The sequence below is a fragment of the Melanerpes formicivorus genome, unplaced genomic scaffold, assembly GCF_026170545.1.
Source record: "Melanerpes formicivorus ecotype bairdi unplaced genomic scaffold, bMelFor1.0.p_v2 SCAF_8, whole genome shotgun sequence".
Taxonomy (NCBI): Eukaryota; Metazoa; Chordata; class Aves; order Piciformes; family Picidae; genus Melanerpes; species Melanerpes formicivorus.
In genome coordinates this window covers 20,850,516-20,901,894 of record NW_027142360.1, presented here as the reverse complement: position 1 = coordinate 20,901,894, position 51,379 = coordinate 20,850,516, and the positions used below count along the sequence as shown (strand labels likewise).

Below are 51,379 nucleotides of genomic sequence, written 5' to 3'. Positions count from 1 at the left end.
TCCCCAAATCACTGCCCAGAGCAGGCTGAGCCCAGTTCTCTGCTTCCTTACTATTATTTGTTTGAATAATAGTTCAGTAGTTCTTTGTTGGCAGAGCTCTTCCCCTGGACATACATTTTTGGGATTAAAAAACAAAAGAAAAGCAAAGTCTGCTGTTCTGCCTCTACCTTGAATGTAATCCTGAATCTTTCTGCTGTAACCACTACTTGTTTGTACGGTGTTCCTGAGGAGCACGTGCTCTCCCTTCCACTATGCAGCAAAGGGTGAGGGGCGATCAGCACCGGCCCAGGCGGATGGCGCTGGGGCAGCGGATCCGGAGCGAGTATTCAACTGGAAAAGGGTAAAAGTGACAAAGTTAATGGGGGAGAGAATGGATCTTTAAATTGAATTATTTTTTCAGTTACAAATATTTGAAAAGAAAAAAAAAATAATAAAAAAACCATCCATTTTATTAAAAAAGTTCCAAACAGCCACCTGCTCAAAAACCTTTTCTGCTATGCTGGTGGGAGGGCTTGGGGCTACTCTGCCTTTTCCAGCTAAGGGTGGGTGATCTGTCTGGGTCTTCCTCAAATCTGGAAAAAAAAAAAAAAGAACAGAAAAAAAAGACTTCTGAGTGGTGGTGCCTCATCCTTTCTTGGCTGCAGGGAGAGTCCCTCGGTGTTTGGAAGCTGCCTACCCCACAAACAGAAGTGGGTCCTGTGGGAGGAGAAGCGTGGGCAGCTTTTATAGCCCAGGAGGCTGGTCTGTAGCCCAGCTGTTGTGGTGGTGAGATGACACGACAGCCTTCCACAGCTGGATGCCAAACTGGAATTGCTTTGACAGAAAACACTGATTTTTCACATCAGTAAATAGGCTGCAGCTGCCACCCTCCCAGGAGCTTGGGCTTCTGAGCATGGTTCTAGAGCCTGTGCCCCGTTACTGCCCCCCTTTGCAGATGAGACTTCCCCCGCTTTTCTGGAGAAGCCTCTCATACAGACACCACCACAACCCATTACTGCCCAGCCCTTTCTGCCAGCCCCCCTCCTGCAGTGTCCATACCCCCTGTAGCATCTTTTCTGGGGCTCTGGAGAGCTGCCATTTGGGGAGGGCTGGCGGCAGAGAGGCAAGGCAGGGCTGCCACTGCTGGCTGCACAACTGCTCTAGCCCCAGCCACTACCTGGCCTTGTGGCCTGCTCTGATGCAAGGATGGTGACAAACCTACCTGCTGCCAGCACCTCAGCTTGGTGCTAGGAGGAGCCAGCACAGAAGTGGGGTCACAAATATCAAATGGCAGAAATGAAGAGTTAGATCTAGCCCTGGCCCTGTCAAAGCACAAAGCCAAAGCCAGGCACTCTCCCAAGATGCAGTTTATTTACAAACCCAACCAATAAAGGAAAGTAAGAATCTAGTGTCATCTCACAAGTAGTTTGTGCTCACAGACAAGTGCTTTCAGTAGAAAGTCACAGACTTCATATCCAGAGCCACCACCACAAAGCAGCAATTCTGCACTCCTGACCTGCGTCCCTGCTGCCACCGCAGGGCGAGGAGTTAGTCTCCCTGAGCCAGCTCCAACCTGAACCCCGTCCTGAGCTACAACGGTGCCAAAATATACACGTTCCTGGAGTTAATTTACAGCTTTTTGGTTAACAGTAAAAATCATCTAGAGACTAAAATGACAGCATGAAACACACTTCTTTAGGGGAGAGGTGGTTTTTGTCTGCTCCTCAATTAGGAGACAAAGCCCATCCCCTAAGGCTGTTGCGGTGGTAACAGGCCGGTGCGGTCGGGCACCTCTTGTCAACACCCCACACCCCACTGCCAGAGAGGTAGGAAAAAGCTGATGCTGGGTTCCCCCTTCTCAGCCCTGTTTCCAGGACAGAGGAACTTGGACAAGTGCTTCAGGTTTTGTCCTCCCTCTCCCCAGCAGAGGTGAGCCCTTGGCTGGCGGGGGGGGATGTGCCATCCTTGCTCCCATGCAGCAGGGAGTCTCTCACCAGCCCAATTCCACTTGCACCTGCAGTGCCACCTGCCAACAGCAGCAGCTCTCACTGTTCAAAGCCACCCCACAAGGGCTGCTTCTTCCCCACAGCTACAGCAGCTGCTGGCCCATGGGGCAGTGGGCCTGGCTGCTCCCCCAGGCACCGAGGGGGAGGCAGGGCTGAGGCAAACAGGACATGGTGGTGGCAGAGATGGGCAAGGCTGGGAGGGGGCACTTGTTTTTGTGGCCAGAACACACTTGTCACTTTGCAGTATCAGCCTCAACCATCACCTCATTTGGGTCTGCAGCTTGGCCTCTCAGAACTGTTGCCATCTGTCCAAGGTGGCCTGGCAGCGCCCCCCTCCCCCAGGGGGATTTTGTCACAGATACAAGCGGGTAGGGTGGGGAAGGGCAGGGGGTGAGACATGATGGGAGTGGGGGGGAAGGAGTGTGCGCCACTGAGAAGGTTCCCCAGGATGGGGTGGAGTGGGGGTCACCCATCTATGTCCCAGCTGAAGAGATGGTGCTTCACAAGCATGTCCTGCACACCTTCCTTCAGTGGCTTCTTCTCCTTGTCCTGCAGGATGACAGAGACCCAGGTCAGTGCACTGCACCCAGAAGAGGGAAGGTTGTGTCTGAAGGCAGACCCCCAGCATGCTGAGGTCTCCAGCAGCCAGACACAGCAGCCTTCTGCACTGCCCACCTCCCTGTGGCTGAAACAGGGAGAGGCTCGGTGGTTTAGAATGCTGGGGAAGGGAGAGGCCTGACGCTTCCCTCTGTCCCAGCCGGGTAGGGGCAGGGCAGCACCCTCTGCCAGCACCCCCACACAGCTCCTGTGCAGAGCCTGCCATGGCAGGGACAGCAGCCCCATCACAGACTGGCTTCAGACCAAGAGGCAGAGGATGGGCTAGAGCACAAAGCTGGAAGACAGAGGTGGTAAGTGAAGCCTCTGGCTGAAGCAGAGAATGGGAGAGACCATTTACTCACCTCCCTCTTGATTGGCAGCTCCCAGTCCTGAGAGAGGCTGAAGGCAAATTTGCAGAGGACTCTGCAATGGAAGACAAAGATGGTAACACACACCCCCACTCCCAGATGACACTCCCAGCCTGTGCCCACAACTGCTGCCCCCAGGCACACAATGGCACAGCTCCTCAGCTTGCCTCGGCAGCCACTAAGCTTACAAGGATGAAATTCCTTGTTTGTTTTGTTCAAAGGGCAGCACAGCCCAGCCATCCTGTTTCCCCCCCTGTGGGCTTCACATCCTGCCATGTCCAGGCTGGAAAGAGAAGCTTGGAGATGACTCAAGTGCAACCCCTACAGAGCCTGACATAGCAATGCAGGGAGGCAGAGGCAGCCCTGGACTCTGCTGGACTGTGGAATGTGCCTAAGAACTGCATGCAGCTGGCACTGGAGGGCTGAAGGTGCTTCTCCAGAAACCAGACCAGTGCCAGTGGCACCTCAGAGTTTCTGCATCGCCTCCCCTCACTGGAGTAAGAGAAGTACCCCAGCACTCATGCACAAGTGCCACGTGGGGAAGGCCCATGGAGTCCCCTCACTGAGGCTGGCTCTAAGGAGAGGCTGCAGGCACAGCCTCAGCCTGTCCCTAGGACAGGGATGCACAGCTCAGACCTCCTGACAATGAGCTTGTAGTCTATCAGCCTCAAGGCAAACTCCTGCTGCAGTGAGGGAGCCAAGGCCCTCCACAGGACACTGACAGATACTGCGTAGGCCTCTGCTCCTGCTCCACAGACTCCCCTCCAGTTCCATCTGGTCCTCTGGCTGTGCTGAAGTAGCAGTGCACCCATGCTGTGAGACAGAAGCCATGGGACAGCACAGAGGTGGAGGCGACTCCCATCCTCCTACTGAGCAGCAGCACAAGGAGAACAGGGTACCCCCTGTACACACAGGCACACTCCTGGCTACTGACTCTCCCCCTGCACCAGAGGCAACCAAGCAGTGTAGGAAGATGCTGGTTCCCACAGGGCAGCATCAGCAACAGGGCTGGAGGGGTTTCTCTGCAGCTTGCTGGGGCTGGGTGTGACTTTGCAGAGTGAAAGAGCGCTGGGATGTGCGCTCCGGGCTCTGAGCAATGTGCTTTGTGTGGGCTCAGCTGTGGTCAGCCCCTGACACTGCTCCCTTGCTTTACCTAGAGGAGTCAGTCAGTGACAGTCAGACTGTCTCCCCAGCACATTCCCTGTTTCCTGCTTGGACCAACAGTGGTTGGCAGAGGACTTGGAGACCAAGGGGTGGAAAAGGCACCACTGAAGTAGACCTGGGGGACAGCAGGAGGCTGCTGATAGCAGAGGCTGCCTGCTTGCCACAACAGCTCCCCAGAAGCCAACCTCTGCTCTTGATCAGGCAGGCACAGTGCAGCACATTAAACTGTCTAGACAGTTGCTGCTGCCTCAGCACACAGAAGGAAACCTTTGCAGTGGGGATGTCTCAGAAGCCCTTGCTGCTACTCAATGGAGAGGGCCCAAAGCCAGGCACAGCGAGGGCCACCTCCTCTCCACCCCAGACCCCGTCAAGGCCCATGGGAGCACTCACCGCAGCTCACATTTGATCTGCACCCAGCCAGGACTGCGCAGGAACGACCAGGGATGAAACCACTTCTCCACAGTCTGCAGGCTTGAGCACAGCACCTCCAGCCACAAATGCAGCACCTGCTCACTGCAGCCATGGGGTAGAGGCACATTACTGAGCTGAAGTCAGCAAAGCAGCCCCATCCCTTTGGGACAGTCTATTTTCAGTCAGTGTCTTGATCCCAACCCACAGCCCTGTCCCCAGTGGGAACAGGATAACCCAGCACACTTGTGTGAGCCACTCCATTCAGTATGAGCTATTGCTTAAAGGCAGGAGCCAGGCCAGCAGGAAGTACAAGAAAGGAACAGGTCCCACTGGGTGACTGCAGTGAGGAGAAAAAGAATGCTGTGGCCTAAGCTATATCAAGGTAACTGATGTCCTTGAACCCACTCTGCTCCTTCCCAAGCTCCTCACATCCACCAGCCCCTCCACCCCAGGGCTATCAGGCCCATATGACTCACTTGAGCCCAACACAGATGAGGGAACGAAGCTTCACATCCATCTGTGCATGTGCAGCATCGTGTGTCATGTTCACAGCCTGCACGGCCTGCAGGGAGGGAAGATGTGGTCACTGTCCTCTCAGCATCACAGCCACATGCCCCACTCCCCAGAACCCTCCACCACTCCCCACCACTATCCAGTGCCACCTGCAGGATTCAGAGGGGCTGAGCCTTCCTGATAGCTTCACTTTCTGCCTTTTCCCAGGCACCTGGGTGTCTTCACTGCTTCCCATCAGGAAAGGGCTAGGAGACTCTCAAGCATCTCCCAGGAGACAGACATTGCCCTCCAGAAGCCTCCATGGCAGAATTCCCCACTTCAGAAGCTGGGCTCTGGCTGGAGGCAGCACTCACCCGGTAAAGCAGCTCCTCTGGAGTGAGAACTTTGCCATCTTCATCAAGCCTGCAAAGAACACAGAAGAGGCCTGGCTAGTTCCAGAGCCAATCCAGGAACATGCAGGCCTTTCACCCTCCATACCCCAACTCCTCTCTTGCTGCTGCTGAGCACAAAGGTGATTCTGCAGCCATGAGAGAGCAAGATACAGACCCAGAAAGAAACCTGGGGCCCAAGGGAAGCCAGCCTCAAACCAGGACAGGCACAACAGCCCGCTGACACCACACCCACAGGAAGATGGGGTGGACCATGACCCTTGTCAGTGTGGAGAGCAGCAGCAGTTTGATGAGCACATGAAGCAGCTGGGGCTGTCCCCTGCCCTCAGTGAATAATGTGGCCTCACCTGTAAGTCTTGCAGAGCACAAGGCGAGAGTACACCGAGTCGAAGTCCCGTTCCACTTCCCGGCCTGCAGCCTAGTGGGGCACAAGGACAGTCAGCACTCAGTGCCCTGCAGGCCCCTCACCCCAGCCCTCTGGCAACACAGCCCCACGAAGGGAACTGAGACCTCTCACCTCTTCAATGAACAGCCAGGGATGGCAGGCCCCCCCCAGCAAAGATGGCTTCTTCAATCCATGTTCAAATATGGACTTCAAGGCTGGACACAGTGTCCCTCGCACCAGGTCTGTCACCCCTTCTGTCACTGAGTCATCTCCAGCGATGGAGTACTGAGGAACATGAAGAGCCAGCTCTCAGCATACTGGAGAGGGGGGCAGAGCACAGAGGTGGTCCACTCACCTCACCTAGAGCTCCTCTGTGCACATTTACTCCCAGGTGCCCACCAGCACCCACTCCCTTAACCCCTTGTGCTTTTGCTGGCTTCTGCTTAAGGCATGTTTGGTGCTACTCCCCGGAGATGCACTGGGACACCAGGACCTTTGTGCCTAGGTGCTGCCCAGGAGACCACACAGGTGACCCCAAGCATCATCCTGGTAGCCTTCAGCATGTAGGAACTGTTGCAGTTTGGTGTGAAGATAACTGAACTAAGGTGAGAAGGAGCTGCACTGAGAGTCTCTGGGACTCGTAAGCTGCTAAAAGTCAAGGCGAATGGGGACAGGCAGGAATTCCCAGGTCAGCTGGCACACCACTCTGAAGTATCACCCTGACACATACATTCCAAAATTAGGATGAGTGAGATCCTCTCCAGTTGGGAGGAGGACTGCTCAGCAGCTCAGGCTGTGTTTATACACAGAGAGATGATCTGCATCTAAAGAACCAGCCCTGAGAACTGAGTGAGGAAGCAAACGAGCTCCCAATCTTGACATCTCTCAAGGGTCTTCTCTTGGTGGGGGTGTCACAGGTCAGCCTCTAAGCCCCTCTTCAATCTCCAAATGCTAAGAGGGAAGACAGGGTCTTCTCCACTTCCCCTACACATAAGGCAGCAGCTGATGGTGTCTCCTATCCCTTACTCCTGCCCCTTACCCCAACCTTGGGGCCATATTGAGGCAGCTGCACTAAACAGGTGGCCCCTCATCACTGGTAGTTACTAGATGAACCAAAGCAGAGCGCATCCTTGGGCACAACTGCTTAGGGAGAACCCTCTGTGGCCACCACAAAGCATGAATGGGATCCACAGGCTCAAAGGAGGGAGAGAGAACAGGCAGCACGAGGCTGGCAGAAACGCTGCCCACAGGATTCTCTTGTGCACCTGCCTGCTGCTTTCTCAGCTTTCCCAAAGTTCATGTCTAGGGTCCTTGCAAGCCCAGGCAGCACACTCAGCTACCCTCTGCAGCCTTCATTCTCCACTTGGTCAGCATCAGGAAGCTGAGCAAACAGGCTTAGGAAGATAAGCTGCCTGATTACATCACTAAATGGTCAGTAGCCAGAGAGAGCAAACAGACTGAAGGAGGGAAATGCAGGGCTCTCTTCTTTTCAACTCTGCCTTTTCAGTTATGCCATAGTTCTTTGTTTAATGCTGGGGAGGTGCTGCTGCTGCTGCTGGTGGTGGTGTTTTTAATTACCTCTTTACTCCGCTCATCCAAGATCTCCACAAATTTTGCAGGAAACCAACCTACAAAGAGTGGACAAAGAGGTGAGCCTGATGGACACTGAAAACCCCCTACCTCCAGACAAGGGCACAGCTCAGCAGAAGCTGAGAACAAATCAGTAGGGTCCAGCCCCAAAGGTGGCAGCAAGCAGACTCAAAATCACAATTAAGGCATCTGCAAGAGGAAGCCAACTAAAGGACACTTCCCACAAGCAGCAGAGGTGACATGCACCCAACCACCTTGTGCTGTTTGAAAGAAATAGCCAGGCAGCTGCACCCCTGCTCTCATACCCTGCCTGCTTCAACATTTCCCTCATCCCTGGCAGAAGCTCAGGTAACTGGCAGAGCCTTTGCTGCAAGCCTGCCAGAGCAGTTGCTGTGGATCATGAATGGATGCTCTGCATTCAGCCCCATTCTCCCCAGTGCAAACCATCCTGCTCTCACCTCTCAGTCCATTCAGCTCTCCCACCCAGCAGTGCTCATCCTTCTGAGAAATGATCTGAAAAAAAAGAAGTGGAAAACACTGGTTGAAGGGAGTGCTGTGGCAGGAGGTCTGCAGCTGCCTGGCTGTGTGTGCACAATGCAGAGATGCTTTCTTCTCAACTGTTTGGCCAATGTTCTCTTCTCATGCAACCCAGGGGTTTCAAAGGCAAAAAGCTACTGCAAATGTGACCCCTATTTTCCCCAGTGTTCAGGTGGGATACCCACAGGTAAAATGCAAACGGATGCTTGTACACTTTTACCACAGCCTAGTGCACAGCGTTAAACTGGGACCCAGCTTGGGCCAAACCAATCTTTTGCTCAGCTGTATGGTAGCCAGAAAAGGGTCTTGGTGGTTACGCTGAGAATAAGCCAGGAAGCAACACTCACAGCAGTACTGCCTCACCCCCAGGAGAGCCCCAGCCACACCAACTGCTCCTAATTGAGCTCTGAGGAGATGCCCCCCCTCCCTTCCCTGTGGAAAAGGCTGTGTGGTGTCCCAGCTAAGGGGGGCCTGCGTGGCCTGCCCCAGCCCCTGCCCCAGCACACCGTGATGATGTCGTTCTTGCGGAAGCCCAGCTCATCGTCGTCGTGCCGCTCGAAGTCCAGCAGCGCCTTGGCGCGCCGGCGGCGGTTCCGGGAGCAGGCCACGTAGTTCTCGTGGTCCCGCTGGTGGCTCTCCATGCTGTAGTCTGGAGTCAGATCCTAGCCCACGTGTAGATGAAGAGCAAAAAAGCAATAAAAAGCGACAGGTCAGACTCCCAGGTTGCAGAATCACAGAAACATTCAGGTTGGAAAAGACCCTGGGGATCACCAAGTCCAGCCGATAACCCTGCTCTACACGGTTCACCCCTAAACCATATCCCCAAGCACCACAGCCAAACCACCTTTAAGCACATCCAGGGTTGGTGACTCAACCACCTCCCTGGGCAGCACATTCCAATGCCTGACCACTCTTGCTGGGAAAAAATTGTTCCTAATATCCAGCCTAAACCTACCCAGTCACATCTTGAGCCCATTCCCTCTTGTTCTGTCACTTAATTACCTGTGAGAAGAGACCAGCAGCAGCCTCTCCACAATGTCCTCTCAGGTAGTCGTAGATAGCAATGAGGCCTCCCCTCAGCCTCCTCTTTTTCAAACTAAACAGCCCCAGCTCCTTCAGTCACTCTTCATCAGGTTTATTCTCCAGGACCTTCCCCAGCTTCCTTGCCCTCCTCTGCACTGGCTCCAGCACCTCCACATCTCTCTTGTGTTAAGGTGCCCAAGACTGGACACAACACTCAAGGTTGTGGCCTCAGCAGAGCTGAGTACAAGGGGACAGTCACCTCCCTACTCCTGCTGGACATGGCATTTCTAATCCAAACCAGGATGCCACTGGCTTTCTTGGCCACCTGGGCACACTGCTGGCTCACATTCCATTGCTTGTTGATTAGAACCTCCAGGTCCCTTTCTGCCAGACAGCTTTCCACCCACACTTCCCCAGGCCTGTACTGTTGCTTGGGGTTGTTGTGAGATGATTTACCAAAGCTTACATGCCCCTGTTCCCAAACCCTTCCTGCTCTTAGCAGGCAGACAACCTCACAGAAGAGCTCTCCTTCACAAGGGATGGGTTGAGCAACCCTCATCCTCTACCTGTTACACCTTTCTTGAGCCCATGCTCCAGGAGCATTTGATGCTCAGCATACTGTGATGGACACTCAACACTCATGCCTGGAGCACACAGCAGGGCAGATCCAGCTGTTCCCACTCACAATGCTGCAGTTCTTGGGATCCACACACTGGAAGTGCCGTGCCACCTGAAGAATGGCCTCACGCAGGTCGGCCACCAGCTCCGTCTGCTTGATGTTCTTGGCTTTCAGTGCCTCCAGATCATCATCCCCTGGGAGAGGCCACACATCCAGAGGAAAAGCAAGGCAAGGAAAAGAAGTATAAGCTATCATAGGTAGCAGACTTATGTTTGACAGTTCCCAGTATAAGATGAATTTATCACATCCAAGCTTTACTTCCCCTCATTCAAGCTGAAGTTTTCCATTCTGGTCATCTGCTGCACAATGGCGACTTCTCTATTTTCACCAACATTTTAAATCCAAACAGTAATGTTAGGTAAAAAACATGCCAGTCACTGCACACAAACACCAATAAAACCAGAAAACACTGGAAATCATCTCAGTTCTACCACTTTGAAGCTGGAACTTTATCTTTTTGCATGGGTATAACTCAAAATGGCCTTCATAAAACTACTCAAACCTGGTGAAGGAGACTATCTGAGACACAAGAATGATGCACTGGGCAGCCAAGTTCCCTGCTGCTTCAGCCTGTACTGGTTGTATGACAACATTATATACAAGAGGCCTGAGTTTAGGTTACACAAGCAACTTCCCTGCATTTCTTCACTTCTGTGTGCTTGACTTAACAGCTTCCTTGGTCTTCTACCAGAACTTTTCTGTGTAATGCTGTAAGTGCCAGTAGCCAGCCTGTGACAACGCATCAGCTTCCCAGGGAATATCAGAAAAGCTCTTCTCTGAAAAGAGCAGTAAACCCCACTTCCAGATTTATCCAGGCCACCCCAATCACAGCAGGAACACTATTTGAACCCTGCAAATTCAGGGTGTTGTCTTCCTCTGGAGAATCTGCTTCTGTGGTGAGATGTGGCACTTTCAAGACAGCTACCCAGTTGCAAGGAAGATGATGACAGTGAGGCTTCTAAGAGGAATGGCTACTGTGGACTCACAGAAGCAAGTCACTGTTAGACCCATGCAAAACCTATTCTGGCTGTGTGCTTTCTGGACATACATTGGCTGAGGCCATAAGTGAAGAAAATTAAGATTCAAAAGTGTTCACATCAAGCTCTCAGAGTAAGGAAGAGCATCACTGATGTCTGCATTTATGAATTTTGATAGCTGACACACTGGACCACCCTGCCCTGTCTCAGATCCTGAGAGAAGTTCCTGAACTGTTCAAAGTAAAGTCAAGAGAGTAAAAGAAATATGGTCTGCCAGCAAATGTATGACCTGTTGGCCAGTGCAAGGAGGACATCAGAGATGGGCTGAGCTGCCACCCACTGCCAGTCACCATTAGAATCATAGAATTGTTTCAGTTGGAAGAGACCTTCAAGATCATCAAGTCCAACCATTAACCAAACACTGCTAGGTCACCACTAAACAATGTCCCTAAGCACCACATCTACACATCTTTGAAATACCTCCAGGGATGGTAACTCCACCACCCTGGGAAGCCTGTTTCAATGCTTTACACCCCATAAGAAGAATACTAAATATTTGAGCCTTGAGAAACACCACTTGTGACCAGCCACCAGCTGGATTCAAGTCCATTCACCACAACCCTTTGGGCCTGGCTATCCAATCAATTTTTTCATCCAGCAAAGCATTTGACCATCCAAGGCATAACCAGACAGCTTCTCCAGGAGAATACTGTAGGAAACAGTGTGAAAGGCTTTACTAAGTCACATTTGCTAATCTCCAGTCAGGTGGAGGGTGGTCAGTCCATTCAAGGACTGTCTCATCTAAAATTTACATTCTGACCAAAGCAAGCAAGTAGAAAACTGCACTTCTTCCCTCTCAAACCTCAGTTCTGTCTCTCTTCTGTCCTTTCTCTGTACTGGTGTTCCCTGCTTTGCTCACTCCCCTCCTTCCTAGGCTATTCTATCCATCAACACCAGGTGAAAGGCACAGGATTGCCCTTACCAAAAAGCAGAGAGGTGATGCCAGATTTCCTGCGCTGAGTCCTGCGCCGCACGATCTGAGGGAAGAGGAAGAGAGAGAACAAAGTGCACACATCAGGGCAGCTATCAGAAATGAAAAAAGCAAGCCCACACATGGCAGTTTCGGGTAAGGAGTCCTGACAGCTACTACTGGAGGGGCCAGGCAGATGAACTGGCAGTTCTAGACAGGAGTTGTTCTAGTTCTAAGTGCAATGAATCAGCTCTAGTGCTTGATCTGCTCCATGTGCAATGAGTTATTTATAGCTCAGCTGTTACCACAGCAAAGTTCAAGAATCAGCCAGGATTTGAGTGAATAATTTTAGTTCTGCTTGTTGCCAGAAGCAGTTCTCCATGGAATTACAGATACATTTCTAATGCCTACTACATTTTAGAATTGCAAGAGTGTCATGTGATTAGCATATGGAGAAGCATCAAGAATGTATCTTCCACACAGGCTTGACAGGAGCTACTACATCTGCAACTGCAGACTGCAGTCCAAGAGCAGACACAGGTGGGTCTTTTATTCAGCTTCTCAAAGGCTGCTGCTGTTCTCTGACTGTACCTTCCAGAGTTATTTTAGTGCATCGGTCTTCCACTAATGGATTAAATCCAGTCCCTACTCTGCATGCTCCAAGCAAATTCTGCCAAAAGCAGATGTCATTTCTTTTAGTTTCCATTAATAAAATGCATCACTTTCCAGCATAACTCTCATTAATGAGAATTACAATCCATGTCAATATCCCTTGCACCTGGGGAGTCATCAACCAGGACAGATCTGGCAGTGTTTCTGAGCACAGACCTCCCCCTCACTTCCCAATACTGTTCCTCCACTTGATGACACAGTCATCCTGGAGCCAAACCCCTCTCAGACAGGAAGACCTCTTGCTCACAAAGAGCACCTGGCAGGGTGCACATAAGGGAACAGTAAAAGCAGAGCAGCAGAGGCAGATGGGAGGCTGCGCACTCACTTTGGATAAGTTGTTGACAGCAGTGGTGGAGCTGAGCAGCTGCCCTTGGTCAGCAATGAGGTAGGCCAAGTGCTTGCGGCGCTGGGTCTCCACCGCCACATCCGTCAGGGAGCCGGCCACGCGCATGGCCTCCCGCAGCAGCACATCTGCGTCCTCGATCTGGCTGGGGATGTCCGACAGCGTGTTGAAGATCGAGGCAGAGTTTTCAGACTGGATGAGTTCATCCTCCTGCAACAAGTGCAGTCATTACACCACACAGAATACATACAGAATTAACCAGGTTGGAAAAGTCCTTCGAGATCATCAAGTCCAACCCATCACCCAACACCATCTAATCAACTAAACCATGGCACTAAGTGCCTCATCCAGTCTCTTTTTAAACACTTCCAGTGATGGTGACTCCACCACCTCCCTGGGCAGCCCATTCCAACGGCCAGTCACTCTCACAGAACAGTGAGTGCAACAGCTCTGCTCCTGGGGCTGCCAGCTGCAGTTTGACAGAGTACAGCCTGGTCCAGCAACAATGCAGGAACCACTGGATAATTCCACCAAAACTTCAGCAGGAAGAGCCTAAGCTACCTATGGGAGGGGAACAGCTTCTTTTACTACTCTATGCCCTCAAAATTCTAGCTGGTCTGTTTTTAATCATAGCATCCATCACTGAAATGAAGTCAAATCAGCAAGGAAAGACAAAAGAGCAGGTGTTCTGTACCCATGGCCAGGACTAGGCACAGCAGGGATCTTGCTGGGGACAAGAGCATGGAAGCTGCTCAGTCTCACACACTGTAAAGCGCCTACCACGTCAAACTCTGCTCCACCTCCCCATTACTCCCAGCAGGCTCACCCTTGCCCTTCCCACAGCATGGTGAGCCACATTATTTTTTGCATAGAAAGGAAAAGATCAGGCAGTTAAATGTAAGCTAAATCAAATACAGTCAGGACAATGCCAGTTTCTTGGTACACTCAATGGTGCCATCAAAAAGCTTCCCAGTTAACCACAACCATGGCTTTTTACCTCTGCTCACAGATGGTATACAATCAAGAAGCATCTTGGTTTAGGTAAGATTCTCAGGATGGGATCTAGACTGAATGGAGGAGGGCAGCTGATGAGGTTTAATTATGAGGGGAAAACAGCAATCCCTGAATCCTATGAAGTGCCTTGTAAGTTCTTCACAGCCACAGGACATTCCCAAACTACACACAGGAAGTGGATACAAAATCTTGCCCCTAAACACTGAATTAAACACCAAAATACTACACAAAGGAAGAGGAGGAGGTGGAAATTACCTTCATACTGAGCATGCCTAAAGTGACCTGGAAAAGCACCACAGAGCCCTGGTAGAAGAAGAGGTCCCAAATACGAAGCAGCAGCTTGATGTGGACAACACTAGCGAAAGAGGTGAGGAACCAGTGCAAGGTGATCAAGGAGAGTTCTGTGACACAGAAAAGAAACATGACAAGGGAAGTTAGCCAACCAGTGAAGCTGGAATCTCTTCAGTACTCTCTTCCCAGCTCAAAGATGACCATGCACTCCCCACCTGAGCCAGGAGGTTTGCTCCTAGCCCTGCTGTCCTCATTTCACAAAGGCAGCACAATAATTTTTGTCTGGGTGTCACCCTGGCAAGACAAGGGATGATTGCTAGGGCACACTTTTACCAATGTCATGCTCCTGGAGCAGCTTGTCCAGGCGGGGCAAGTACTGCACGATGAGCTGCCGCAGGACACGCTGGTCAGTCTGCACGCCCATCAGGGTGGTGCTGAAGTAGGAGGCAGGAACCAGTTCCTCAATGATAGCACACATCATCCAGAATGCATCTTCCTCCTCCAAGAAGAGCAGCAGAGAGGCAGCCACCTAGGATTTTGAAGAAAAAAGAACTGGATGTCCTATGAGACCCAGAGCTCTTGCACCATTTCCTCACATGGACAGATGGACCAGTATCTAGGTGACCAACAGCTTCCTTCTTCCACAACAGCTCTCCTGCACTCTCCCACTGAAGTCATGTCTCCTCAGTGGAATGCCTATGCCCCCCTCCTCCAGCAACAGATGGAGTGAATTCTTCCACAATTTTGGACACGTGGTGCTACCCTGTTCTCCCTTCCCTAGGAAAAATGCTCCCGTCCTGGAGGTCATCACGTCTGGCAGTACTGCCTCCAATCACTTGCCCCAGCATAATGACAGATGGTGACTCAGACAAAGTGATGCCTATCAGGAAGGCTCTGAAAGCAGATTACCATGCCAGTGCCCTGGCAATACCCAATGTCCGGGTACAGCCAGGCAAGTCCCCGCAGTATCCTGCGCAGCCGTGGCACCCCGATGCTGTTCATGTTGGAGAAGCAGGCGTTGCTGGGCATCGTGCGGAGCAAGTCCTTTTCAATCTGTCAGACCACCACAAGCAAGGACAGAGTCAGCTAGAAGCATCTGAACAATGGCTTTCTTCTCTCTGCACTTATCCCATGGCCTCTTGCCTCAAGGAACTCTGCTTCCCCAAACTCACACAAGTCCTTGGGCACCAATGCAAATCACCCTATCCAAGCACTGGGGCCAGTTAACATCCTTCACTGACCTGTGGGACAATGCCAGTGAAGATAGCGACTTGGTGAATCCCAAGAAATACTTGCCTAAACTCAGCCTCCAGCTTTACCACTGAGAATAGGAGACATACTGGCTGGGAATTTCATCTGCTTGTATTTCAAGCAAGGTTTCCCAACAAACGTGTTCCAGAGAGAAACCAACAATCTGGTCACATCTGTGACAGAGGATGTGAAGATGAACAGACCAGAGAGCTCCCTTGGGCAGTGTTGTTCCTCCTTCCAACCATTTTGAACCTAGCTTCTTGAGAAGAGCTGAACATGTACAGAGTTCAGTTTCTTTTGTCATAGCCTTTGCTTCCTTCCACAAAAGGAGATGTCAGAGGAAGAGGGAAAGCACCCTGTAACAGTCTTTTTGGTGCTCACAGACTTTGCATTTGAGGGAACAAAGACAGTCCCTGGGAGCAGATGTCACTACAGTATCACAGTATAACTTAGGTTGGAAAGGACCTCGAGGATCATCGAGTCCAACCTATCAACACAGACCCCATGACTAGACCATGGTACTACTTCAACAGAGGTGCATCTGTCAGTCTTTCACCCTTCAATTCCCGCAGCAAATATTAGGATATTTCCTGAGATGCAACTGCAGCACTGTTTTCTAGCCTGCAGGTAGCATGGATCCAACCCTTTTCCTGCTTGTCCTAGGAAGGAGGGGAGTTGCTATTCCAGTGAAATCAAGGATTCAGCTTCAGAAGGATTCAACCACACATGTGCTCTCTACCACCCCTGCTGTGGGCAGATACCCCTTCCTCATCACACAAGAGATCTTGCCCTTCTCCCCACTGCTTTGTGCCCAGTCAGCACTAGGCAGTGTGTCCCACCTGTTTGGCAGCAATGGTTTCATCATTAGAGCTGTTTTTCACAATCTCTCGATATGACATCTCTGAATTCCTCTTCTTCTGCAAGGCTCCCGACAGGCGCATCCACAGCTGGGGGCACAGGATGAACAGAGGTCAGGAGAGTCACTATGCAGCCACAGAAAGCCATCATCTGGCACCCTCTTAACCAAGAGGAAGTAATCTTTCTCCATGATCTCTTACTCCAAGCAGGAGGGCTTGGGCAGAGCAGACAGCACTCTCACCTGTGGCCTCATGCTGTGTGGAATGCCGGCTAGCACCAGGGAGCGCAGCTTGTCTGAATGCGGTAGGGTGACCTCGATTTTGTCCCAGGTGAGGTCACCCACGTCATGGTTGTGTGTGAATTCCAGATGAGCCTGCCACTTGAGCCTCTGCTGTGGCTCCTCTGTCAGTGGGACCCCCAGAAGCTTGCTAGAGTTTGGCTCAGCACCATCTGCCTCAGCAAACGGAGGAGAATGAAATGGAGTAGTGAGGGAACAGGAGAGAGAACAAACATAGAGGAGGGTGAGGAACAGGAGAGCCCTTTGAAGAATGCACATTAAAACCATTCACTTCTTCCAGCCACAGCACAGAGAGGTAAAGCTTGGTTTCTAGCCACCTTCTCTATGCTGCAAATTTTATAGTCATAAGCAAAAGGCACTGGGGCCTTAAGAACTAAAGAGCTGCTAGCAGCCATCTAGTCTCTACTCACTCATGATTTAGAGCAGAGTGTGGCTGGAATCAAACAAGACCCCAGCAGCAGTCACCCTGCCAGGTTTTGTATGTCAGGCTGACAAAAGCACAGCAAGGCTCCGAGGGAGCAAGCAGAAGCTGTATGCTCATGCAAGTCATGAGGTGAAAAACGTTAACTTTGAGGATATTCAATCACCAAAACTGCTTTAATAAGGATGCTTCCAAATTCACAGTGAGAGAACCTTAACCTGAGGCTGGCTTCCTAAAATAGATGCTTTAGCACAAGTACAGGCTTGACGTAAGGCACTCTGTCCTTCATCATGTAACACATCCCAACAATGCAGTCCAAAGCTTTCTGCTGATTTTATAAAGCATGAGTCTATCAAATGTTCTGGCTGAAGTAAATTGGTTTGTCCTGTGCTCATCTCTGGGTCATTGCTTCAAAGAGGATCCTCTATGACTCAAGGTGCCTCAGCACGCTCACACAAACAACTTCTGCCCTTGCACTGTATAGCTCGAACCCTGGAAATGTCCTCTCAGAGCACAGAAAGCAGTTCCTGCATCCCCCACTCCATTCTCTTCCTCTTTGCATAGTGAACCAGCTATTGCAACTCCACATCTATCTGCAATGGCTCTCCACACCCTCCTTCTATTTGTTCACCTTCCTCTGTCTTGCAGAAAAACTAGGCTGTGGATTCTGCCCCTACAACGTGCCCTACACTTCACCAGCTGCTTGCATGTTTAGGACCCTACTGCTGCCATTCATCTTGGCTGTGGGTTCTTCAACAGACAGCACGTGTCACTGTGCCTGCTAGCAGTGCTTGCAGTGCTACTGAACACAACAGAACTGGGAGAGTTGCCCTTTCCCAGCATACAGCTGCTAATGGAGATGGTAACGTCCTCTTTTCTCTGTCTTACCTAGGGCACATATATGAGGGGATGGAAATGACTCTGCTGCACACTGCTATAAGGCCTCAAGTGCAAGATGTGCTCATCTAATGCACTTGATTACAATGGCAGGATGTGGAAAGATGACAAAAGGTAGGTAGATGAGACCTAGCACAGCATGGTTGCAGTATCACCCTGCCATAGATGCAAGCATGGGAAGGGCTGGATGCAGCACACAGTGGAAGGGGTGGGGATGGGCCTGGCTTTACCTTCCTTATCAACTCGGAAGCCAAATTCATCGTAGCGGAACTCTGGCTGCTCAATGGATTCTTCTTTCTGGGAAATACAAGGAAGGACAGCAGACACTTTCATCAGTTTAGCACTGAGCAACTGAACAGAAACATGGGTATTATCCCACTCCACCACTGTCTGCACTGTGCTGAGTCCTTTTATATTAATGCCACCCACCCTAATTTCAAGCTGGGGAGATGCTGCATGCCATTCCCACTTTGATTTCTCTATGGAAGTTGTGAAGCCCTGCCTGCACACTTGCACAGATTTTCCCATCAATCCTTTCTAAAACATCATGTCAGGATCAGAACTCTGCTGCTGATGTGAGCTCTCCTCCTGGACACACCCACCCCTCAGGCAAAGAGGTCTCTACTCCCCGCAGCTCTAATCCACTGCAGCCCTCTGTTACCTCTGCACACACTGCAGATTCAGCTACCTGCACTGCTCCACCTTCTGCCTGTTGCTTTCAGATTTCCTCTGCAAGACAGCAGGCAAACCCAGGATTTGCACCTCTGAAGCAAGCCCAAATTACAGGACAAAGGAAATTAAAGTACATGACCTAAATCTCAACTTTCCTCAATTGTGTTCATGGCTTCCATTGAGGGATACACACTGGAGGTTACAACCAGGATTTTTTTAATGAGTAAAAACCTACAGATACCACATCCCCTTTCCTGCAAGACCACTTGTGCCTCCTGTGGGATGTCTCACGAACAGTGCACTCAGGCAGCACCCATGAAGCATGCTTCTACCACAGCCCCCCCAAAAAAGCCCTTTAATCTGCTTCACTGGGTGCAACTCCTTTCAGCAAACACTGCGGGTAAGTTATGAAATCCCATGGCTGCTTCCTTCCTTCCTGCTCTGTCCACCTGGTCACAAGTCTAGAGGCCAGTCTTTCCTGCCATGCACAAGCCATCCAGAGTAGCCTGATGGTGACAGAGACTCCCTGAGGGTGTCAATGTTTTCACAGTGGAGCAATAGTTGCAAAACAGCAGGGCAATAATCCACTCGAGTCTCTTTGTGCTCTGCAAGACCCTCTTGCAAGAGCCAGGACACAACCACAAAGCACATTACGTAGTAAACAAGCATCCACAACCAAACCACTGGAGTCAGAGTGCACCTCTCCCTCCTTTTCCCTGGGGCTTTCAGAGACCACCAGAAACTACCAAAGTCCCTTTACTTTCTGTGCATATCCAGAGAACACCTGCTCCCTGCCCCACACCGTACCTGTGTGTATTTTGCCAGGATCTCCTGAGGCCAAATGCTGGGAGTGAGTGCTGAGAAGGGACCCCCAGCAGAGGGAGTGTGATGGCCTGAACAGAAAAGAGGTCAACATACAGCAGTGAGAACCAGGAAGAAGTGCCTTGGAAGACACACTCAAATATAGACTGTTCATCAAGAGAAGGACTCTCTCAGCAGTTTGTCACTACTGCCACTCTAGAAACTGACACTGCTTCCACCTCACCAAGGAAGTAAACAATTTCAGATGGCTTTGTCCCTTACCATCATGCAAAAGAAGCAGAAAAGCCAAACCCCTCTGAAAAAGAGACTTTTAGGGAAGAGAAAGTTCCATGGCATAATGTAAACTTTCTTCTGCTTGGAAAAGCTGTCTGGTCAGTGCCAAGCCAGGGGAATGGTTACAAAAATAATTAATGACCTCAGCACCTGCAGCACTCCAGAGTGCTCCGGAACTTTTTCATCCAGGCACAAAAATGAGACATCTGAGCCCTTAGCAAGAAGCTTCCTTTGCTGCAGAAGGACTGGGGTATTTCTGCAAGGTTGTCAGACCATGCATAAAGAGCTGCAGCAATGAAAGCACACCTATCATCATGGTCTTTTGAGTTCAAGCCTCAGGTAGTGTCCCACTGAACAGCTTCTTTTGCAGTAATAGCAGAAGTCAAGTTCTGCAACTGAAGCAGACAAGGGCGTGCCAGGCCTTCTGCTGCACATGTCAGTGACAAAATGGGTTACTGGGCTTTGAAGTGGAGTCCTCCTTGGGGTTACCTACCCTGAAATAACCAGCTGGACTGGGATGGAAGATGTACACAAGTATATGGGGTGGGAGAGTGAGCCACTGTCAAAGGGACATGCTGGAGGAGACCTAGTTTTAGCAAAGCTTGTATCTCAGTGGCTCACAGCCTACCTCCAGTAATTCTTCTGCCTGCCTTAGTGACACCATTTTACAGCAAAAATAATAAATCTCTCAGTTCATAAGTAAGCCTCCTATTTTGGGGCAAGTCTTGGGAAGAGAACAGAACCAAGCAGATCTCATCACAAATGGGGAAGGGAGACTGCATCTCCTTCCTCCTTTGTGTCCAATGGCTGAAGCAGCTTCTGCAGGCTTCAGCGCAGAGTTAAATAAAGAACTGAGGTCACCCTGAGTGAAAATGCAGCTGGGCTATAGAAAGTGGGACAGACTTTTCTCCTTCAATTTGACCAGACAGCATGGCTCTTGGAATCAGCAACTGTCTTTTACTAAGGTGCAGCTGAAGAAAGAACAAGCAAACAAGCAAGAGGCCGTGTCCCGTTTTTAATGTTCACCTGACATTGCGCTCAGTAAGGTTGAGTAGCAGAGGCTGCCAGCAGGTCCAGAGAGGCTCTTCTCAGAGGGCAGAGGTTGCTATCCTGTTACAAAAAGGAAAAAAAAAAAAAGAAAAATTAGTGATGAGAGAATTCAATCAGCATCCAAGAACATGGTGGGGGACAGACAACCCCCTCATGCACAACTTCTCCACAGGAAAATGATATCCTTGAGTGTTCCACGGCAAAATTAATTTCCAGAGGCTGGAATTTCCTCTTGGTTTCATACCCACCCATCAGCTAGAAAGAGCACACTGTCATATCCCAAATTCCTTGTGACAGTGACAGCATTGCTGAGTGAAATAATGTCAAAAATCAAGTCAGCTTCCATCACCCTTTCCATCCCATACTGAGAGGTTCATATTTCACAGAACCATAGAATTGTTAGTATTGGAAAAGGCCTCCAGGATCGAGTCCAACCATAAACCTCAAACCATGACCAAACCATGCCACTAAGCACCACATCTATATGCTTTTAAAAAATACCTCCAGGGATGGTGACTCCTCCAACTTCTCTGTGTAGTCTGTTTGTATTTAGTCATGAAAACACACTATCCATCATTCTTTGAATACACTGCTCATGGAGAAGGGAACAGAACAGTGAAAAGGGCATAAGGCGGGGAAACAGTAGATTCAAAATAAGCCTGAGACAGATTTTAGGGATAGCATTACAAGAGCAAAAGGTTGTGGAATACATCTCCCTGAAGGGAGCTGGGAAAGTTTCTGACAAGGATTTTCAGTGGTGAACTAGACTAGGATGTGCACAACATGCAGTGGAGTACCTCTGCAACGAGCCAGGCTCCTCTACACTAAATCTGGTGATCAAGCTCAGATGATGAAACAGCCCACCTAGCCCCCTAGCCTCCCTCCTTAGTTTCCTGACATCAGTTCACAGCAGATTTTTATAGGGGTTTTCCAAGACAACAGTGGAACACTTCAGGAATCAGAAAGAAGTATTTTAGATTTTCAGATCAACCTTATAACTCCATGGGTTGGAGAGAACAAGAGCCACCTCTACCAAAAGGATAAAGCCAGTGCTGGATGTATGCATCAGTCACTCTCCTTTACTTGGGAAAGATCTGGGAGAAACTCACATTGTTACATCTGGGATGGGTTTTCCAGCTTCCCCTTTTCAGTAAAACTACTTGTGACTGCAAATCACTAAAAGGAACCCCAGGGATTCATCTGGCAGGCCCTGTCCAAGTTGTTTATAGTGCTCAGTAGGACAGGGTTATATTGCCTTCACATCTCAGTGAGCTTTCCAGCAAGCACCTGCAGCCTGGAAGTGGCTGGCTACAGCACTCCAAAAGAAGCAGCTGTGAAACACTGCAAAAGCAGAAAATGCATCTGTCTGGGAACACAAAGGATAAGGCTTCCTCCTCCCAGACTGCAACAGTTGCATGAGAAAGGCTGGCAGGGCCGAACTGACACTGATCTTCTAACACCAACTCTCAGAAGGAAAACAAACCAACCAACCAAATGAGAAACTTCAGCTTTTGTTTCTGAGAAGTAACATAGTGCATGCACTGGCCAGCCACTTACACTTGAGTTCTGGAATCCCTCTTCTTACCCTTCCCATCACTCTATCCCCACTTGTTCTCTCAGAACCAACATTTCCCTCAGGAAATGAAGACACAACAAGGACTACAAAATGAGCACCTGCACACTCATGGCAATGCACACAGCAGGCACATCGAGCAGGTAAATCTGCTAACATCACTTATTTCCCTTCCAGCATCACTCAGTGTATTCTGATTTTACTTCCCCCCCCCCAGGTTATCACTGCTCTGTAACCACAGCTGCTCTGCTCCTGAGACTGCCGTATGTCCTTCTCCTCATCTTCTCTCTCCCTGTTTCAAATTACTTTATCAGGAACACAGTCACTATTGCAGCTCTGTGGTACTTCTGCCATGCTCCTTGTTACCTGGGTTCTGAATCCGTACCCAGGGTCTCAGGCTTGTGAGCAGGGATCCTTCTCGGTCATTATTAACCTTCACAGCACACCCAAACACTGCTGAACCAACCTCCTATGGAGGAGCCAGAGCAGTGTGCTAGGCACATAGAGGACAAAAGATCCCATATCAAGGGAACTAACCACCATGCTTGGGAAGCAGAGCAGGACAGTGCTGAAGTCAGAACTCAGTCCTCATCCCAAGACTGCTGTAGCAAAAGGGAACACCTTCCCTTGTCCACGTCATCACATGCTGGCCTCTTGCCTCTCTGGAGATCACTCCACTGCTGCTGCCTGCCATTAGAGCACTGAACTTGGTGGGCAGGTTTTTCCTGCCCCTGGTTCCCATAGAAACCTTCCTACAAGCAGCCATCTGGGACAGAGCCCAGAGAGAGCAGGAGGCTCACCTTGCTGCTGGCACCAGGGCAGGGTAAAGAGTGTGAATCACACCAAGACAAGGCTCCTGCTGTTACACGATGAGGCAGTGGGCTGGGGCCTGCCCACAGAGCCAGGTGTCTCCAAGAGAAGGTGCTGAGGCTGCTAAACTAGCCCTATAGCCCTTTGCCACCTTCGTCTCTGTCCCACTCCCACTCACTCTTCCTCCAGTAAAGCATAAGAGGAACTGGGAGGAAGGTTTCCTGACACAGCCAGGCACTGCCCAGTGCAAGCCAGGATGAGAAGGAGGATATATGGCATATGGGATTGGTACAGTAAGTACTTGCCTTTGACTGAGTGACTCTCAAACTGAGACAGGAGACAGCAAATAACATAAGGGTCTCCCATGAAGCCTGGGAAACTGCATGCATGAAATTGCTACAGCTAACTTAGCTGACACTTAGCAGACACTTCTGGAATGAGCAACAGCAAGGGATACAAAGGAAAAGAACATATTAGAGGCAACAAATATTAAAGGCAACTCTCATATGCTCAGAGCTTTGAAATTAAAACCAGTTTCTGCCCATGCATTGAGAAGCATCTCTTACATTGAAAGGTAATTTAGGTTTCCTGTACGAAGGAATTCTGGTCACACAAGAGGTAGCCTTCACACTTTGGAAGAAACAAAATGTTTGTTAAAATGTAAATGGTGTCTGTTCTTTGTGGTTTGACTTGTTGAGCAAAACAAAGGCTGGAAGAGAAGCACACAGTCAGCATCAGATACTGCTACTTGAAACATTCCAGCTGCAACACCTGTGTTAGAGTTGCAAACACACACCATGCAGGATTATATCCAACCAGGTTGTTTTCCAGCAAAGCTATCCTTTAGAAATGGATGTTTGCAAGGGAGAGCTGTGAATTTACTTCCACTTGGCAGTTTCAAGCCTCCTCTGGATGCACCTGCTCTTCCACACAGCTGAGAGATTTCAATCACCTGGCTTCTTACAATCACCAGATAAATCATCTCCTGCTGCCTATGTTTTACTTGCTAGGCCTCTTTTGCCATGTGATGTCCACTGAAGCCTGCTGTGATAGTGCCTGGATATGCTAGGCATGAAGTCACACTGTCCAAAGCCTTTCCTAAAGTAGGATCTTTATTCTGGGACAAAACCTCCTTCCCAGGAGTATTCTTCCCCTGCTGATTTTAGCAAAAACCAAACCAAAACACCAACAAGCTACCAAAAGAAGCAAAAGGAGACATTGTACAAAGCAATGGTTTTTGTATGCTAAAAATATTATAACTGGCAACCATGCAGGAACTGTCAGTGAACACCATCAGAAGTACCAGAACAAGCATGGAATTATTTTCATCCACTATCACAGGAACAGTGTACACAACAGTAAGGCAGCATGTGGAGAAGCTTAATTTGAACACGAAGCAACACTGCACACAGTAAATGCCATCGCCACTTCTGGATTACCAGCTGCTTTCCACTGCTCTCTGTTCTCTTCCTTTATTGAAAAAAGAAAAAGAAAGTATGTTTTGTAAGAGAGAAAAGCAATTGCAAAGCCACTGTACTCTTCCAGACATCATGCACCTAAGTGTGAGCCTCTTCCAGCTCAGCTTTTAAGACCCCGTGGAGACTGCATCCAATTTAACATTTAGACAGATGCTTCTTCTCTCAGAAATCAAACCCTGCACTGCATCAGGAAGTTCATTTCTGTCCTCTTACACTTGGGAAGCTTTGATTTCCTAATCAAAATCCTGATTTGCTCAATGAAATGCACAAGAGGAGCTCTCAGCAGGAAGCCCTTCACCTTCCCTTCCCCCATTAATTTCTCCCTGAGGTCAGGCAAAGGCATATCCTGGAGCTGCAGATGCCATCAGGCCCACAAGTCAATATTTACTTTGTATGTATACAGTCAGAAGAAAATTCCAGCTTCACAAATAAGTGGGTAAGTGAACAAAAAGCACAGCCACACACCTGACCAAGGGGCAGACAAGATGCAGACAATATATGCCACTCACACCCTGACACTTTGGCTTTTGAAGTGATGCAGAACCCCACAAAGACACGGATATGCACCAGCTCTGGTTAAGGAGTCAACGGGGTGCTGGTGAGCTTGGGTCACACCAGGAACTATCTGTTTAAGGCTTACAAACCACAACCAGCCTCACACTCCTTTGGGTGTTGAGCAACTACACCCTACAGTACAAATGCAGGAAGAAGGTGCTCAGGTAGCTTTCATCCTTGAATTCTACCATATGACTTGGAATGAAAAGTTGGTGGACTTCAGCGACCCTCAGACCATTTACTCCTAGCAGAGGAAGTAAATCAGAGATAAACCAAAAGCCTACAGAATTCCTGAAAAGCAGCAATGGTGTGAGGGCCTTGCCAAGCTAGATGGGCAGGCAGGAAGAATGGAGCTGATGGTTACAGAGCATCACTCAGGACTCGCTAACTGGGAACGCAAACTGAGTGCAGGAGCGTGGTGGGGGCAAAGTGCCTCCTCCCTAGTGCCCCAGTGCTATGAGAGCAACATGTAACAGAGACAAAAAACCTAAACTGGAACTCTGTGTCTCCTGCCATGAAGCATCTTGTAGACTCCTGGCCACACTGGAAATGCAATTCTGTGCAGCAGTGTAACTAAAAGGTATTTTCATGCAACAGAGCTTGATCTCTGAGCAGTGTCCAACAAGTCTGCCTGCTGTAATGACAGAGAGCCCCACTGGGGCTGAAGCTGCTGAATAATTTCCAGCTTATACAAAAGGAACATAACAAGTAACTTCCAGTTTGGTATCCATTTCATCTCCATCCTGAAAACAAGGATGTGAAAACACAGAATCCTGTTACCTACTGCTTACACATTGGACAGAGAGGCCACAGATGGACTTCCTGATTGTAGTTCAATGTGTCAAGCTGGCTTCCATAAAACCCACTCCCCATTACCTACTTATGCAGAATGCAAATAGGCTACATGTCAACCTGTATTTTCTTTCCAGAGCTGAACTGCCTTTGATTTATCTAGCTCCAAAGCAGACAGCTGATCCTTTATGCAGTACACAGATTGAAAAGGCTGAAGCTCTTCTAAAATCTGGAGATAACAAAGTCTTCCTCCATGTGGCTCGTGAAAAAAACCAACAAACCCCAAACAAACCAGAACCAAACTTACTCATGGCTCTGCTGACTCCCTGTGTTGCTAACACAAGCTCTTTTAGCCCTGGAAAGCAGAGAGGTTTGTCCTTACACAGCAGACACTTGGTGCCTGCTAAACATGAACTACACTGCTGTGAAGAACCTTTTGTTGCTGTGGAGAACCCCTTGGGATCAAAAGAGGAGGAGTTTCCCCTTTCCTGGTGCTCCCATTATTTGAGTGGTGAGAGGAAATGTGATGGGAATACAGAGTGCTCCTCCCACCTCACACAGGAAGATTACAATAGGACAAGCACTGCAGCAGCAGTTGCTGGTGTTTGTTTTGGTTTGCTTTGCTTGCCTTTTTTTTTCTTTTTAAGCCTGCATTGAATAAGGGTGGGGAAAAAAAAGGCCACGACAGAAATTAGCAAGGTGCCCACTCGTACTGCACAGCAAAAGTCTTCTTGCTTCCAAGACAGAGGGAAGAAAATCAATGCATGCTAAAAGGCAGGTCTGCAATTGCCCTCATCCTCAAGGCTTAGGATGAAGGCGATGCCACGTTAAACACTGCTACACAAACACAACCCAAGGGTTTCTGATCAGTGTCTAAGGGGCCCCAAAGCTTTTCCACGAGTCAGTTTCTGCACAGTAAATGGATGGTGCAGGGCCAGAGCACTTCTGCAGAACTCTACAGGAACTCATTTCCCCCAAACTCTCCAGAAGCAGTTTTTTATGTTTTGGTCCATGAACTTCTGCAAGTTTGCAAACCATTTGTCAGATATCTGTGAAAGGTAATGGCAACTGCCCAGGTTCATTTGCTATACACAAGTCTGAAGGAAAAGGTTTCAGAGATGTAGGGCTGTACCAAGGGAAGAAAGGTTGACAGACACTACTGACAAATATTTAAAGACAGATATTATTATGTCTTCTACATGACATCCTAAGCAGTGACAAGTCATGCCATCCAAGGGTTAACATCACCTCCAGATCCAGCCCCTTAGTCTCACCCACAGTGAAAGTTTGACTCCCAGGCTGGTCTCATCCACTGTTCTCAGTGACAAAGGAACAACAACCTGAAGAACAGATCCTCCCTGACACAGCCTCTGATGGATCTGCAAAGTTTTAGCTGCCAGGGTTTGCCATTCATTTGGTGAGATGAAAGAAAGGCTAGATCCAGGTCACTGTCCTGTAGCTCTGTTATATTACTCTTTGCTCTAGTACTAGCAAACCCCTGTCAGATTCACCAAGCAGAACTCTAAGCAGGTCTCCCTTTGTTTCCAAACCCCAGCTTTTTAAGGGAAGCATATTCCACAGCACTCCAGATTTTTCTCCTTCAGGGTGCTGTTTTTCCAGAACTCAACTTTCTGAAGAGGCTAGTAACACCCAAAACACCTCTCAAGGACTGTTTGCAAAGCTCTTATCCAGCATGTCGTGTTAGACTACTTATGTCTCGCTCCTGCAGAAATTTACAGGCAGAGATAACTTAGAGGAAAACAAAAAAGGCAAAGTATAAAATGGTCATTCATGTTTGTAACATAACAAGCCACTCCCCCTAATGCTTCCTGTTATCAGGAAGATATCACCTCCAGAACAAAAGGGCTGTCATGTTATGGATATTTTCTCTCATCTCTGAGTCATCAGGTACTTCCCAGTCAAGAAATACTACACTGACAGCAGTTCTTGTAGTCCTATTAATACCAATACCTATCTTCTCCTATCTCATAAAACAAGTGTGTTGACATTTCTCCTATGTTTTGTGTGTGTTTGTTTTTCTTAAGCCAGGAACAGAAGTGCTCTCTTCTGGATATAACTTGTTGTACTCCAGTTAAAAAAACAAACTGAGACTTCCTCAGAGGCAAAACAGATGTGGCAGGACACTCCTCTTCCCTACCCACTGCCAACAGTGACACAGCTGACCAGTGAGATTTTCCCCAGCATTCTCTGATCCTTGCCCTGTGCAAGCTTTACACATCTAAAATCTTGACTGTGTGATGAAATGTGGTGTAGAAAGAAACTCAAAGATGTCTGTGTGTTGCTGAGGATACAAACCTGAAGTACCAACACCTCTGCATCTCTTGAGGGACATCTGGGGCACTGTGCTCACAACATACAATGAAGCTATTTGTCTACCTCATCTTACCTGACTGCTGCAGGCTATAGGATAGGATATAGGATCACCAGTGTGATCCAGATCACCACCTAGGACCACCCCTGACTTAGCCAGAAGAGCTGTAGGACCACATACACAAAAATATCAGGTACATTACTTTGAGCACTCTTACTTGGAATAGTTATGATACTCTTTGGGCTTCATTTTTCTAGTTTTCTTTTCTTCTTTTGCTGAAAAGGTTTGTAATTAACAGAAGACAGACATCATCCCAATCATTTCCAAACCAGTTACAACCTCAAGTGCAGCATCACTTGGGAGGGGTCAATACACCAACTCCTTTGTTAAAGCATTCCAAATATGGGAAGCAATTTTGCAGCAAACCAACCAGTTCCCTAAGAACAGGGCTGAGACTGGCAGCTCATCTCATACAGATCCCTTAACCAGTAATCCCTGCTGTTACCATGCCACCTCAGGTAAGAGATGCTGAGTTTTAAAAGCTAAATGTGCTTTGATTATTGCCTGCCTTTTAAGAACATCAAGGTCCTTTAGAACGCTGATATCTGTAAAAGACACCATCCCACAGGAAAGCAAGCAACAGGTTAAAAGCACAGCAAAGAAGGAAAAACTGCATGACACCAGCAAAACCCTCAAAAAGGGAAAATTATTTCAGTAACAGTACTTCACTCACCTCAATGGCTGATGCTAACACTATCAAGGGCACTCCCCCCACAAATATGTCCCTCCTCTCTGCTGCCCCCTTCACCCTTCTTCTGAGGAAGAGTCACTATGAATGACATCTCCCTGAGATGACCAAGATTACACAGTATCAAAACATTATCCTAAACAGGAATTAAGGAAGCTGGCACCTGCTATTTAAACCTGTTAAATACATAATTAATATAAGTTTATATTAACATGATGCAAACAGTCCCCAACCCAACCTCTTTAATTACTTGTCATGCCTCTTGTCACATCCTCCCTTCCCTTCTGACCTTTGTTTCAGCATAGGGAAAGCCACACACACAGAAAACTATTCCAGAAATAGTGAAATACATCTTTATTCCAGGGACTGTTTCTTTCTAGCATGCCACTCCAGACTCTGTAGCAGCTGAAAAACTGCTCTAGAATTCAGATTATCCAGCATGCAACTGTATTCTGACCAGAAAAAAAGCACAGCAGTGCCCCGCTCCTGCTAGGCTGGTAGGTCCTTCCTGAGTGATTCTGAGATCCAGCCTCTCACTTGTGAACATCTACTATTCTTAATCCCAGCAATACCAGAAACAGCAATAAAGAGCATCCATTTCCTCAAAGAAGTCTTTCACTACTTTATTCCCACCACTCCCCCTCCCAAACATCACAGCAAGCCATACAGAGTAACGAAGGCTGTGACACCATGAAGGAGGAAGCTATGACATCACATAAAACCCCCACACCAACATTAAATCTGTCTGCTTAGCACTGAAGTACCTGCCTACATTCAAACATCACTCAAAACATTAGAAAGGAAACCCAGCAGCAACAGGGAAGAATATTTTCCTCAGCCACCCTTACCAGCTCTGTGAAGAGAGAGCAGCTGTCCCGGAGCCCACAGCCACTGCCTGCAAAGTGATTTAAATCCCTGTCACGGCGGTTCTTTCCTGCCTTGAATTTACATCACCAGGTACGAGGAACTCAATCTGCCTCTCAACTTCCTTTTAACATTCACTACAGCTGACAGTCACAGGGCCTGCAGCGTCTCCATGCCCACTGCCTGGAGGACACTGCCATATTTCCATCTGTGTCGTGTCTGCTCCTTCCCCACAGCCAGACAGGAGACAGGCTGTCTCACCCCTGGGGCACCTCCGAGAAGACGCAGGCGTGGAAGGCAGATGAGGCTGGCAGAGCCGGATGGAGACCACCTGAGAGCCAGAGCCACCGAGAAGAGGCAGTTTAAGGGAGAGACAGATTCCGGAGAGCAGGAGGGCGCAGGAGTGGCTGGAGAAGGGAGAGAGCAAAGCCTGGGGGGAAGCGGGGAGCAGGCAGAGCACGCAGAGGGAAAACGTACCCCAGCCTGCCCCAGGGAGCCTGACGAAGAAGCTGTGCACAACATGAGTCACTCGCCGGAGCCCAGACCCTGCGTCAGCGCAGCAGGTGAGCGGCAGCCTGCCCGGGGATGGGGAGGGAGGGGAGCCCTCCCTTTCCCTCACCGCTGCCCCCAAGGGGCCCAGGGAGCGCACCCCTTGCCCCCCCCGGCCCCGGGAACAGGGCCACCCTGCCGGCTTCAGTCCCCCCCCCTCGAGGGGCACCGCAAAGAGTAGGGAGAGAAGGGGTGAGGCGCCGCGGGAGGGGCGCGCGGGGCTTCCCCCAGGTGGCGCGAGCATTAACGAGAAGGAGCGGGGCTGGCAGCCCCGGAGGGCGAGGGGCGGCCCGCCGAGACCTCCTGCCCGCCAGCAGGACACCTTCCCTTCTCCCCACGCCTAGCGCTGCTCGCCAACGCTGGGCCGGCCGCGGCAGCCCCGCAGGCACTCACCTGCTCTCCCCGGCGGTGTCCCCAGCACCGCCTGCCCGCCGCGCTGTCCCCACGGGGCGGGCGCTCGACCCCGACCCGGCGGCCCCCACACGCCGCTCGGGAGGGCGGCGCGGCGCACGCGCGGCAGGCGGGCGGCGGCGCGGGGCGCTGTGGGGGCTGTAGGCCAGAGCCGCCGCGCGGCGGGGAGGGACCTGTCGGCCGCGCGTGGCGAGCAGCGGGCGTGGCTCCCGCAGCCCCCTTCGCACAGAGCAGGCGGCATGAAGCCGTGGAGAGTGCAGGTGGCGGGGTGGGAAGAAGCAGCAGGGAGGGTTGTGCTTAGCCCCTGTACCAGCCTCGGAGGAGGCGTGGGTAGAAGCTGCTGAGTTCTTTTCCATCATTCAGATCTAGATTCGTTTCTCCTCAAAGCAAGGCACAGGCTAACTACTGCTTTAGAGGTCGCGTTTCTCATGGACACGGACTACAGGGGCGAGGACCAGAGGGGACTGGAGGAGTGTTCCGGTCCTGTGAATTAGACGTGCTTCTGAGGCACTTCTTGGCAACCTACATGAGCAACCTTGGAGAGGGGGGGACTACACCGTGATCTGGTACCACTGGAAAAAACAAAGCAAGGTCCTCAACAAAGCTCTTCCAAAGAGGAGTAGAAGCCACCAAAAGGACCTGTCTATGTGCCACTGTTGTGGGAAGGTGACATTTTCCTTGTGTCACTGTTACTCTTTTTAAACTTTGCAGGGAAAGAAGTCCAGTGCCTCACAGGTGGCCATCGTCTAGTCTTTCAGTTAGTTCTGCTTTCCTTAAATCACACTTGAAAGAAGAATCAAGCAATTCTGATCATGTCATCTCTGAGTCTAAGTAACAGAGGTAAGAGGGAGCTTTTGATTGCACTCAAGCAAAGGAAGGGGGTTGTAATATAACAACACTGGGAGAAGAGGAACGGGCATCCTTTCAGTTTAAGTCATGTCCAGTAAAGCAGAGACATTGCCAACAGAATGTGTCAGGGTCAGAAATAAGACCAAACCCTGAATTTCTGTGGCATGCAATGAATTGCAGTGCCTTTTTTTCTCTCCTTATCAGACTAAACTTGCAATAGAGAGTGACTGCCACGTGCCAGGAGTCCAAATGCCATTCAGTATCAAACACCTACAGCAAAGGACTTGGAAAAGTAAATCACAACAGCTGGTTCCTAACCCACATCTGGAAATACGATTTTCAGACCCATGTGTACAGTATTAAACTAGCAAGGGAGCACTGAAGGACTAACAGATGAGCCAGGAAGTTCTATGGCCTTTGCCTTTCATTATTCTCATTTTTTGGGGCCTATTTGCTGCCCAAATCACAGTACTCTGAAAGCCAGGAAAATATTTTACCATCTTTTCAGACACCTGTAGAAGAAGTTTAAGAGCAAAAGAGTAAGATGGAAAGGGAAGTGGGCTCAGTTCCCCTTACCTCTGCTCAGTCAGTCATACATGTCAGGCAGCACTTGGCAATGCTCTATAAGGGGCCAGTGAAAAGTACTGTGATAAAGTTACCCTGTCACAATCAAGCATTTCTCAGTAACTCAGCACAGAAGTTGAAAGCTTGATTAAACATCAGACAAAGAATGAAGAGCCCATCTGGGTGCTAAATGTACTGTAGAGAACCAAAACAAGGTGACACAGTAAGCAGACCTGGTTCAATAAGGCTTTTATTATCCTGCACCCACACACCTTTGCAGAGTATACCTAAAGTGCCAGCTCAATTTTCCCACCCATCTTGTTTTGGTATGGATCCAACGCTGGCCGCACTTCCTGCTTCAGGAACTTTGCCACCTGTTCAAGGATGGGAAAGAGAAAATTAGCAAAAAAAAAGGGGCTTGCCCTCTCCTCCCCATTCAGACCTGCTTGTCTCACTGGGATCTGTTTCACAGAGACACCTAGCAGTCTGACAAGTCCAGAGTCAAAAATGTGAAGCCCACAAAGACAGACAAGGAAGCCAAGGAAAATGAGAGAGATAAATGTGTCAGTCTTAGTAGCATGGGCAGAGGGATGTAACATGTACACTCTCTGGCACACGAAAGCATGCAGGATTAAGCAACACACTGCATTACAACCTGTAACACCTGTAGCCTCTTTCCACTACTTCACCTGCTGAGGAGCACGTCCAGTGAAGGAGGAGGGATCCAACAGACTTTCAAGTTGTTTATGGATAGGGGCAAAGTAAGAATCAGCACGGACACGGTCGATGAAGTCATTATCACCCCCTTCCTGTTTCACAACAGCAGCAGCTTTCTGGGAGAGAACTCGAATCTTCTCGTGGCAGTCCTTTAGAAGAGGAGGGGAAAAGAAAAAAGCTATTCCATTGCTACTGGTAGCACACACTCATCCCACTAACTTGTGCGGGAGAAACTTGGAAGTGTACTGCACTGGGTAACACACAACTGAGACAGCTTGGACTGACTGCAGTGGCTCATATACCACTCTGTTAAAATAAGACTGTCTTCATCCTTACACATCTGTCCTTTGAAGCTAAAACAGCCTGAATGACACACACATACTCTCTTGGATTCCAGTATTGTGAGTTGGTGGTATAATTCTTTACACTTCTTCTGACTCCCCAGATGCTTTTAAGAGTTGTCATAGGATTGTTTTTTTGGTTGTTCTATTCTCTACTTGCATGATTTTTCCAAAGACAGAGTAGAGTAACTGTTCCCAAAATATTCTATGTACTGTAATAAAGGAATTCCTTATTCATCACTAGTCAAGCCCTGCATGGAACATCTTGGGAGCACAACAGCATAAAACCTCTAGAGGTTTGGAAAAGGGAAAAGAAACAAACTTAATGAGCAGTGAGATGAGGTAAACCACAGCTTACATAAGGACAGACTGAAGACAAAAGCAGCTATTAAAAACTTGAGGCCTTAAGACATTCTCTCCCAGAAAACCCTCACACGACACTAAGAATGGGGAAAACCCTCATAACAGTTGTTCAGCAACATTTCCTAATGCCTTGATTTCCTGTGGAATCAATGTGTAAAAACAAGAGAACTCAGCTTAGTCAGGCCCCAGCTGCAAAATCAGATGCTGCCCTGCTGCCCCTAAAAAGTCATGTGGTTGCATTTACAGACATGTAAGGATCTTCTCCTCACATCTATTATCCTTTATCTGTCTTCAGTCAGGAGAAAAATTATCTCCTGTTCCTGGTTTCCTCCACCCAAAGGCCATCTTGCTTCAGCACTGACCTGCCTTAAGTGAACAGATCTGTCTTCTGGATGTTTAGGGGAGGGAGCTGTTCAGTGGTGGGGGAAGAAAGCGAGTTTCTATGCTGTGAGGTGGGAAAGCACAGAAAATGTGCTGTTCTGGGGTTCCCAGAATGTGAAAACAGAACATACCAATGTGAATAAGAACAGATTTGACATGTGCTAAACTCCTTCAACTTGTAATTAGCCACCTCCAGAAAGAAGGTAGGTCAATAGCAAACAAATGAAATTCACTCTTCAATCTAATCAAAATAGAGGACCACTGAGGTAAGTGTAGGCTACTTTTCTAGAGAACCATGACACTGACCAACATGGTGTGACTCTTTATACTTTAATTGGGAAGCTTACTAACTGACCCAGTGGCAAACTTGAGACACAAAGGAAAAAAAAACCCTTTGAAATGTTAAAAAGCCCTGACAATATGGATGAGCTGCCAGAAATAGTCCAGGGAACTAGAACTTCATATCATGTTCAAAACTCCCAGCAAACCTTTCCACTGTTGCTATCTTGCAAGTTTAACTTCTGGCCCTGCTGTGAAAATCATCATAGAAGGACGAATTACTACCTAAAGGTAAGTGGAAATAAGATGGTTTGTTAACATGTAAATATGGTTATCAGTTTGAAACTGAATTAGGAAATCAACTGCTAAGAAAACTATAACCTAATTGTGTCTGGATTTATTTACTAAGGAAAAGATTTAATCTCCATTTGCTTGAGCACATAAAACTGAAAGAAGGGCCAGAACTGACGACAAAAAGCACTATCCTGAATTACAGAAGAGGGACACATGAATGAATGGTTCTTACTTGCTTTTTCATTAACAGCACTGAATCATGCTTTTAATTTGTAAGGTAGCCAAGTGCCAACATGCTCCATTTAAAGCAGCCTGGCCTGTGTTCCAAGTGCCTTCAACGTTTACCAAAAGAAAACGCCTACTAGTATCTAATATAAAAACAGGTCTCCCTCTTCTCCAGCACAGACAGACAGATGAGCTCAACACACAGTGTTCCAAGCTGTAAATACTGTGTGCTGGTTTTAGGCTATGCCTTTAAAATGTAGCTGCAGATTTCAAGCAGGAAAGTAGAAAAGTATAAATAAATTACTCTGGGGTGTAAAAAGGGAAAACAAAAGATTACTCTAAACAAATTCATTGGGTAAGTATCTGGAAGAAGAGGAGCTGTACCACTACAATTCTTTCCATTTTCTCTTCTGATCTTGGCTGTTTTGCTTTCCTCAGGAGAGATAACGCGCTTCTGGCTGGCCTTGGATAGGTCTAACCCACTGCCTCCTCCCTCAACTCTCTCTCTCTTGGGACAGGGGATGGGGGGGGGCAGTGGAATAGCTTCCCTGGTCTCCTTGACCAGGGGTGGTGTTTGCTAATTGTAAATATCTGTATAATACTGTAAATACTGTATATTTTGTACATATCCATTGCATTCCATTGTAGAGTGTAGTTTTTGCTTGTAAATACAGCTTCATTTGCTTCTGAGTTAGTCTGGCTGAAGTTAATGCTGGGGGGAAACTTTGACCCACCACAACTACTATCTCCTCAGAGAGCAGTCTGGCTTTGCAGTACCACTGTGCTATCAGTAACTGTAGGAGGAGGTGGAGAACAAAATCAGGTGATATGGTCAAGCACTTCTGTTTCTCTGGGGTGAAATGCCAGGCAATGAACAAAGGTGTAATTTTGACTGCACTTGTACCTGACGATTGCCCCCAGCTTTCACCATCGCCATGATTATATTCTCTGTGGCCATAAAGGGCAGCTCCTGACGGATCCTCCTCTCAATCACCTTAAACAGAGCAAACAGAAAAGAGAAACAGCATTATAGCAATTCTGTAAACAACTGGGAGTCCCAGGGAAATTTCTCCCTTTGAATCTCCAGGACTGGCCAGTAATGCAAAGATTGTTTCTCTTTGTGAACTTAGCCACAGAAATCCCAGTACTGAACCTGATAACACTTAGACTGTTTATCTTGTAAAGGACGTGGTAAAGGTGGACAGTCAGGGGTGTTTTTAACCTATAGGTAAGTCACAGGACTGTATGAGATCTGCCTTGACAGGTATTTTTTGATGGTAAGTTCTACAGCTCCATTGTGTAGTTCAGGGGAAAATATCCTTTTGGAGAATTTTTGAATGTACTACCTTTTGCTTTCAAAAGCACCCTTTCATGTCTGTCCTGCCAAGAGTGAGAATGAAGGGCAACATTCAGAAGCCACTTGAGCTAACAGATAGAAATGTAATCCTCTGAGTGGGAGGATTTTTGATACACTTTGGCATAGCTGCAGCATTACCAAAGATGCAACACTGACTGCACACATTATCTCCTGCTTTACCTTTGGATATACCACAAGTCCCTCGGAGATATTCTGCAGTGTACTCAGAATGATGTCAGCTGTGAGGAAAGCCTCAGCCAGACACACGCGCCTATGAAACACACATACCCAGGGCCCCAGTTAGCAATAAAGGCCACGTTCCAATCTACCTCAGATCCAGCTCTTCAGTTTCTGTAAATAGCATTGCTGTGGCCCTAAAGCTGGAACTGAAGCTGAAGGTCACAACCAGGAAAGCTAAAGAGCGTTTTATAGCAGTAGAGCTCAAGCTGGGGAGGTGGGAGGGGGTTTTGGGTCTCAGTTGATGTTTCCTTTGTTAGTAGAGAGTGGAAGAGAGAGGAAGAGTGAAAGCACCCATAGAAAGCTCAAAAATAATTAAACCATCACACAGCAATTTACAGAGCTAGCAAATACATGTGTGTCTTCCCCTATGTGTTCTGTGTTGCCCTACTCTCCAGGAGTAAGAGATGGTGTGCTGTCATGCTGTGCCTGGCTGCGCTTAGTGGAGAACTTGCAAAGTGAACCACGCATGAAGTGGGGGCTTCCTCCAAGAGACCAGCTCCTGGCAAAAAAAGCATGACAACAAGGAAAAGAGGGAAAGGATAGAAGCAGTTGGAACTGAGCTGTTTCAGGCAAAAGGCTCCACATCACAGTGCAGCAGTTACAGCATCATCCATCTGCAACAGCAGTGCCTGGCCCATTCTAAACTGTGAACCTTTGGAAGACAGTAGTACTTGAACCTTGTGCTACATTTCAAGCTCCCAGTTCTATCACACTGTCTTCAAAAGGACTTTGCTGCTTTGTAGGTTGACAGCATTTTCTCTGACGTGCTCTCCTTTCAAATCATTTTACCTTTAACAAGAAGAATGCAAGGCAAAGGGTTGGTTTTTATAAACTGGGTTATGAAGTGGACAGAAGACCCTTCCTGTTAGAGGAGGTGAAAATACAATTTGAGAGATCCTGGTGTATCTCCCAACACTTGGTAGCTATTGGAAAATCAACACATCACATCAACCGGTATTCAGTTTCTTAGAGGTTTTCTGCTGCCTGTGCAGCTCTTCCCTTAACAAGACTAGCAGCTGTGGAGTAAAGGCCTTTTGGGAAGAGATCTTCTATGCTTTGGGGACATTTTATGCACACCTTATGTTTGTGGACACATTTCTATAACAACATTCTCACTAACAATCTGAATGCTGGTGTGTAGCCAAAAGTGCTGTTATTCATGGTTCCACAAGCCCCATGTTTTAAAAAGTCTACAGATTGTTAAGATTCTGGAAGATTAGAGGACTACTGGGATTCTTTGGAAATCAATATAGCTCCAGGTATGATTCAGACCCAGGACTGAACAAGAGGACACAGTCTCAAGCTGCACCAGGGGAGATTTAGGCTGGATGTTAGGAAGAAATTCTTCCCAGAAAGAGAGATTTGCCATTGGAATGTGCTGCCCAGGGAGGTGGTGGAGTCACCATCACTGGAGGTGTTCAAGAGGGGACTGGATGTGGCACTTGGTGCCATGGTTTAGTTGATTAGATGGTGTTGGATGATAGGTTGGACTCGATGATCTCGAAGGTCTTTTCCAACCTGGTAAATTCTATTCTATTCTATTCTAGTCTATTCTAGTCTAGTCTAGTCTATTCTAAAAATATATCAAAAGGCAAATATGAGATTTACACAAATCTAGTGCTAACTGGAAGATGGAAGCATTGAATTTAATTGCTGTAATTGACTTGAAAATACTTAGTGATAACTTTTTCTCATCTCAAAAAAGCAATAATGAAGAACTAGAAAACAGAAGCAGAGTTTGCTAAGCAACAGCTAAAAGACCTGCACAGGTTTTAAGGAAATAGTACTTTAAAAAAAACCCAAAACCAAAAAGCTTGTGCTCTTTTTTGTTTCCTTTATAGGATCTGAACTATTTCATGTAGAGCGTGATGCAACAAAAAGATGAAAATAAGTTTCTTTAGATTATTTGGAGGGAGTTAAAGTGTTACAGATAAAACGCTGAATTAATTCTTACAGAAGCAGGGTCAAAAACCACATTCAAAACAGACAGGGAGGAAAATCTGAGCAATGTGAGAACTGCTACAGCACGCTGTGGAAACAGGAAGACTACAAGAACAACCTACTACCAAGGCTTCTGCATCCCTCCCTCTCTCTGCTGATTTACTTTGCAGAAGATCTTGACGTTAACAGCACCCCAACAGTTTTCATCTGATCTTAGAGAGGAAACCGCTCTGTAGTCTCTAGATTCTACTGAGACTCCTTTGCATCAAGGTGGTAACTTGTGGGTTTAGTTTAAACCCAGTATTTTCTAAATTGCTGCACTGCAAGAGCTAAACAAACCTGTTGGCACTGTCATCCAAGGTGCGCTCAAACCACTGCACAGAGGCTGTTTGGAGGGGATCCATCACCAGAGTCATCAGGTGTCGAGCCAGGCTGCAGCAGCGTTCTGAACGCATTGGATTCCTCTTGTAAGGCATAGCACTGGAACCTGTGAAAAGAGAAAGAGTGATGGAAACGGGACACAGGAGCAGTGCATTCAGGGGCAAGGGATGAAGTTCCTCCCCCGTGTAAGAAAAACGTGTCATAGTATCATAGTATCAGTCAGGCTTGGAAGGGACCACAAGGATCATCTAGTTCCAACCCCCCTGCCATGGGCAGGGACACCCCACACTAGATCAGGCTGGCCAGAGCCTCATCCAGCCTGGGCTTAAACACCTCCAGGGATGGGGCCTCAACCACCTCCCTGGCAGGAATCATAGTTTTGACTAAAGCACCAAAATAAGATGATTTTGTAAGGACAAAATGGCGTAAAGAAAATGATGCTGCCACAATTCGTCTTCTGATCAGAGACATCAAAATGTGAGGAGAAAGAAAAGTGAGAAGGCATTTTGCAATTCTGCAAAACAGAAGTAGTACTACCACCTAAAAAGAACAAAGGGAGTTAATGTTTAATGCAGCATTTAGCACCAACCCTCTAGGCTACCCATGGCAACTTCAGCAGTGTTCAAGACCCCACAGGCTCAGTAACATTGTCCTTCATAGCCAGATACTTCTACTGTTGGCCTGGTGAATGGATATCAAAATCAACCATGGAGAGTAGAATGATTGAAGTAACAAATGTGACTAAGACTTAATTTTCTGATTCAGTCCTATGCAACTACTTAGGCTGCCTGTCTGGACTTTCTTTCACCTAAAAACCCTTTGAGCAATGTCAGAATCAGGAGAGGCCTTGAGCACAAGCCCTATGAGGAGAGGCTGAGGGAGCTGGGATTGTTTAGCCTGGAGAAGAGGAGGCTCAGGGGTGACCTCATTGCCCTCTACAACTACCTGAAAGGTGTTGTTGCCGGGAAGGGGTTGGTCTCTTCTCCCAGGCAACCAGCACCAGAACAAGGGGACACAGTCTCAGGCTGTGCCAGGGGAGGTTTAGACTCGAGGTGAGGAGAAAGTTCTTCACCGAGCGAGTCATTTGTCATTGGAATGTGCTGCCCAGGGAGGTGGTGGAGTCACCATCCCTGGAGGTGTTCAAGAGGGGATTGGATGTGGCACTTGGTGCCATGGTCTAGTCATGGGGTCTGTGGTGATAGGTTGGACTTGTTGATCCTCGAGGTCCTTTCCAACCTTAGTTATACTGTGATACTGTGAAAAGGCTACACCAACATAAACGAAACAACACATGCATGGGTCCAGGGAATGTCTCCCATCCCTTACCAATCTGTTCTTTCTCAAAGGGTTCCTCTATCTCCTTCAGGTTGGCCAAAAGACGAATGTCAGTACAAATCTAGAAAAAACAGCAATAAATTAACAAAGAGAACCAAATTAATACACACCGGTACAGACTCTTGTTAGTGCTCTGGAAGTGTTTGCAGCTGCGTCAGGAACTAACTTTGGGATACAGTGAAACAGTTGACCCCCCCAAAAAATAATAAATTGATACTGCAATCATACTTCCAGGCCTAAAAATCCCAGTCAAGAAAGAATATGGAAAAAAAAGTGTTCACAGAATAGAACAGGACTCCAAGAAGGGCAAATGTTTGCAGGGAGACACCAGGGGGGAGCAGTGAAAATGCTTAACAAAATTACAGTGATTCGCAGAGAGATACAAGAGCATTGAACCAGCCAGCCTATAAAACAGAACCAGAAGAAAACACCCCAGATCACTTTAGGCCAAGAGAAGGAGGAGGAGGAACTACAAATAAATCAATGAAAAGAATCCACAAGGACAGAGAAAATAACACCATTATCAGCAAGGCAATTCACTAGGAGCTAATGGTGAAATTCAAACACTTGTGCACCACCAGGAAAGACATTTACTCTGATTGGATCAATTTAGCATGGATTAGACTTAATATCTGGTATGGGATTTGTTAACCCATATGCTCAGTAAACTTTCTTCAGTTTGCCACTGGTCTTAAAATCTCTGAGGTTTGATTACTAAAGCATGTATCCTGTGGTGAATTTACATCATCACAAAGAGAACGACAGAACAAGAAGCAGCAATTAACATTTCTTGAGAACGGTGTTCTGTGCCATGAGCACCTTCTCTTCAAGCTCTAAAATGTATCCCACTCTTCCTAATCTACATAAATAGGGCACTCACCTTGTGTATAGATGCCCCAAGACTGGCCAGCACAGACAGGACTTCAATATCCACCTTGCGACTATAGGTCTGCCCTGTGACCATGTAAGACCTAAAAATGAGCACAGAAATTGAGTGTTCCAGACAGATAGAGCTGCACTGCAACACTCTGAGCAAGGAGTGACATGGCTTTTGAAATGGAGGGTTGTCATTCTGCCCTGACAAGAACAACTTTGGATACCAGCTGTCACTTTAGGGCAGCATGCAGATGGGAGAGAGGAAAGCAGAGGGGAAACAGCCAGCTGTACTTTAACAGGGAGACAGGTAGAAGTAACCTGTTTAGGAGACGAAGTTTCCTGTGGGAAGCTGCAGCTGGGAATGAAAGATGGCAAAGGGAATAAGTCCACAGCAGCACAGTTTGGCAGCCAGAGGAATCTAGACTAGGCTGAACAGCATGGGTCGTTTTGTTAGCACCAAAGTTAGGTGGCTAATCATGCTTGTTACATACCGCTTAAATCCTGCCTTTGCAGTCACTAATCTGTCCAGCTCTTCAACCTCAGTGTGAAGGGGGAAAAAACAAAACAAAACAAAGAGAACTCAGAATGCAACAAAGGTCAGAAACAGCAAAAAATGATCCTTTGCATTCTCAGTTTACTGTCAACAAATGTTATACTTGCTGGGAAACACCCCAACCCCAAATCCTGCTCACCGTCACACAAGGCCTTGTCAGCTGGCCTCAGAGGCCCACTGCAATGCCAGAACCTACATGTTCTCCCCAAAAGAACAGCATTCTAGAGAAGAGACTTGCAAAGATAGCCTGGAGTGGAGACTTGCTATCTAACTTACTTTACTATGGTCTCCCTCAAAGAGCTGCAAGAAGCTGGCTTGAGTGCCAGTGGTGCCTTTGACACCCCGAAAACGCAGGTCATCCCGAGCCCGCTCCAGGTTCTGCAGGTCCATACACAAGTCCTGAATCCACAAGCAGCAGCGTTTCCCCACAGTGGTGAGCTGGGCAGGTCTGAAAACAACCCAGAACAAAATGTGAGTTGTTGGCAATTTGCACAGCTCCAGAAGGATGACTGATCTTTGCTGTTCAGTCTATTGTCACGACCTCCTCGTGGGTTGGTCTGACTCCTCTGAGCACAAATGAAGAGGCTTACGCAGGAAGACGCAACAGCACACCCACGTCAGCAGTAAATGGTAGTAAAGATATTATCATTCTTTTCAAGAATTGGATGTAATTACATCAAGAGAAAACAGTCATTGAAGTTTCTGCATGCATTAGGTGATTAAGAAATAAATGAAAATTGGCACCTGAGAGTGCTTCACTACTACTGCTTTTGAGAATTTCCTAAATAATGTGACTGAAGTCCTATTAGGCAGAATATCTAGAATGGGTTTCAGGGCATTGGTCACGGCCAGCAGCACAGCCTCAGTCTGTGCAGGTGCCCCTCTCAGAGCCCTTCAGTCAGCCACTGCAGGTGCCGCTCCCAGGGCCCGCTCCGCTAGTGGATGGCGCCCTCTGGCGGCCCTCGCAACGCATCGCTGGTAGAATTCTGCCCACCAGGGAGACCGGGCTCTAGAGACAGGGCGGCATCCATCTCCCACTTTAATTCTGTTCCCTCAGGGCACAGAGGACATCCTGGGTAACTGATAGCACTGGCGTGCATTTCTCAGTGCAGAAACATCTACATACTCATTGTGATTTTAAATGATTCCTTTAACGGACTCCTGGTTTTGTTTACACCCTCTCCCCCCACCCTTCCTGAGCCTCTGGGCAAATGTGCAGTAATTAATAATGATGTTCTTAGGACCTCTGTCTTGAAATGAGTAGCTGCAAGCTTCTACCACTACATCCCCCTGCAAATACTTTGAGGAGAAAATGGGGATAGTAGACAGAGCCCTTCAAAACGTCCACATGAACTCCAGAGATGACTTCTGTAGTGTTCGTAAAAAGTGTATGTGCTGTTCAAGCTCAGACATAACAAAGGAAGGATACAAGACGTGGAAGCTGGGAAGGAAGAAACAAGAGGAATACAAAAAGTGTCTAACACTGCAGGGACAGGGCTAGGAAAGCCAAACCTGTGATGAGGGGCAACAGACAAACCTGAACACAGGAAGTTCCACCTCAACACGAGCAAAAACTTCTTTACTGTGAGGTTGATGGAGCACTGGAACAGGCTGCCCAGAGAGGTTGTGGAGTCTCCTTCTCTGGAGACTTTCAAAACCTGCCTGGATGTGCTTCTGTGTGGCCTGCCCTAGGTGATCCTGGCTTGGCTGGGGAGTTGGATTCTATAATCTCCAGAGGTCCCTTCCAACCCCTACCATTCTATGATTCTATGGATGAATTCGCTGTGGGATGCAAAAAGGCATCAAGAAAGTCCTCTGCAAGTACATAAGCAGGAAAATGAAAGGCTATAGAAAACATGGACACCTTCACAAATGAGGCCAATACAGGACACAGAAAAGGCTGAGGTATCAATGCCTTCTTCACCTCAGTTTTTACAACTTTGCCTTGCATATGTTTCTTGAATAGTCCTTTGTACTCTTTCCAAATGCCAAGACAAAACTGAGCCCAGAGAATTCTCCAAAAAGCCACAGATCAAGAGAGGCCTAGGACTAGAGCTGATTGAACTGACATGGCACATACAGCAAGACACTTAATCAGAGACATGGCCTGATGATGCTCTTTCTCTCCTTCTGGAGAGATTCTGAAGTGCCAGACTCTGACATGACCTCTGCTTAATTTCCCTGCTTCTGGTCTACCTCACTGAGGCAAAAGATCCAGGCTTACCCCAGGCTGTAGTTTAATGCCTCTGAATACAAATTGTTCATGGAGCAGCCGATAGTTATCTACTTCAACAACAGACCTACCAAGATCTTCTGCTTCTTTTCAGTAGTCAGCCTAAAAATATCTTATCCTATCCTATCCTGCTCTGTACATTCCACCCTATCCTATCCTATCTGCAGTCAAGTGCTGGAATTGCTGCACAAGAGGCATTAAGTTTCCCAAGAGACAGGAATCAGTATGATCATGTCAGAAGAAATTCTTCCTGATTCTTCTCAGGGATGTATGCAAACAGATGGATTCTGAACCATCACTTCAGAAGAAAGCTTCAGCTATAGAGACAGCATAGCTGTAGTACCAAGTGGCCAGCAGACCTTTCCAAGCTGCATTTGAAACTACCTTAACTGACAGAAAACCAATGAAAATGTGACTGGAAGACAGGCTTGCTGCAATTCCCAGTCATGCTTTTTGAAGCAGCCCAGAACACACACATCTGTGCTTGCCAGGAAGTCATTGCTCATGAAGCTGTGTTAAACAACTGCTGACAACAAGTCAAAGCAACAACTCAATTTCCTGAGATAACCTGGAGTTAGGCACAGAGTCTTTTTCTGAACCAGCAGCAATGTCTTAACAACATCCAGCAGGACCAACTGCCACCCTTCAGAGATGGGAAAGAGAAGGATGAAAGAAAAGCAGTAGCAGGTCAGTTTAACCAAAGCACAGCTGATAAAGTGAAAGCAAAGGCTGATGGCTACTTACTGGTAGTGAGTGAAGCCCAAAGTAGGCATGTCAGCGTACTTCTCAGCAAAGTCGGCCAGCCGGCTGATCACCCTTGCGAGCTGGTGAATGCGAGAAGGACAGAAGAGAGGCAGAATGAGAGAAACCAACATTCACAGCAGAAGCCAGCACGCTTATGCACAAGAGCACTGTGAGAAAAAGGGGAGAGAAACAACTGATACTCTCCTCTAGTAACAGAATTTGCTTTATTTCATTTTTTCCAGGGCATGCATGTAACTTTTGCTTGCCACAGAACTCAAGCAAGAGATGATACACGTGTTGGACTTCAGGTCAAACTAGGCTAGTCCTTGTGCTAGACCCAATCCTGGAGCTGGTTTCTCTCTCAGTATTTTCTCTACCCCGGAACTGTTCAGAAGTAAAGCTGCTATGGGTATAACTGACAGATGTGAAGGCCAGGGAAAACTGGGTGCTGAGACTTTCAAGTCAGATAGACAGCACTGCACTACACTCTCACTGTATCTGACTGCAGAAAATTGCATTATATTGTGTCTTGAATGCTGACACACTCCTAAGAATGTAGTTAAGGGGATGCCTCAGTTGCATCTGAAAACACTACAGCTGTTCTCTGGAACTAGTACCTGTGGTACAGATAAACAAGGACCCACTTCTAATTCCCATGGTGAGGAAAGCAGCTTTAGGGAAAGACTTGTGAAAGCAAAGGAAGGTAACTGTTTGCTTTCTTGAGAATAACCCAAACAGTCAGCTCCTCTCAGCCTCCCAGCAAGGCTTAGGAAAAGCCAAGTTAAACACAGGCTATTCAGAGGACTGCCCACCCTGGAGACACTGTGCGCTACTGCCTTCTCACCTTGGGTAGCAGCAGGTCAAACCCATCACGGAGGACAATCAGATCCTGAAAGAAGCAAGGAAAGGAAATTTGGGCCATGTCTGAAGGACCAGGCATATTGGCTTCTCTCAGAAAGGACACAGACAATTAAAATATGCTTTGTATGCTCCAAAGTCTCTTCTTAAGGTGAAAATTCTGCTATCATTCTCGTACCAAAACTCGCAGTGAATTTAGTGAACTTGCTGGATGCATCACTGCTCCTCCTATACTTATCCACAGAACTTCCTACTGCACAGTTGGAAGACCTATTTCCACTAACTGAGTATGAATGATTATTTGGACATACTCCTGATGTCCATGGAACGTTAGACTAAATCATTCATCCCAAGCGGAAAATGCAAGCACTGTAGGTTAAAGACAGCAGGAAAGTCAGTGGACTGAGCAGGCAGCAGTTGTCTTTACTCCTTGAGACTGAGGTACAGCAAGTGTCACAAGGAAGGTGGTACTACCTGAAAGCCAAACATGCTTGAAGAGAAGTAGGGTAAAAATAATCATGCAGCAGCTCATCACATGAAAAAAGTGGATGTGAAGTTTGCAGCAGCATGGACGTGAGGGAACAGCAATATGTACTGAGAAATCAGGCTTTAGTTTGCACTCAGTTTTAGACAGGCTTTTCCCAAACATTTGACAGTCATGCAGAGCAGTGGCACTTCCTTTTTCACTTAACACACTTATCCACTCTCTTGGCCACTGAAAAGCTTTATCCACTCTGAATTAACATGGAGATTCCAACCAGCAGTTGAAAGCTCATGGGCTGTGTAGATCAAAAGTGGCCTTGTACAAGTCACTGAACTCTTGGCTTGTTGGTGTAACTGACAGTTCACACAACTCACAATCTCTTATCTCTTTGAATATTTAACATGCAAGCAGAGCTTATGGAACAGCTCATTTGCAGGCAGACCTTACTTCATATCAAAAGAAAGCAAGCAAGAGAAACTTGCCCTCTTAGGGTAGCTAGGATAAAGGGGAAGTGACAAATCTATCTGATGTTATTTTATCAGTAAAAGCCTACAGAGAGCTGCCAGGGTAGCAACTGCAGCTCTGAAATATGATGTTACCGTGTTATCCCCTACGTAACAGGAGGTTGCTCCAAGGTGAATGATGGCTGCAGCTTTTGGGCAGCAGTGGGCAAAGGTGTGAACGTGAGCCATCACATCGTGGCGCAGCTTCTTCTCTTCCTCTGCCGCCATTGTGAAGTCGATGTTGTCCAGATTTGCTTCCATCTCCTGTATCTGCTCATCAGTGATAGGAAGCCCAAGTGACTGCAAAGGCAAAAGAACTTTCTGTTTCTTTTTGTCTTTAACAGACAACTCACACTGAGAGAGGAACTGTTAAGACAGTTTCTTCCCATATGACTTCTCATGGCAGCATGGCGATTTGGCACAGTCAAGAGCTGTAACAGCAAATGCTTCTATTCTAGGGTTCTCCAACCTTTTCCAATAGCATGGGATTGTGTTCATGCTTAGATGTTCATGGCAGCATGGCAATCTGGCATAATCAAGAGCTGTAACAGCAAATGCTTTTATTCTAGGGTTCTCCAACCTTTCCCAATAGCATGGGATTGTGTTCATGCTTAGATGTTCCTCTTAGGCTTCACACTTTCCTCAATCATGCAACATCCCTGTGACAACCATAAAAAACTAGACAAGTGGGGAAAAGTGACATTAAAATAGTACAGTTTTAGCATCTTTTAATGAGATTTACCCTTTGAGGGGGCACAATTCAGCCACCGTATCACTAGCTAGCTTGTGTCAGGAAAAACTCTGGATCACAATGAGATCTACACAACTGTAAGCAGCAGATGTAGAATGTAAGGAAAAATACACATTTGTACCATTCCAAAAATCCTAAGGTACTTCATCTCAGTCTGAATCTGGAAGCTTGAGAAATTAGTTACTTGACCTGGAAGAGGGAGATAAATGCTCCTAGTTCTTGTTCAAAAAACATCTGCTAAAGCTTTTTAGCAAGCTAACTTAGAGTAAGACACTGCACCTCAGAATTACACACTGGTATGACTCTTGCACAGCTCTGTATTGGCAGAAGCTAAGCTCAGGAAAATAGCTTTTCCTGATACTGGGAAGTTAGAAGTCTCACAATGAACTCAGCATGACTGCCTTTTCCAAATTAAAACGCTAGTCTTGGCCATTAGCAACTAGAAGTCGCCAGCCAGAAAGCTTCGAGGATACAAAGTATTACAAAAGCTGCTTCTGGCCAGAATCAAACTGGCTGAAAAAGTGTTTTGCCCATGTGGAATCTGAACTAGAGAAGACATCAAGTGAAGCAGATGTGTCTTTGAGGTTCTCATCAGATTAGTACTCATAGAACGTAAAATAGGATGCTGCAAGTGTATACACAACCATGACTGTCCAGATAAAGAGGAAAAGCACCTGGCCCCAGACTGCTGTCTGAGGGATACAGAGTGCAAGTGCCTGAAAGCACAGGGACACCTGAGCAGGCAATACACTCTTGTGCCAAGATCAAAATCTCATGCCCTGTCCATACATGCAGGATCTGTTGGGAAAAGCTGGCCACAGCATGCAGCCATTGACAGCTGTACAGAGGAAAGAAAGAATCCCCTGGAATAGGACTACTTGTCACAGGAATATGACTGAGGCAAGGTAGTGCCAAGGCAAATGCTGTTCTCATGCATCCACAAACATCACCTGAGGCCTCTTCCCTGTGAGCTTTTGCTGATAATTGGCAGTACCTCAGGAAGAAAGCAATCAAATGGCCTTCCAACCAAGTAGAACTGCCCAAGGGAGAACACAGGGTTTTCTCCCAGCACCAGGGGTCAGTGATGTGCCTACTGCATTGTGAAGCTGTAATTCCTCTGAGGCTGTTCCAATGCTTTGATGTGCCACTGTAACAACTATGACTGTTCATTCACCCCTGTTCCTTAAGGGCCAGAGCAGAGCAGGCAGATGTCATGAAATATCTCCTGCAAACAGAGTGATGTTGGGCTGCTCATCTAATGAAGAACACATGACATAAAAATGAAGGAAAAAAAATGTATGAAGTACCATCTAGGCTCTTACAGGAGAGGAAACAGATTTCACATGTGCAAAACACTTTGTCAGTTTGATGCTGCAGGATGTCAAAGCTACTTCCAGAAGAAACAAAAGCTCCATGAAATTTGTACTTGTACCTGACTTTCAAATAACACATTATTTAGGGCAAGAGCTCAAGACTTAGAGGAAGGACAAGATTTTAACAGAAGCACCATAATACAAATGAATTTATGCTAAAGAAAATTAAAACTAGAGTTTTGGGATGGGCATAAATTCAAGATACTTCAGCTTTTAAGCCCAACTAACTACTATCAGTTGGGAAAAGATCAGTTTAAGTTCCTCTCTTTACTAATCAGATGCTTTGCTGAGTCTCTTCCTTCAAACTCCTGGTATTGCCTGTAGTAAGGAGCAAAACATCAACTGTAAAAAACCAACTCTGTCTAATCCAGTTTCCACTGAAGTAAGTTTTCAGTTCTTAATTCACACATTCCAAGTGGACTGCTTGAAAACTTCTCCCCTAAGTAGGGTGCACATTGAAGCCATTTACCCAGCCTTGTACTTTGTCTGAAACTTCATGGCCCCTGCAACTACTTCCCTGCAACCTTCAGAAAACCTATTGTTAGATTTTCCTAATCTTCTGCTTTACTCCAAGTGTTGCCCATAGTTCATTGCTTTTTAATGTACCCCCAAAGAAATACTATGTCCCTTCAAAAAGGACCCTAAACAAACTGCTTTGATTGTCTGTAACCAAGTAGCCATTAACAGAGCTAGCAGGTGCTGAAAATAGCTGACTCTTCCTCTTTCAGGCCAGAGCTGACATCAGAAGACAAACTCCTCTGTAATGAGGAGAGAGTTAAAAATAGCAATCTCCCTCTTCACACTACAAAAAGGGTGCTAAAGAAATTGCAAGATCTGTCTCTGCCTTCTGGGGATAAAACTCTGCAGTGGCAATGGGGGAGAAAGCAAGTGTCAAGAGGCAGGGGAACCTGAAGTTAAGGACTTGAGAATGCAAAACTAGTCCTTTTGGCAGCTTGCTTCCTCCTATTGGGCAAGTCATGTAAAGTAGTTCCTTCTTGAACAGCAGAAAAGGTGATGGTTATCCACTGGAATTCATATGGCAGTGTTTGTTTTGAACGTGGTAAAGCTCCTTAAGCATCCAGTCTTGGTACCTACACTTCCTGCACTAGATGAGGTTCGCAGTCTGCTCACTCCAGCATCTCAACTGTGGTGCAACTAGCATATGGTATTTCAGAAGGCAACTCATATTTAACACAGGTGTAAAATTACATCTTCAGCTTCTAAAATATCATGTTTGGTGCAGCATACTACCAATGAGGCTGCTGTAGTGGGATGATGCTTGAATGGAGAAGCAGCATATTCATGAACACAGTTTGCTCATTCTCCAGCACGGTGTTTCTCTGCCCTTACGCTAGCAGTGATGTCCAGACAGAGGGCTTAGATTGCTCCCTAACAACCCCAGTGCTTCAAAATGGAAAATGAAGGGCTGTACAAAATGAATGGGCAACTGTTGAGCCTGGCAGGTAAAGCCATCCTGTCAGCAGGCAGGGTGCTTTTGTGTTTGCTTGGTTTTCCTTTGTTTTTCTGACAATGTATTTCAGCTTCTTCACTGTCAAAAACCTGACATGGACTTTCCTCTCAGTGACAAAAAATCAAGTTAATGAAAATTGATTGTTTCAACTGAGTAGTAATGAAGGGCTGTACACATAACCCAAATCATGTTAAGAAGGTCTAGCTTAAACTAGACAACAACCTTAACTCCACAGAATCTAACATAATAGCTTACAGTCGTATGGATGCATTCCAGTCACTGCTTCTGAACACCTGAGTTGATACCAATCCTTTGTGCTATCAGGGTGTGACAGTTTTAGGCTATGCCTTTAAGAAGGACAGCTACTGAAATGCTCTGGCTGAATATTTTGGTGTAGAAAGGAAAACACAAGAAAGTTCTAAATGAACTTCATTGGTATCTCAGTGGGAACACAGGGTGGTTTGGTTTTGGGGGCACTTAGCCTGTGAGGAACATAAGAATTCTGAGGGTAACTGTTCTGATCACTTCACACAAAAGTAAACTTTTCTCAGCTGTAAGAGCTGTCTAAACGGCTGGCTGCAGATGTGAGGGGTGGTCCAGTTGGCACAGACTGAGCGCAATCTGATTGCGTGGTATCAGTCACACCTCCTGAAAAACAAACAGTCAAGCCCTAAAGAAGGCCACTGATGTTTGCTCAGAAGGCAGACCCCCGGCCCCACAGCCCTCACCTGTTTGCCAAAACCGTTACAAAACCCATTTCACAAGTCAGGCACGGGGGAGGGTGCGAGCCAAGCAGAGATGATTTGCTGGGGGGATCGCATACTTGGTGTCCTGTCAGACCCGCCTTGCACAACCCCCACACCCCCTCGTCCCTCCGACAGGCGAAGGGCCGCCCCAGCGCCGCTCCGGCCGGCCCCAGCGCCGCTCCGGCCGGCCCCAGCGCCGCTCCGGCCAGCTCTCTGCCGCTCACTCCGGGCAGACCTGGGCCGCTGCAAACCGAGGCCGCTGCTCGGTCTGGTTGCCCAAGGGCAGGCAAGAGAGGTGCTTCCCGCCAGTTCCCGCGCCGGGGGCCAGAGCCCTGAGGGTGTGATGGGAAGTGGGACGGGGGTGGCAGAACCACGACAGCTCTCCTTTCCCCTCTTGCCCAGCCCTCGTCCCATGCCAGGGTAGAGACATTGTCCCGTCCCGCCGTTACCTTCTCGGCCTGGGCAAGGTAGAGCCACAGGCGCCTCCAGGTGCCGAACTTCTTCCTCTCGCTGAAGTTGTAGCCCATCTCAGGGCTGGCGTATCGCGACACCAGCGGAGAGCGGTAGCGCGCCATCGCATCCTCCTCAGCGGGGGGGGGCCGCCATGGCAGCAGCGGCACGGCAGGGCGAAACGATTTCAGCCGCCCGGGGCTGAGCGCTCGCCGGCGGCCGCAGATAAGGGCGGGCGGTGGCCCCGCCCCGCCGTCGCAAAGAGCCCCCGCCCCTAGCGCGGAATACGGCCCCGCGGGCGCAAGCGGGGGGCGCCCCCTGGCGGAAGGAGGCCGCGCGGGGAAGGGCCGCACCGAAGATGGCGGCGGGGGCGCAGCAGCCAGAGAGGAAGAGAGGCGCGGCGGAATAAAGGTGCGGAAACCACCAAGGTTAAATGCTTAGCAGCCAAACACATTTATTAGTCTTTTTTTTTTTTTTTTTTAAACTCCTTTTTTTTATTTAACCTTTT

The 51,379-nt window shown here is 47.9% G+C and overlaps 2 protein-coding genes across 7 annotated transcripts; both read right to left on the bottom strand.

Moving 5' to 3' along the window:
• Positions 1–430: 430 nt before the first annotated feature.
• Positions 431–30,642, bottom strand: SGSM3 (small G protein signaling modulator 3). Of its 6 annotated transcripts, XM_068142519.1 has the most exons (25): positions 30,545–30,637; positions 29,875–29,933; positions 29,587–29,633; positions 20,952–21,039; positions 20,427–20,510; positions 19,113–19,198; positions 17,864–17,930; positions 16,259–16,467; positions 15,999–16,106; positions 14,818–14,961; positions 14,242–14,437; positions 13,873–14,018; positions 12,586–12,813; positions 11,601–11,655; positions 9,648–9,775; positions 8,446–8,601; positions 7,861–7,915; positions 7,391–7,440; positions 5,945–6,097; positions 5,775–5,845; positions 5,392–5,440; positions 5,002–5,087; positions 4,505–4,627; positions 2,945–3,005; positions 431–2,534 (listed from the first exon to the last, which is right to left on the bottom strand). In XM_068142519.1, the coding sequence occupies exons 5-25, from the start codon at positions 20,431–20,433 to the stop codon at positions 2,451–2,453; spliced, it is 2,262 nt and encodes a 753-aa protein (XP_067998620.1). In that variant the 5' UTR covers positions 20,434–20,510; positions 20,952–21,039; positions 29,587–29,633; positions 29,875–29,933; positions 30,545–30,637; the 3' UTR covers positions 431–2,450. The 6 variants fall into 6 exon arrangements, with proteins under 6 accessions (XP_067998620.1, XP_067998618.1, XP_067998621.1 ...); XM_068142517.1 differs by having other exon boundaries at positions 29,587–29,933; XM_068142520.1 differs by lacking the exons at positions 29,587–29,633; positions 29,875–29,933 and having other exon boundaries at positions 30,545–30,640.
• A 1,565-nt stretch (positions 30,643–32,207) lies between these two features.
• ADSL (adenylosuccinate lyase) lies at positions 32,208–51,080 on the bottom strand. The gene is made up of 13 exons (XM_068142512.1): positions 50,871–51,080; positions 46,177–46,380; positions 45,080–45,124; positions 44,236–44,315; positions 41,535–41,706; positions 41,197–41,243; positions 40,710–40,800; positions 39,821–39,890; positions 38,453–38,600; positions 36,113–36,203; positions 35,480–35,569; positions 32,665–32,841; positions 32,208–32,349 (listed from the first exon to the last, which is right to left on the bottom strand). The coding sequence occupies exons 1-13, from the start codon at positions 50,994–50,996 to the stop codon at positions 32,263–32,265; spliced, it is 1,428 nt and encodes a 475-aa protein (XP_067998613.1). The 5' UTR covers positions 50,997–51,080; the 3' UTR covers positions 32,208–32,262.
• Between the last annotated feature and the right edge of the window lie 299 nt (positions 51,081–51,379).

Excerpts from the sequence above, each read along its gene's own strand:
- SGSM3 (XM_068142518.1), bottom strand. Across the intron at positions 16,468-17,863 it reads CTTCCGAGTTGATAAGGAAG|ATGGTGCTGAGCCAAACTCT; the intron begins GTAAAGCCAGGC and ends TTGCTGAGGCAG. Across the intron at positions 14,962-15,998 it reads AAACCATTGCTGCCAAACAG|ATTGAAAAGGACTTGCTCCG; the intron begins GTGGGACACACT and ends GTGGTCTGACAG.
- ADSL (XM_068142512.1), bottom strand. The coding sequence starts at position 50,996 with ATGGCGCGCTACCGCTCTCCGCTGGTGTCGCGATACGCCAGCCCTGAG. Across the intron at positions 46,381-50,870 it reads ACCTTGCCCAGGCCGAGAAG|TCACTTGGGCTTCCTATCAC; the intron begins GTAACGGCGGGA and ends TTGCCTTTGCAG. Across the intron at positions 45,125-46,176 it reads GTTACGTAGGGGATAACACG|GATCTGATTGTCCTCCGTGA; the intron begins GTAACATCATAT and ends TGCTTCTTTCAG.